At 48.5% G+C, this 59067-nt stretch overlaps 1 protein-coding gene across 1 annotated transcript; it reads left to right on the top strand.

Moving 5' to 3' along the window:
- The first annotated feature begins 16940 nt into the window (after positions 1–16940).
- Positions 16941–45123, top strand: LOC119967026. Its single transcript, XM_038799029.1, has 4 exons — positions 16941–17165; positions 18519–18648; positions 30639–30813; positions 44779–45123. Exons 1-4 carry the CDS (start codon positions 17034–17036, stop codon positions 44948–44950), a joined length of 609 nt encoding a protein of 202 aa, XP_038654957.1. The 5' UTR covers positions 16941–17033; the 3' UTR covers positions 44951–45123.
- Positions 45124–59067: the final 13944 nt, after the last annotated feature.

Below are 59067 nucleotides of genomic sequence, written 5' to 3' on the forward strand. Positions count from 1 at the left end.
GGGAGAATGTGCAAACTCCACACGGACAGTGACCCAGAGCCGGGATCGAAACTGGGACCTCAGCGCCGTGAGGCTGCAGGGCTAACCCACTGTGCCACCGTGCTGCCCAGAGCCACCTCCTCAAGCACTCTGGGGAGCAGATTCTCAGGCCCTGGGGATTTATCCACCTTCAATCCCATCAGCTTTCACAGCATCATTTCTCTACTAATATTGATCTCCCTCAGTTCTTCTCTCTCACTAATACTTTCATTCTCCAAAATTTCTGGTATCTGATTTGTGTCCTCTTTTGTGAAGACAGGGCTAAAGTATGCATTCATTGCTCAGCCATTTCTTTGTTGCATATTATGCATTCCCCCGTTTTTGTCTGTAGGATGCCTAGATTGGTCTGCACCAATATATTCCTCTTCACGGGTGGGATTCTCCCCTGCCTGGCGGGACGGGCAGTCCCGGGGCCGAGGAGTGGCGTGAACCTCTCTGGCGTCGGGCCGCCCGGAAGGTGCGGACTCCTCCGCACCTTCAGGGGCTAGGTTGGCGTCGGCGGGGTTGGCGCCACGCCAACCAGTGCGGAAGGGGCTTGGCACTGTGCCAACCGGCGGTGAAGGGCCTCCGCCGGTCGGCACGACTTGGTGCATGCACGGGAGCCCCAGCATGCGCTGGTGTAATCCCAGCGCATGCGCAGGGGGCTTCGTCTCTACACCGGCCATTGCGGAGGTCCACAGCAGCCGGTGCGGAGGGAAAGAGTACACTGACGACACAGGCCCGCCCTCAGATCAGTGCTCCCTGATCGCGGGCCAGGCCACTGTGTGGGCATCCCATTGGGGCCAGATCCCCCCCGTGCCCTCCCGAGGACCCCGGAGTCCACCAGCAGAGTCAGGTCTCGCCGGTAAGTACCAGGTCAAATTTACGCCGGCGGGACGGGCCTAATGCGGGCAGCCGCTCGGCCCATTGCAGGCCGGAGAATCGCTGGGGGTGGCTGCTGCCAGCGGCCGCTGATCGGCGCGGCGTGATTCCCGCCCCCACCAAAACTTCGGCGCCGGACAATGTGGCAGCCGGCGGGGGAGGGGCTCACGCTGCCCCCCGGCGATTTACCAGCCCGTCAGGGGGGTCGGAGAATCACGCCCAGGTACGCCGTGCCGAATATCCACCATCTCAGGCCTGAGACCCGACCCGCTATTCTCCATCTCCCACCAGACGAATTCCCGACGTCGTGTTTCTAATGTGGTCCTGCCGTTTGGGAAACGTGCGAGGCAGCTGTGGACCACAGTACACGGCCATCAGAGTCGGGGGCAAGATCGATCGCAGCGAAGGGGGACCTCTTTCGGTACTGGGTGCTATGTGTGCAGGCGGTGCGGGTCGGGCGAGCGGCCGATGTGGGCACTATTTTGGCAGTCTCGGTCCGCGGGTTGAGTCCGCCATGGAGCAGCCTATTTATATATTTGTCTAGATGCCCCTTAAATGCCGCTATCGTACCCGCTCCCACCACCTCCCCAGTCAGCACGTTCCATATATTTACCACCCTCTGTGTAAAAAACCTGCCTGGCACATCTGGTCCAAACTTTTCCCCACGCACTTTAAACCGGTGTCCCCCAGTACTTGACTCTCCTACCCGAGGAAAGAGTATCAGACTATCCACTCTGTCTATACCACTCATAATCTTGTAGACCTCTATCAGGTCGCCTCTCAATTTCTGTTGTTCCAGTGAGAACACACCAAAGTTATAGAACAAAGAACAAAGAAAAGTACAGCACAGGAACAGGCCCTTCGGCCCTCCAAGCCTGCGCCGACCATGCTGCCCGTCTAAACTAAAGTCTTCTACACTTCTAGGGTCCGTATCCCACTATTCCCATCCCATTCATGTATTTGTCAAGATGCCCCTTAAACGTCACTATCGTCCCTGCTCCCACCACCTCCTCCAGCAGTGAGTTCCAGGCACCCACTACCCTCTGTGTAAAAAAACTTGCCTTGCACATCTCTTCTAAACCTTGCCCCTCACACCTTAAACCTATGCCCCCTAGTAATTGACCACTCTGCCCTCGGAAAACGTCTTTGACTATCCACTCTGTCTATGCCCCTCATAAGTTTGTAGACCTCTATCAGGTCGCCCCTCAACCTCCGTTGTTCCAGTGAGAACAAATCAAGTTTATTCAATGGATCCTCATAGCTAATGCCCTCCATACCAGGCAACATCCTGGTAAATCTCTTCTGCACCCTCTCTAAAGCCTCCACATCCTTCTGGTAGTGTAGCAACCAGAATTGAACACTATACTCCAAGTGTGGCCTAACTAAGGTTCCATACAGCTGCAACATGACTTGCCAATTTTTAAACTCAATGCCCCGGCCAATGAAGGCAAGCATGCCGAATGCCTTCTTGACTACCTTCTCCACCTGTGTTGCCCCTTTCAGTGACTTGTGGACCTGTACACCTATATCTCTCTGACTTTCAATACTCTTGAGGGTTCTACCATTTACTGTATATTCCCTACCTGTATTAGACCTCCCAAAATGCATTACCTCACATTTGTCCACATTAAACTCCATCTGCCATCTCACCGCCCAAGTCTCCAGATGATCTAAATCCTGCTGTATCTTCTGACAGTCCTCATCGCTCTCCACAATTCCACCAACCATTGTGTCGTCCGCAAACTTACTAATCAGACCATTTTCCTGCGAATTATTTATATATACTACGAACAGCAAAGGTACCAACACTGATCCCTGCAGAACACCACTAGTCACAGCCCTCCAATTAGAAAAGCACCCTTCCATTGCTTCTCTCTGCCTTTTATGACCTAACCAGTTCTGTATCCATCTTGCCAGCTCACCCCTGATCCCGTGTGACTTCACCTTTTGTACCAGTCTGCCGTGTGCGACCTTGTCAAAGGCCTTACTGAAGTCCAGATAGACAACATCCACTGCTCTACATGCATCAATCATTTTTGTGACCTCCTCGAAAAACTCTATCAAGTTAGTGAGACACCACCTCCCCTTTACAAAACCATGCTGCCTCTCGCTAATACGTCCATTTGCTTCCAAATGGGGAGTAGATCCTGTCTCGAAGAATTCTCTCCAGTAATTATCCTACCACTGACGTAAGGTTCACCAGCCTGTAGTTCCCTGGATTATCCTTGCTACCCTTCTTAAACAAAGGAACAACATTGGCTATTCTCCAGTCCTCCGGGAGATCACCTGAAGACAGTAAGGATCCAAAGATTTCTGTCAAGGTTTCAGCAATTTCCTCTCTTGCATATCTAACCTCTCCTCACAGCTAATGCCCTCCATACCAGGCAACATCCTAGTAAACCGCTTCTGTACCCTCTCCAAAGCATCCACATGCTTCTGGTAGTGTGTCGACCAGAATTGTCCACAATATTCCAAATGAGGCCAAACTAAGGTCCTGTACAGCTGCAACATGACTTGCCAATTTTATATTTAATGCCCCGACCGACGAAGGCCAGCATGCCTTCTGCCTTCTGGACCACCTTATCCATGTATGTTGTCACTTTCAGTGATCGCTGGACATGCACGTCCACATCTCTCTGCCTGTCAGTACTCACAAGAGTTCCACCATTTACTGTGTAATTCTTACATGCATTGGACCTTCCAAAATGCATTACCTCACACTTGTCCGGATTAAACTCCATTTGCCATTTCTCCACCCATGACTCCAATCATTTTATATCTTGCTGTGTCCTCTGACAATTCTCTTCACTATCCCCAACTCCAACAATTTTTGTGTCATGTTTTAGTAAGGTCAGAGAAGGGGGCAAAAGAGGGGGAGGTGTGATGCTGCTAGTCAAGGACAGTATTACGGTGGAAGAAAGGATGCAAGATGGGGACTCTTCTTCCGAGGTAGTATGGGCTGAGGTTAGAAACAGGAATGGAGAGGTCACACTGCTGGGAGTTTTCTATAGGCCACCTAATAGTTCTAGAGATGTAGAGGAAAGGATGGCGAAGATGATTCTGGAAAAGAGTGAAAGTAACAGGGTAGTTGTTATGGGAGACTTTAACTTTCCTCATATTGACTGGAAAAGATATAGTTCGAGTACATTGGATGGGTCGTTCTTTGTACAATGTGTGCAGGAGGGTTTTCTGACACAATATGTTGACAGGCCAACAAGAGGTGAGGCCACTTTGGATTTGGTTTTGAGTAATGAACTAGGGCAGGTGTTAGATCTGGAGGTAGGTGAACACTTTGGAGACAGTGACCACAATTCGGTGACCTTTACATTAGTGATGGAAAGGGATAAGTATACCCCGCAGGGCAAGAGTTATAGCTGGGGGAAGGGCAATTATGATGCCATTAGACATGACTTAGGATGAGTAGTTTGGAGAAGTAGACTGCAAGGGTTGGGCACACTGGATATGTGGAGCTTGTTCAAGGAACAGCTATTGCGTGTTCTTGATCAATACGTACCAGTCAGACAGGGAGGAAAGGGTAGAGCGAGGGAACCGTGATTTACCAAAGAAGTGGAATCTCTTGTTAAGAGGAGGCGTGGTTTCAGTTGGGACGCTTGATAGTTACAGGGAAGCGAGGAAGGATCTAAAGAGAGAGCTAAGACGAGCAAGGAGGGGACATGAGAAGTCTTTGGCAGGTAGGATCACGGAAAACCCAAAAGTTTTCTATAGGTATGTCAGGAATAAAAGAATGACTAGGGTAAGAGTAGGGCCAGTCAAGGACAGTGGTGGGAAGTTGTGTGTGGAGGCTGAGGAGATAAGCGAGATACTAAATGAATACTTTTCGTCAGTATTCACTCAAGAAAAAGATAATATTGTGGAGGAGAATACTGAGACCCAGGCTATTAGAATAGATGGCATTGAGGTGCGTAGGGAAGAAGTGTTGGCAATTCTGGACAAGGTGAAAATAGATAAGTCCCCGGGGCCGGATGGGATTTATCCTAGGATTCTCTGGGAAGCCAGGGAAGAGATTGCTGAGCCTTTGGCTTTGATTTTTAAGTCATCATTGGCTACAGGAATAGTGCCAAAGGACTGGAGGATAGCAAATGTGGTCCCTTTGTTCAAGAAGGGGAGTAGAGATAACCCCGGTAACTATAGGCCGGTGAGCCTAACGTCTGTGGTGGGTAATGTCTTGGAGAGGATTATAAAAGATACGATTTATAATCATCTAGATAGGAATAATATGATTAGGGATAGTCAGCATGGTTTTGTGAAGGGTGGGTCATGCCTCACAAACCTTATCGAGTTCTTTGAGAAGGTGACTAAACAGGTGGACGAGGGTAGAGCAGTTGATGTGGTGTATATGGATTTCAGTAAAGCATTTGATAAGGTTCCCCACGGTCGGCTATTGCAGAAAATACGGAGGCTGGGGATTGAGGGTGATTTAGAGATGTGGATCAGAAATTGGCTCGTTGAAAGAAGACAGAGAGTGGTGGTTGATGGGAAATGTTCAGAATGGAGTTTAGTTACGAGTGGCGTACCACAAGGATCTGTTCTGGGGCGGTTGCTGTTTGTCATTTTTATAAATGACCTAGAGGAGGGCGCAGAAGGATGGGTGAGTAAATTTGCAGACGACACTAAAGCCGGTGGAGTTGTAGACAGTGCGGAAGGATGTTGCAGGTTACAGAGGGACATAGATAAGCTGCAGAGCTGGGCTGAGAGGTGGCAAATGGAGTTCAATGTGGAGAAGTGTGAGGTGATTCACTTTGGAAAGAATAACAGGAATGAGAAATATTTGGCTAATGGTTAAATTCTTGGTAGTGTGGATGAGCAGAGGGATCTCGGTGTCCATGTACATAGATCCCTGAAAGTTGCCACCCAGGTTGATGGGGTGGTGAAGAAGGCCTATGGTGTGATGGCCTTTATTGGTAGAGGGATTGAGTTCCGGAGCCATGAGGTCATGTTGCAGTTGTACAAAACTCAAGTACGGCCGCATTTGGAGTATTGCGTACAGTTCTGGTCGCCTCATTATAGGAAGGACGGGGAAGCTTTGGAACGGGTGAAGAAGAGATTTACCAGGATGTTGCCTGGTATGGAGGGAAAATCTTATGAGGAAAGGCTGATGGACTTGAGGCTGTTTTCGTTAGAGAGAAGTAGGTTAAGAGGTGACCTAATAGAGGCATACAAAATGATCAGAGGGTTAGATAGGGTGGACAGCGAGAGCCTTCTCCCGCGGATGGAGGTGGCAAGCACAAGGGGACATAGCCTTAAATTGAGGGGTAATAGATATAGGACAGAGGTCAGAGGTGGGTTTTTTACGCAGAGTGGTGAGGCCATGGAATGCCCTACCTGCAATAGTAGTGAACTCGCCAACATTGAGGGCATTTAAAAGTTTATTGGATAAGCATATGGATGATAAGGGCATAGTGTAGGTTAGATGGCCTTTAGTTTTTTCCATGTCGGTGCAACATCGAGGGCCGAAGGGCCTGTACTGCGCTGTATCGTTCTATGTTCTATCTGTGAACTTACTAATCAGACCAGCTGCATTTTCTTCCAAATCATTTATATACACCACGAACAACAAATGCCCCAGAACTGATCCCACTTGGAACACCGTTAGTCACATCCTTCCATTCGGAAATGCAGCCTTCTACTGCTACCCTCTGTCTTCTGTGCCCAAGCCAGTTCTGTACCCAACTTGCCAGCTCTCCTCTGATCCCATGTGACTTCACCTTTTGTGCCAGTCTACCATGAGGTACTTTGTCAAAGGCCTTATTGAAGTCCATGTATACAACATCTACTGCCTTTCCCTCATCTATCATCTTTGCCAATTCCTCAAAAAACTCAATCAAATTAGTGAGGCATGCCCTCCACTTCACAAAACCATGCTGTCTATCACTAATAAGTCCATTTGTTTCCAAATATGAGTAAATCCGATCTCTCAGAACCTTTCACAGTAATTTCCCTCCGACTGACATCAGGCTCACTGGCCTATCATTTCCTGGGTTATAATAATAATCGCTGATAGATACAAGTAGGCTTCAATGAAGTTACTGTGAAAAGTCCCTCGTGACCACATTCCGGCATCTGCATTATCCCTTCTGCCCTTCTTAAACAATGGAACAACATTGGCTACTCTCCACTTCTCTGGAACTTCACCTGTAGCCAATGAGAATTACAAAGATTGCTGTCAAGGCCCCAACAATTTCCTCCCTTGCTTCCCTCAGTATTCTGGGGTAGATCCCATAAGGCCCTGGGGACCTATCTACTTTAATGCTTTTTAAGATACCCAATACCTCCTCTTTATTAACATCAACATGACTCAGAATATCCACACACTCTACCCTGTACTCCTTATCCACCAAGTCCTACTCTTTGGTGAATACTGAGGCAAAGTATTCATTTGGTATCTTGCCCACTTCCTCTGGTTCCAGACAGACATTATCTCCAATATCCTTCAATGAACCAATCCTTTCTCTGGCTACCCTCTTGTTCTTTACATATGTAAAAAATGCCTGAGGATTTTCCTTAATCCTGTTTGCCAACAACATTTCATGACCCCTTTTAGCCTTCCTAACTCCTACCTTAAGTTCCTTTTTACTTGCTTTATATTCTTCAAGCACGTCATCTGTCCTGAGCCTTTTAGACATTTACGAATGCTTCTTTTTTATTTCTGATAAGATTCATAATGTCCCTCGTTATTGAGCGTTCCCTACACTTGGCACCCTTGTCTTTTGTCCTCACAGGTATTTGCCGGTCTTAAATTCTAGTGGAGTGGAGCCAGATGAAATATGAATCCAGGGAGTTGAGCAGTGTGAAAGGAGAGGCCTGGGCTTGGAGCGGTGATAAAGGAGAGGCCTGGGAGTGGAGCGGTGATAAAGGAGAGGCCTGGGAGTGGAGCGGTGATAAAGGATAGGCCTGGGTGTGGGGTGAGAAGGTGTGACAGGAGGGCCCTTGGTGTGGGGTGGGGCAGTGTGACAGGAGGGCCCTGGGTTTGGGGTGGGGCAGTGTGACAGGAGGGCCCTGGGTGTGGGGAGGGAAGGTGGGACAGGAGGGACCTGGGTGTGGGGAGGGACGGTGGGGCAGGAGGGCCCTGGGTGTGGTGTAGGAAGGTGTGACAGGAGGTCCCTGGGTGTGGGGTGGGGCAGTGTGACAGGAGGGGCCTGGGTGTGGGGCGGGACGGTGGGACAGGAGGGCCCTGGGTGAGTGGTCTGAAGGTGGGACAGGAGGGGAGTGGGTGTGCAGTGGGGAAGTGTGACAGGAGGGCCCTGGGTTTGGTGTGGAGCAGTGTGACAGGAGGGCCCTGGGTTTGGTGTGGAGCAGTGTGACAGGAGGGCCCTGGGTTTGGTGTGGAGCAGTGTGACAGGAGGGCCCTGGGTTTGGTGTGGAGCAGTGTGACAGGAGGGTCCTGGGTGTGGGGTGGGGCAGTGTGACAGGAGGGGCCTGGGTGTGGGGTGGGGAAGTGTTACAGGAGGGGCCTGGGTGTGGGGTGGGAAGGTGTGACAGGAGGGCCCTGGGTGTGGGCTGGGAAGGTGTGACAGGAGGGGCCCGGGTGTGAAGTGGGGCAGTGTGACAGGAGTGCCCTGGGTGTGGGGTGGGAAGGTGTGACAGGAGGGGCCTGGGTGTCGGGTGGGAAGGTGTGACAGGAGGGTCCTGGGTGTGGGGTGGGGCAATGTGACAGGAGGGCCCTGGGTGTGGGGTGGAAAGGTGTGACAGGAGGGGCCTGGGTGTGGGGTGGGAAGGTGTGACAGGAGGGTACTGGGTGTGGGGTGGGGCAATGTGACAGGAGGGCCCTGGGTGTGGGGTGGAAAGGTGTGACAGGAGGGGCCTGGGTGTGGTGTGGGAAGGAGTGACAGGAGTGGCCTGGGTGTGGGGTGGGAAGGAATGACAGGAGGGGCCTGGGTGTGGGGTGGGAAGGTGACAGGAGGGGACTGGGTCTGGTGTGGGGCGGTGTGACAGGAGGGCCCTGGCTGTGGAGTGGGAAATTGGGACAGGAGGGCCCTGGGTGTGAGTGGGGCTGTGTGACAGGAGGGGCCCTGGGTGTGGGGTGGGAAGGTGTGACAGGGGGGCCCTTGGTGTGGGGTGGGATGGAGTGACAGGAGGGGCCCTGGCTGTGGGGTGGAAAGGTGTAACAGGAGGGGCCCTTGGTGTGGGATGGGAAGCTGTGACAGGAGGGCCCTGTGTGTGGGATGGTAAGGTGTAACAGGAGGGGCCTGGGTGTGGGGTGGGAAGGTGTGACAGGAGGGGCCTGGGTGTGGGTGGGAAGGTGTAACAGGAGGGGCCTGGGTGTGGGGTGGGAAGGTGTGACAGGAGGGCCCTGGGTGTGGGGTGGGATGGTGTGACAGAAGGGGCCCTGGGTGTGGGGTGGGAAGGTGTGACAGGAGGGCCCTGTGTGTGGGTGGGAAGGTGTGACAGGAGGGACCTGTGTGTGGGTGGGAAGATGTAACAGGAGGGCCCTGTGTGTGGGTGGGAAGGCGGGACAGGAGGGCCCTGGGTGTGGGGTGGGAAGGTGTGACAGGAGTGCCCTGGGTGCGGAGTGGGAAGGTGTGACAGGAGTGCCCTTGGTGCGGAGTGGGAAGGTGTGACAGGAGGGGCCTGGGTGTGGGGTAGGAAGGTGTGACAGGAGGGGCCTGGGTGTGGGGTAGGAAGGTTTGAGAGGAGGGGCCTGGGTGTGGGGTAGGAAGGTGTGACAGGAGGGGCCTGTGTGTGTGTGGGGCAGTGTGACAGGAGAGGCCCGGGTGTGGGGTGGGAAGGTGTGACAGGAGTGCCCTGGGTGTGGGTTCGGAAGGTGTGAGAGGAGGGGCCTGGGTGTGGGTGGGGCAGTGTGACAGGAGGGACCTGGGTGTGGGTGGGGCAGTGTGACAGGAGGGACCTGGGTGTGGAGTGGGAAGGTGTGACAGGAGGGGCGTGGGTGTGGGTGGGGCAGTGTGACAGGAGGGACCTGGGTGTGGAGTGGAAAGGTGTGACTGGATGGCCAAGGTTGCTGGTCGCTGCTAAGTGGCCTTCCTGCTGGTCAGCACAAGGTGGCCTACCTGCTGATCGCTGGAAGGTGGTCTTCCTGCTGGTCGCTGCATGTTGGCCTTCCTGCTGGTCGCTGCATAGTGGCCTTCCTGCTGGACGCTGCATGGTGGCCTACCTGCTGATCGCTGCATGGTGGCCTTCCTGCTGGTCGCTGCATGGTGGCCTTCCTGCTGGTCGCTGCATGGTGGCCTTCCTGCTTGTCGCTGCATGGTGACCTTCCTGCTGGTCGCTGCATGGTGGCCTTCCTGCTGATCGCTGCATGGTGGCCTTCCTGATATTCGCTGCATGGTGACCTTCCTGCTGGTCGCTGCATGGTGGCCTTCCTGCTGGTCACTGCATGGTGACCTTCCTGCTGGTCGCTGCATGGTGGCCTTCCTGCTGGTCACTGCATGGTGGCCTTCCTGCTGGTCGGCACAAGGTGGCCTTCCTGCTGGTCGCTGCATGGTGGCCTACCTGCTGGTCGCTGCATGGTGACCTTCCTGCTGGTCGCTGCATGGTGACCTTCCTGCTGGTCGCTGCATGGTGGCCTTCCTGCTGGTCGCTGCATGGTGCCCTTCCTGCTGGTCGCTGCATGGTGACCTTCCTGCTGGTCGCTGCATGGTGGCCTTCCTGCTGGTCGGCAGAAGCTGGCCTTCCTGCTGCTCGGCACAAGGTGCCTTCCTGCTGGTAGCTGCATGGTGGCCTTCCTGCTGGTCGCTGCATGGTGGCCTTCCTGCTGGTCGCTTCATGGTGGCCTTCCTGCTGGTCGCTGCATGGTGGCCTTCCTGCTGGTCTCTGCATGGTGGCCTTCCTGCTGGTCGCTGCATGGTGCCCTTCCTGGTGGTTGCTGCAAGGTGACCTTCCCGCTGGTCGCTGCATGGTGGCCTTCCTGCTGGTCGCTACACGGTGGCCTTCTTGCTGTCGCTGCTAAGTGGCCTTCCTGCTGGTCGCTGCATGGTGGCCTTCCTGCTGGTCGCTGCATGGTGGCCTTCCTGCTGGTCGCTGCATGGTGGCCTTCCTGCTGGTCGCTGCAAGGTGACCTTCCCGCTGGTCGCTGCATGGTGGCCTTCCTGCTGGTCGCTACATGGTGGCCTTCCTGCTGTCGCTGCATGGTGGCCTTCCTGCTGTCGCTGCATGGTGGCATTCCTGCTGGTCGCTGCAAGGTGACCTTCCTGCTGGTCGCTGTATGGTGGCATTCCTGCTGGTCGCTGCATGGTGGCCTTCCTGCTGGTCGCTGCACGGTGGCCTTCCTGCTGTCGCTGCATGGTGGCATTCCTGCTGGTCGCTGCAAGGTGACCTTCCTGCTGGTCGCTGTATGGTGGCATTCCTGCTGGTCGCTGCATGGTGGCCTTCCTGCTGGTCGCTGCATGGTGGCCTTCCTGCTGATGACAGGCTGCTCTACACAAACTGAAATGGACCGGCCCCCTTTGCTGGGAGCTTGGCTCCTGGGAGACAAGGGTTATCCACTGCGGCCTTAGCTGATGACACCTATCCAGTGGCCACAGACTGATGCGGAGACCCGATACAAGGACACCCATACAGCGGCCACGTGCGTGATCGAATGGTGTTCAGCCTCCTGAAGGTATGCTTCAGGTGCCTGGACCGCTCTGCAGAGTCCTCCAGTCTGACGCTCAGAGGGTCACCCGTATTGTGGTGGCCTGCTGCGTCCTCCACAACATCGCGCAGCAGAGGGGCGATGTGCTGGAGCAATTCCCGCCCTGCGACCTGGGTCCCTGTTAGCGGCCATCTTATGGGGCGACCTGGCCTGGATGGGTCTGATGCTCAGGTGTCCCGGTGGCATGGCGTTGGCCTTGTTCAGCCCACAAGACCCGCCAGGGGCAGGGGCTGCAGGTCTGGCTGTCCCCTTCCAGTTGTCTCCGCTCCTGACAACTATGGGCGGCCTTCTCCTTGGGGCTGGGGGGGGGCAAACAGAAAATGACGGTGTTAGACAGACAGACACATGAAGCCCAGGGAGTGGGTAGCTGGTGGCCTCAGTGGCCAGGGCACCCGGCCATGGGCTCTGGAGCCCGGCGTGGGTTCCAGGATCTGGTGCAGGATGGTGATTCTGCGGCACTCTGGGTTGGGGGTAGTGGGGTTACGGGTGTGTGGAACACGGGTCAGTGCCAGGGTAACAGTTCTACCTACTCACCCTGGAGACCCTGAGGAGGTTATGTGGTTTTTCCGGCACTGCTGGCCGGTCCGGACAGAGTTGCCTACGGCGCTGACCACCTCTGCCCTTGTGCCCAGGCACAGTGAATGGCAGCAGTTGGCACCTCCTTCCAGGGCTGGGATACAGGGTGATCCGTGTCTCCTCCATGACGCCCGGGAGGGTTTCCAGCTTGGTGTGCATAAATCATTGGGCCGTGCGTCTTACTGCCACTTTGTTGGCTGGGATGGTGTGTGTGGGGAGTGCAGTGTGCATCTGCGGCTGCAACTTGTCAGCTTCCTGAGTGTCAATCACGGGCCCAGTGAATCCGGCACCGTTTCCCATTGGGATTGATTGTGTTCCACGTGGTGCCGGTGCAGGTCCCTCAACAGCAGCAGAATCGGTCCAGGTGCGGTGCCAAAGAACAAAGAACAAAGAAAAATTACAGCACAGGAACAGGCCCTTCGGCCCTCCAAGCCTGCGGCGATCCAGATCCTCTATCTAAAACTGTCGCCTATTTTCTAAGGATCTGTATCCCTCTGCTCCCTGCCCATTTATGTATCTGTCTAGATACATCTTAAATAATGATAGGGGCTGGTTAACACACTGAGCTAAATCACTGGCTTTTAAAGCAGACCAAGGCAGGCCAGCAGCACGGTTCAATTCCTGGACCAGCCTCCCCGAACAGGCGGCGGAATGTTGTGACTAGGGGCTTTTCACAGTAACTTAATTGAAGCCTATTCGCGACAATAAGCAATTTTCATTTCATTTTCAAATGATGCTATCGTGCCCACCTCTACCACCTCCGCCGGCAATGCGTGCCAGGCTCCCACCACCCTCTGCGTAAAGAACTTTCCATGCATATCTCCCTTAAACTTTTCCCCTCTTACGTTGAATTTGTGACCCCAAGTGATTGAGTCCCCCACTCAGGGAAAAAGCTTCTTGCTATCCACCCTGTCCATACCTCTCATGATTTTGTCGACCTCAATGAGGTCCCCCCTCAACCTCCATCTTTCTAATGAAAATAATCCAGATCTACTCAACCTTTCTTCATAGCTAGCGCCCTCCATACCAGGCAACATCCTGGTGAACCTCCTCTGCATCTTCTCCAAAGCATCCACATCCTTTTGGTAATGTGGCGACCAGAACTGTACGCAGTATTCCAAATGTGGCCGAACCAAAGACTTATACAACTGTAAGAAGTCTTACAACACCAGGTTAAAGTCCAACAGGCTTGTTTCAAACACGAGCTTTCGGAGCACTGCTCCTTCCTCAGGTGAATGGAGAGGTATGTTCCAGAAACATTTATATAGACAAAGTCAGAGATGCCAGACAATGCTTGGAATGCGAGCATTTGCGGGGAATCAAATCATTACAGATCCAGAGATAGGGGATGATCCCAGGTTAAAGAGGTGTGAATTGTCTCAAGCCAGGACAGTTGGTAGGATTTTGCCAGTCCAGGCCAGATGGTGGGGGGGTGAATGTAATGCAACATGAATCCAAGATCCTGGTTGAGGCCGCACTCATGTGTGCAGAACTTAGCTATAAGTTTCTGCTCGGCAATTCTGCGTTGTCATATGTCCTGAAGGCCGCCTTGGAGAACGCTTACCCGGAGATCAGAGGCTGAATGCCCTTGACTGCTGAAGTGTTCCAAGTGTTGAAGGAGCAGTGCTCCAAAAGCTCGTGTTTGAAACAAACCTGGTGGACTTTAACCTGGTGTTGTAAGACTTCTTACTGTGCTCACCCCAGTCCAACGCCAGCATTTCCACATAATTATACAACTGTAACATGACGTGCCAACTCTTGTACTCAATACCCCTTCCGATGAAGGAAAGCATGCCGTATGCCTTCTTGACCACTCCATCGACCTGCACAGCCACCTTCAGGGTACAATGGACCTGAACACCCAGATCCTCACGGTAGCATGGTGGTTAGCATCAATGCTTCACAGCTCCAGGGTCCCAGGTTCGATTCCCGGCTGGGTCACTGTCTGTGTGGAGTCTGCACGTCCTCCCCGTGTGTGCGTTGGTTTCCTCCGGGTGCTCCGGTTTCCTCCCACAGTCCAAAGATGTGCGGGTTAGGTGGATTGGCCATGCTAAATTGCCCGTAGTGTAAGGTTAATGGGGGGATTGTTGGGTTATGGGTATACGGGTTACGTGGGTTTAAGTAGGGTGATCATTGCTTGGCACAACATCGAGGGCCGAAGGGCCTGTGCTGTACTGTTCTATGTTCTATCTCTCTGTACATCAATTTTCCACAGGGCTTTTACATTTACCGTATAGTTCACTCTTAAATTGGATCTTGAATTCCCATACCAGCCTCCCTGAACAGGCGCCAGAATGTGGCGACTAGGGTCTTTTCACAGTAACTTCATTTGAAGCCTACTTGTGGCAATAAGCTATTTTCATCTCATTTCTTCCAAAATGCATCACCTCGCATTTGCCCGGATTGAACTCCAACTGCCATTTCTCCGCCCAACTCTCCAATGTATCTATATTCTGCTGTATTCTCTGATAGTCCCCTTCACTATCTGCTACTCCACCAATCTTAGTGTCATCTGCAAATTTGCTAATCAGACTACCTGTACCTTCCTCCAGATCATTTATGTATATCACAAACAACAGTGGTCCCAGCACGGATCCCTGTGGAACACCACTGGTCACAGTTCTCCATTTTGAGAAACTCCCTTCCACTACTACTCTCTGTCACTTGTTGCCCAGCCAGTTCTTTATCCAACTAGCTAGTACACCCTGGACCCCATGAGACTTCACTTTCTCCATCAGCCTACCATGGGGAACCTTATCAAATGCCTGACTGAAGTCCATGTATATGACATCTACAGCCCTTCCCTCATCAATCAACTTTGTCACTTCCTCAAAGAATTCTATTAAGTTGGTAAGACATGACCTTCCCTGCACAAAACCATGTCGCCTATCACTGATAAGCCCATTTTCTTCCAAATGGGAATAGATCCTGTCCCTCGGTATCTTCTCCAGCAGCTTCCCTACCACTGACGTCAGGCTCACCGGTCTATAATTACCCAGATTATCCTTGCTACCCTTCTTAAACAAGGGGACAACATTAGCAATTCGCCAGTCCTCCGGTACCTTACCCGTGTTCAAGGATACTGCAAAGATATCTGTTGAGGCCCCAGCTATTTCCTCTCTCACTTCCCTCAGTAACCTGGGATAGATCCCATCTGGACCTGGGGACTTATCCACCTTAATGCCTTTTAGAAAACCCAAAACATCCTCCCTCTTTATGCCGACTTGACCTAGAGTAATCAAACATCTATCCCTAACCTCAACATCCGTCATGTCCCTCTCCTTGATGAATACCGATGCAAAGTACTCGGTAAGAATCTCACCCATCTTCTCTGACTCCACGCATAACTTTCCTTCTTTGTCCTTGAGTGGGCCAACCCTTTCTCTAGTTACCCTCTTGCTCCTTATATATAAATAAAAGGTTTTGGGATTTTCGATTACTCTGTTCGCTAAAGATATTTCATGACCCCTTTTAATCCTCTTGATTCCTCATTTCAGATTGGTCCTACATTCTCGATATTCTTCCAAAGCTTCGTATGTCTTCAGTCACCTAGACCTTATGTATGCTTCCTTTTTCCTCTTAGCTAGTCTCACAATTTCACCTGTCATCCATGATTCCCTAATCTTGCCATTTCTATCCTTCATTTTCACAGAGACACGTCTGTCCTGTACTCTAAACAACCTCTCTTTAAAAGCCTCCCACATATCAAATGTGGATTTACCTTCAAACAGCTGCTCCCAATCCACATTCCCCAGCTCCTGCCAAATTTTGGTGTGGTTGGCCTTCCCCCAATCTAGCACTCTTCCTTTCGGACCACTCTCGTCTTTGTCCATGAGTATTCTAAAACTTACGGCATTGTGATCACTATTCCCAAAGTAATCCCCGACTGAAACTTCAACCACCTGGCCAGGCTCATTCCCCAACACCAGGTCCAGTATGCCCCCTTCCCGAGTTGGACTATTTACATACTGCTCTAGAAAACCCTCCTGGATGTTCCTTACAAATTCTGCTCCATCTAGATCTCTGACACTAAGTGTATCCCAGTCAATGTTGGGAAAATTAAAATCTCCTCCTATCACCACCACCCTGTTGCTCCTACATCTTTCCATAATCTGTTTACATATTTGTACCAGATTTGCTGTCGGGAAACTCCACGAATCAACACTTAGTCTCAGAAATGGAGAATCCAGCCCCTTCACCGAGTCTCTCCTATTGGTACCAGAACTGGCCGACCTGATACAGACCATAACTATACATTATTTCGGGTTCCCGTCCCCTTTCACGGGGGGGAGGGGATACTCGGCGAAGTTCACGGGGAGTTTAATCATTGCCACCTCGTAAGTGCTGTTGTGATTATGACACAATGACAATGTACCTCAGCCAGTCTTGGAAAAGGGGAGATGAAAGAGAAACAATGTGAAATGTGGGAGGCACAGCAGCCTGACCAACGCACTGAGGAAATAGTGGTCTGTGCCGTGGTTGGAGTGCAGCATGGTCACTCTGTTCACAGTTGCTGCCGGTGCAGGAAACCCAGCAAATAAAATTGAGCGGATATGAAACCCAAATGTGAAATTGTTTTCTGCTGGGTCACTAACACCAGAATCTTCCATTCCACTCACCTTGCAAACAGGGAGGTCAATCCTGAGTATGTGAATTGGAACTAATAATGAAATAGCTGCCGCCGACAGTGCAGACTTCCCAGCAACCAGCACTCACATGGTTAATTATTTCTAAATTCATCACATTTGGGATGAAGAAACATTTCCATAGTTAATTATCTGGGGCATTTCTTCAATGCATGATGTTCATGCCTGTAGCTAAACTTTATTCAAAATCATCTCCCTAAAACAGGATAAAAATCTCTGAGCTCTCTGCTCAAACTGCAGATCGAGCTGAAGGTGCTGAGAGTCATTCAGTGGCTTCACCAGTGATCTGAGCCGACACCAAGATGCTGAGAATCTTCTTAACCGTGTCTGTCCTCTTCTGGAACCAACTCGCTGCACAGAATGCGGTAGACAAGGTGCTCGACCTCTGTGAAGAAGTTGACTGCTTTAAACCCATTTTCGTAATTCAGGGCGCGGTAAGTATAGTTCAGAGTTTACCGCATTCTCTATTGTTTGGACCAGTACAAATTATTTAATGCCTGTTTTTTGGGGTACATGTGCGGCGCTGCGACAGCTCACACGCCAACCCTGAGACATGAGACTGGACTGGAATCGGTCCTCGGCTCTTATTAACATTTTATACAGGAGTTGCCATCGCCTGATTGGTCTTCACTACCAGGTAGAGTAGTAAGGAAAATATCAGGGATTACTTCTCCAGCACCGGATCAAGAGATGGGTCGGTATGGGAACTTGGATGAGTTAGTGAGACAATGTGAAGGAATGTACACTTGGGGATTGTTCCAGCTCCTTCTGTATTCACTGAATCAAACCCACTTTCTGAAAGGAAACTTATAACAGACTTAATGTCACTAAATTGTATCTTCTCAATTTGCGCATAATTGTGCTCTCGTCAGCCAGTGTGCAGGACGCGAATGTGATAGGCTGTTCCAATCCGTCGCACATTCGATGTGCAAACACGGCCCCCACTCCGTAAGGGGAAGTGTCACATGTGAGTAGAAGCAACTTGGCTGGTTTGAAATGGGTGAGCAATTTCTTAGAGGGAAATCTCTGTTTCATCTCCATGAATCTCTTCTGGTGCGGTGGGGGGGGGGGGGGGGCATACCCACTGGTGCCCCTTCTTAACAGCTGGTGGAGCGGGCTGTGCAGTATTGCCATCTCTGTCCGGCAAGGTATTGTCCATTTACCCATCCTGCCTGTACCTGTGGGCTTCTTTGTGTTCTGCTTACAGCTTACATTCCCAGCTAGATTTGTATCATCAGTAAACATGGGTATATTTTACTCAGCTCCTTCAGCTAAGCTAAGTGAAGTGCACAGCTCATCCCAGCCAGGACCATCTGAAGATTCCGGTTTCTTCCTAGGCCGCCTTTTATCTGATTAAATTAATGGGCCTCCACCCCTCACCGGGCGAGCTCATAATCCACGTGCCCCACAGGTAGATTGGGCGGGTTGTCCCCATGGGTCTTGTGGGGGTTACAAAACTGGGAATGTGTTCATTGTATTGATTCAGTGTAGAAAAACGTCAACAAACTTTTCACTATGTATGTTTATTGTTTTTTTAAAATGGGGAAGGGACAAGGCCCAGAGTGCAGAACACTAAAGTTGACAAAGTGAGAGAGGAATCAAAATTAATCTGGAAGTGCTGATGCCAACAATTCCATCAAAACTCCGAAATCTTTTACATGGTCAGTCCATCCAGGACATGAATACTGTGACCACACCTTGGAACTGAGGACAATCCTCTCAACACTGATCTATTTTGGTGTTAGTTCAGTTGTCATATCGTAATCGATTTTCTCTTCTAATCTTAGAGTTATGATGTAATGAAATTCAAAAGCCACCAATTGGTTGAAACGGAGGTTTCTGGAATGGATATGGAACATGCACTGGAGGTCGGCCTGGGGAAACTTTTCAATTATCTATATTTTAATAATTCTGCAGGTATGTCAGATGTTCTACAGTAGTGCACTCGCCAACATTGAGGGCATTTAAAAGTTTATTGGATAAGCATATGGATGATAATGGCATAGTGTAGGTTAGATAGCCTTTAGTTTTTGACTTCTCATGTCGGTGCAACATCGTGGGCCGAAGGGCCTGTACTGCGCTGTATCGTTCTATGTTCTATGTTCTATGTTCCTTCAAAGTAACAACAGAATATAAAACAACAATTCACTCTTTAACCTGTCACGTTTGAAACTTTCTGTACAGACTGACACACTGACCAAAGAATTCCACAATTGTCAATCCCAGAGTGTTCCTCGTTCACATGTGACTAGTGGGTTGAAGGGTCATTTGGGCTACTTCTTTGAAACCTGCAGGATTTATGTTCCCAGAATCTGGGTAGGTTTCCCACGTGTGCTGGGAGTGAGATTCCAAACTCATGTTCTGACTCCAGCTGTGGCTGTTGAATTTTCCGAGTATAATAAAGGTTCTTTGTCAGGCATGAATCCCACTATTTGAGTCGACATGAACCCGTGTGGAAGCTGATAAACTGCATCTCTCTTAGTTTACCGGATGCTGCGGGAATGCTGGCTCCTGACTTGAGACTCGGTGGAAATTCTGCCTTTTTCAAGAGGTTAAAGTCCAACAGGCTTGTCTGGAATCACTAGCTTTCGGAGCGTAGCTCCTTCATCAGGCTCTCCGAAAGCTAGTGATTCCAGATAAACCTATTGGACTTTAACCTGGTGTTGTAAGACATTTTATTTTGCCCACCCCAGTCCAACGCCGGCATCTCCACATCATTGTTCAAGGGGAATCCTGTTTGAAAAACTTCATTTCGATATTTAATGGATAATGGGGATTGTACAGCTGTTGTTGTGTTTATACACTTTCAAAAGGTGTTTGTGAAATTACAATATGATAGCAACATTTAAACGCATGGGTTTAAAGTGATTGGCAGCATTGATACAGAATTATCTCAGTGACAGAAACCAGAGAGTCCGTGGTGAACAGTTGTTTTTCAGACTGGGTGAAGTAAATCGCTGGCTTTTAAAGCAGACCAAGCAGGCCAGCAACACGGTTCGATTCCCGTATCAGCCTCCCCAGACAGGCCCCCGGAATGTGGTGACTAGGGGCTTTTCAAAGTAACTTCATTGAAGCCTACTCGTGACAATAAGCGGTTTTCATTTCATTTCATCTGCAATAGTATAATTACACTTTGGGTAAATATTAATAATATGGATTTGGGTGTGCAAGGCATAATTTCAACTTTTGCAGGTGGTAAAATAATTGGGTAATGGAGGAGGATGCTAACAGGAAAACCGAAATGAACTAAATCGAACAATTTTACTGCGGTGTCTGTGAATGAATTATTCAATGTTCAATTCACATTTACTCAAATCACCCCAAACCTCGCCTGTTCTCACCCACCTTCCAGTGGAAGCGGAGAAGATAAAATACCTGCCCTTTGACCTCGTCCCTTCCTGAGGCGATGGCGAAGTGGTATTGTCACTGGGCGGGTTATCAAACACCCAGAGCAATGTTCTGGGCACCCAGATTTGAATCCTGCCATGGCAGATGGTGAAATTTGAAATAACAATGTCTGGAAATAAAGGGCCGGGTCGAAGAATCGTCTGGGGGCGACGTGAATCCTGTCTCCGCCGGCTGCCAAATTCTCCGGCGCTGGGGATTTGGCACAGGCGGGAATCGTGCCGCGCCGGTTGGCGGCCACTGGCAGCAGCCCCCCAGCGATTATCCGGCCCATGATGGGCCAAGTGGCCACCCGTTTTCGACCGGTCCTGCCGGCGTAAATTAGAGTAGGTACTTACCAGCGGGACCTGGCTGCGCGGTGGCCTCTGAGGTCCTCGGGGTGCATGTGGAGATCTGGCCCTGGGATGTGCCCCCACGGTGGCCTGGCCCGCAATCGGGGTCCACCGATCCGCCGGCGGGCCTGTGCCGTGGGGGCACTCTATTCCTCCACGTCGGCTGCTGTGCTCCTCCACAATATCCGACGTGGAGATGATCCCCCTGTACATGTGCTCGGCTGATGCCAGCACACGCTGGCACTCCCGCACATGCGCCAACTCACGCCGGCTGGCAAAGGCGCTATGGCGCCGGTTGGCATGATGCCAAGCCCCTTCCGCGCCGGCAGGCAGGGCGCAAACCACTCCGGCGTCAGCCTAACCCCTGAAGGTGCGAAGGATTCCGGTGCCGGTGCCACTCCTCGGCGCCCAAGTTGCCGCCGGAGTTGCCGCCGGTTCGCAGACAATCCTGCCCAAAAAGTCAAATGATGATCCATGAAACCATTGTTGATTGTTGGGGAACAAAAACATCTGATTCACTGATATCCTTTCCGGAAGGAAATCTACCAAACTTACCTGACTGTCATGTATACAGAACAAGGTAAATGAGCTTGTTGCTCACGTTGAAATTGGCCGGTACGATGTTGTGGGCATCACCAAGAGGTGGCTGCCAGGGAATCAGGGCTGGGATCTAAATATACAAGGATATGTGTCCTATCGAAAGGACAGGTAAATGGGCAAAGAGGGCGGGGTTGCATTGTTAGTAAGGAATGAAGTTAAATCGATAGCAAGGAGCGATATAGGATCAGAAGGCATAGAATTTGTGTGGGTAGAGTTGAGCAAAGGTAAAAAGATCCTGATGGGAGTTATGAGCAGGCCCCCTAGCAGTAGTCAGGATGTGGGGCATGAAATAAATTGGGAGTTGTGAAAGCATGTAAAATAGGCAATGTTACAATAATCATAGGGGACTTCAATATGCAGGTGAACTGGGAAAATCAGATTGGTAATGGATTCCAAGAAAAGGAATTTGTGGAATGTTTAAGAGATGGTTTGTTGGAGCAGCTTGTAACAGGTGCTACTAGGGAACAGGCAATTCTGGATTTGGTGATGTGTAATGAGGCAGACCTGATTTGGGATCTTAAGGTGAAGGAACCCTTAGGGAGCAGTGACCACAATATGATAGAATTTACCCTGCAGTTTGAGAGGGTGAAGCCGGAATCAGATGTAATGGTATTACAATTAAATAAGGGTAACTGCAAAGACATGAGGGAGGAGCTGGCCAGAGTTGATTGGGGCTGGTTTAGCACAGTGGGCTCAACAGCTGGCTTGTAATGCAGAACAAGGCCAGCAGTGTAGGTTCAATTCCCGCACCGGCCTCCCAGAACAAGCGATGGAATGTGGCGACTAGGGGCTTTTCACAGTAACTTTGTAACTTAATTGAAGCCAACTTGTGACAATAAGCGATTATTATTATTGGAAAAGGAGCCCAGCAGGGAAGACAGTGGCACAACAATGGCCGGTGTTTTTGGTGGTTATTCGGGAGGCACAACAGAAATTCATCGCAAGGAGGAGGAAACATGCTAAGGGGAGGACAAGGCATCCATGCTTGACGAGGGAAGTCAAGGACAGCATGAAAGAAAAAGCATACAAAATGGTGAGGATTAGTGAGAAGCCAGAGGATTAGGAAGCCTTTAAAAGCGAGCAAAGGACAACTAAAAAGCAGTAAGGGGAGAGAAGATGAAATGTGAGCACATGCTAGTTAGTAATATAAAGGAAGATAGGAAGAGGTTTTTTCAATATATAAAAGGTAAAAGAGAGGCAGAAATAGACATTGGACCACTGGAAAACTTGGCTGGAGAAGTAATAATAGGAAACAAAGAAATAGCAGACAAACTGAATAGTTACTTTGCATCAGTATTCATAGTGGAAGACACCAGTGGGATGCCAGAGCTCCAGGAGAACCAGGGGGCAGAGGTGAGTGCAGTGACCATTACTAAGGAGAAGGTTTTGGGGAAACTGAAAATCTGAAGGTGGATATGTCACCTGATCGGATGGACTACCCCCAGGGTTCTAAAAGAGATAGCTGAGGAGATTATGGAGACATTGGTGGTGATTTTTCAGGAATCACTTGAGGCAGGAAGGGCCCCAGAGGACTGGAAAGTGGCTAATGTAACATCACTATTTAAGAAGAGAGGGAGGCAGAAGATGGGAAATTATAGGCTGGTTAGCCTGACTTTGGTCATTGGTAAGATTTTAGAGTCCATTATTAAAGATGAGATCGCGGAGTACTTGGAAGTGCATGATAAAATAGGACTGAGTCAGCACGGCTTCGTCAAGGGAAGGTCATGTCTGACAAATCTGTTCTTTGAGGAGGTAACAAGGAAGTTAGACAAAGGAGAACCAATGGACTTGATTTATTTGATTTCCAGAAGGCCTTTGACAAGGTGCAGCACAGGATACTGTTAAATAAGTTACGAGCCCATGGTGTAAAGGGTAAGATCCTGGCATGGATAGAGGATTGGCTGACTGGCAGAAGGCAGAGAGTGGGGATAAAGAGGTCTTTTTCAGGATGGCAGCCGGTGACTAGTGGTGTGCCTCAGGGGTCTGTGCTGGGACCACAACTTTTTACAATATACATTAATGATCTGGAAGAAGGAACTGAAGGCACTGTTGCTAAATTTGCAGATTGTACAAAGATCTGTAGTGGGACAGGTAGTATTGAGGAAGCAAGGGGGCTGCAGAAGGACTTGGACAGGCTAGGAGAGTGGTCAATGAAGTGGCAGATGGAATACAATGTGGAAAAGTGCAAGGTAATGCATTTTGAAAGGAGGAATTTAGGCATAGACTATTTTCCAAATGGGGAAATACTGAGAAAATCAGAAGCACAAAGGAACTTGGGAGTCCTTGCTCACGATTCTCTTAAGGTTAATGTGCATGTTCAGTTGGCAGTTAGGAAGGCAAATGCAATGTTAGCATTCATGTCAAGAGGGCTAGAATACAAGACCAGGGATGTACTTCTGAATCTCTATTTGGAGTATTGTGAGCGGTTTTGCGCCTCTTATCTAAGGAAAGATGCACTGGCCTTGGAAAGGGTCCAGAGGAGGTTCACAAGAATGATCCCTGGAATGAAGAACTTGTCATATGAGGAACGGTTGAGGACTCTGGGTCTGTACTCGTTGGAGTTTTGCAGGATAAGGGGGGATCTTATTGAATCTTACAGGATACTGCGAGGCCTGGATAGAGTGGATGTGGAGAGGATGTTGCCACTTGAAGGAAAAACTAGAACCAGAGGACACCATCTCTGACAGAAGTGACGATCCTTTAAAACAGAGATGAGGAGGATTTTCATCAGCCAGGTGGTGGTGAATCTGTGGAACTCTTTGCCGCAGAAGGCTGTGGTGGCCAATTCACTGAGTGTCTTTAAGACAGAGATAGATAGGTTCTTGATTAATAAGGGATCAGGGGTTATGGGGAGAAGGCAGGAGAATGGGGATCAGAAAAGTATCAACCATGATTGAATGTGTAACAGACTCGATGGGCTGAGTGGCCTAATTCTGCATCTATGTCTTATGGTCTTATAGTCTTAACCTCCCTCTGAAATGGCCTAACAAGCCACTCAGTTCAAGGGCAATTTGGGGATGGGCAAAAAAGGCTGTTCTTGCCGACAATGTCCACACCCAATCAATAAAAAAAGAAACACTCTTTCCAAACTCATTCTACCGATTTGTGCACTGTTTTCACTGCCCTCCATGTGGCCTTCTTCCCGTAGCTTCCTTTTAGACTTGCCTCTTAAATGCCTCAATTAAAGCTGCCTTCACCACACTCACAGGCAGTGCTTCCAGATCCTAACCAGGAACTGCGTTAAAACAGCCTCCTACACTCCAGGAGAAAAGTCCCAGCCTATCGAGCCTCTGTGCTTTCTGACTCTGAATAATTTCCCACCTCCCCAGTCACAGACTGATTCCTGGGAAACCAGGATGGACGTTTGAGGAGGGTTTGAGTCAGTTGTGATTGTATTTACTGAAGTTCATAAAAATGAAGGGGAATCTCATAGAAACGTATAACATTCTAACAGGACGAGAGAGGGTAGATTCAGGAATGATGGGTGGGATTCCCTCATCCTGGGGCTAAGCATTGATGCTGTTGTAAATGCTGCAGCGTTTTACGGCCCATCAACAGGCCCTGGGAACATTGATCCTGTGCCTCACAGGGGGCCAGAACGGCACTAGGGAGCCTTATGACGCTCAAGCTGCCGATACGGCCATCAGAACGGGCGCCGTGGGTCCGCGCATGCGCTCTACGGCTGGCACGAGTTTGCACATACATGTTACGGCCAGCAAGAGTTTGCCTTCTCCGCTCCGGCACCGACGCAACATGGCAGAGAGCAATAGGAGCCCGGCACGGAGGAATACAGGCCCCCACCAGGATAAGCCCGCCCACCGATCGGTGGGCAGGCCAGGCACCCCCCCCGGGGTTGGATTGCCCCCACCAGGCCGCCCTCGCAATATCAAGGCCAAGGTCCCGCCGAGTTGGAACACATGAGAACGGCGCCGGCGGGACTCGGCCTAACTCGGCCCATTGCGTGCAGAGAATCGCCAGACCCCGACCGGCGCTACGCCGACCGCGCCAGCGCCAATGGCACGGGGTCGGAGAATCCCGCCCGATGTTCCTGATGGTGGGTGTGTCCAGAACCAGGGGTCACAGTCTGAGGATATTGGGATGACCATTTCAGACTAAGATGAGGAGAAATTTGTTCACCCAGAGAGTGGTAAACCTGTGCAACTCGCTATCACAGGAATCAGCGGAGGACAAAGCATTTTATGTTTTCCAGGAGTTAGGTACAACACTAGGCGCTAAACAGATCAAAAGATGTGGGGGGAAAAGGGAACATATTACTGAGCCATGATCATATTGCCGGAACAGACTCGAAGGGCCGGAAGGCCTACTCCGGCTTCTATTTTCCATGTTTCTGTGTGCAACCTTACCCAGTCTTTCCTCCCCACAATCGTGTGCCTCAGTGAACCCCTCCCCTGTCTTCCCACCCCACAGAAAAAGGTTGGCCCTCCTGCCTCTTCCCTTGCCCATGACTTGACTCATAAAGCACTCTCCCCTCACTGCCACACCCCCCCCCCCCCCCCCCTTGTACTCAAGTCTTTGCCGTCTGGCCCCTTCCACCCCCACCAGCCCCATCTTACCATCTGTCTGAAATGGAGAAACTTGTCTCTGAATCCCCCAATCCTGCTTGACCTCCCCCTGGTCTTGCCTGCGGAGCCTGGCACAGAGTCGGAGCATCCGCAAACTCAGCGCTCTGAAAGGCAGGTGACCGTACTGTGAGGTCACAAAGGAACTGCCATTCACCAGCTGCTTATATACTTCCAGCTGGTGATCATTCCCGCTGCTCTAATTAGCCACTGGGCTGGGCTTTTGATTTGGAGTGGGGGAAGGGGGGGATGCAGGTGAGCTGCCGTTTTAAGACGACCCAACCCACCAGGAAACTCTGGAGAGGACAACTGCTGTCTATTTTTAGCTCAGAGGCAAACTGATTTTTGGCCAACTGCCAAATTTCTCAAATGTGGCAGGACAATTTGAGAAGGTGGATTTAAAAAGTTATAGAGTCACAGGAACCTCCAGCACAGAAAGATCTGTCAGCCCACCGTGTCTGCACCAGTCAAAAACAACCAGCTAACTATTCTAATCCCATTTTCCAGCACTTGGCCCACAGCCTTGGCTGCCTGGGATCGCAACTGCACATCTTCAATCTTATTAGAGTTGTTGTGTTATGTTGTTTGGAATAACACAGGCTGCCACTTGGTGCAGTTTTAAGTAAAAGATGCTCCAGACTTTGAAATGAGTTCAATGTGTTTATTGAACTATTAGCACAGTTCTCACTGAGTTCGACTCTCTGCGAACCTAATTGTAGTAACTCAGTCTAACTGAACCAGCCTTGCTCTAAGCCACGTGCTGGGGTGTGATGCTGAGGATACACCCTGTCTCACTCTGTAGATGTTGGTCTGTGGAAAGAGGCGGGGTATGATTGCCTCATCCCTTTTATAGTGAGATACCACCCCTGAGTGTCCTGACTGCTCATTGGTCGTGTCCTCTTCTAAGTGTTCATTAGCTGCATGTTTGCATATCATGACATCTCCCCCTTTTTTATGTTTTTTTGGTGTATGTGAATGGAAGTACATGTGAATGAGTCTGTCTAACGTGACTGACTGAGGAATACACAACAGAGCAAACAAAACAAATGTTCATAAATCCAGTCTCTGAGGCTTGCGTCTTATCCTGGTCGACCACCGGAGAGGAGGTGGAGGGGATGACGGCACATTGACAGGCGGGATGGAAGCCTGACTGGTGGCCTCGTGGCTTGAGGTATCTGGAGGTGGCAATTCAACATGTGGAAATGGAGGGGAAAGTGATTGTGGGCAAGCAACTTTGCGCAGTGCACATCGATTCCTTCGCACGCTGGCGCCATCAACCATACGTACAACATAAGAACGGGGCGCGGCCTGTCGAACAGCGACAGCCGGAGCAGACCACCCACCATCCGGTATCTTGATCCTGACAGTGTCTGCCGGGGATAGCATGGCCAGATCGGAGGCATGGGCATCATAGCCCTTTTTTTGACGGTCTTGAAGCTGCTGCATCTTCTGCAGCACCGGGAGGTGATCAAGGTTGGGCAGGTGTATGGCTGGAAGCGTCGTTGACAGGAGTTGAGCCACCGATCTGGCCGTCCTATCCCCGGACAATGGAGTTGCCCTGTACGCGAGCAGTGCAAGGTGTATGTCGGAAGCAGAGTCCGCGAACTTGCAGATGAGTTATTTAGCAATGTGCCCCCCTTTCTTGACTTTTCCATGCGGACTGGAGGTGACATGGTTGAAATTGTATAACCTGGCAAACATAGACCATTCTCGACTGTGAAAGCACGGGCCATTGTCGCTCATGACGGTGATTGGGATGCCATGCCTTGAGAACGCCTCCTTACAGGCTTTGATGACAGTCCGTGAAGGTGAGCTCTTGTAGCTTCAGCACCTCTGGGTAGTTTGAGAAGTAGTCAATGATCAATATGTAGTCGCGTCATTAGCATGGAAGAGGTTGATGCCAATCTTGGACCACGGAGAGGTCTCTTGGTCATGTGGTTGGAGCGTCTCCTTGCTCTGCCCTGGTTGGAATTGCTGACAGGTAGCCCAGTTCAGGACCATGTTCGTGATGTCCTGGCTGATGCCGGGCCAGCTTGCCTGGCTCTGCGTCTGCACTTCTCGACGCCCAGGTGTCCCTCATGAATCTGGTGCAGCACCAAGCTCTGGAGACTGAGTGGAATGACAATCCTGTCCAGCTTGAGAAGGATGGCATCGCTATCGATCACCGTCAGGTCATCCTTAAGATGAGCTCCTTGCCAGGCGTGTACACCAAATTGAAGTCATGCCTCCTAAGTTTAAGCAGGATTCTCTGCAACCGAGGCATCATGTCGTTCAGGTCCTTATGGATGATGTGGGCCAGAGGCCGATGATCCGTCTCGACAGTGAATGTCGGCAGGCCATAGACATAATCATGAAATTTGAGGATGCCGGTCAGAAGACCTAAGCACTCCTTCTCAATCTGTGCATATCTGGTTTCAGTGGGTGTCATTGCCCGTGACACGTAAGCTACTGGTGCCTAGGATGATGTGTCATCTCATTGAACTAACGCCGCACCAATACCATCCTGACTCGCATCTGCGAGTTACGAACACTGTTTGCAAAATGTTCACAAATGATCCTTCAGCCATTTGCTCAACAACGTTACCTAAAATTAAGACCAGGACCGCTCCCTCTCTTGTAGGGCCTACAGGGGCTGGTTTAGCTCACTGGGCTAAATCACTGGCTTTTAAAGCAGACCAAGCAGCACGGTTCGATTCCCGTACCAGCCTCCCCGGACAGGTGCCGGAATGTGGCGACTAGGGGCTTTTCACAGTAACTTCATTGAAGCCTACTCGTGACAATAAGCGATTATCATTTCATTTCTCCTTACTGGCTTAAAGCATTCTCCTGGTTGCATGTTAAGAATTCTGCTCCCTCTAAACCTTTCACACTATGACTACCACAGTTAATATTGAGGAAGCTGAAATGTCCCACTGTCACTGCCCTATTACTTTTACACCTCTGAGATCTGTCCACATACCTGCTATTCTATTTCTCTCGGTCTGCTTGTGGGCCTGGAGAACACTCCCATCAATCTGATTGCTCCTTCTCGGTTTTTAAGTTCTATCCAGCTGGCTTCAGTCGAAGTGCCTTACAAGGTGTTGTCCCTCCTTACTGCTGTATTTGATTCCCTGATCACAATTGCCACACCTCACTTGCCATATCTCACTTGAAAATCCTGTATCCTGGAATATTGAGCTGTCAATCCCATCCCTCTCTCAACCATATCTCAGTGATAGCATGAAATCATATCCCCATGTTTTAATTTGTGCCCTAAATTCATCTCCCTGGGTTCATCAGACTCCTTGCATTGAAATAAATACCATCCAATCTTACAAACTCCCTTGTGACTTAAGTAGTCGAGACATTCTCTGCTTTCCTATGTCACTTGATGTCTCTTCTAATTTTGGCTGTGCATCTATTCCTGCTGAATCTTCCCTCAGAATCCCTCCCCCACACTGACAAGTTAGTTTATACCCTCCCCAACAACACTAGCAAACCTCCCTGCAAAAACACTGGATCCATGTTGGTTCAGGTGCAAACTGTCTGCATTGTACAGATCCCACCATTCCCAAAAGCGGTCCTAATGTCCCAGGAATCTGAAGCCCATCCTCTTGCACCTTTCCTCCAGCCATGCATTCATCTTGACCAATTTACTATTTCTATACTCACTCTCACGTGGCACTGGAGGTAATCCAGAGATTACTGCCTTCTGGCTCCTGTTTTTTCAATCTACTTACTAGCTCCCTAAATTCTGCATGCACGACATCTGCCTATGTCGTGAGTAACAATGTGTACTTCATATCTGCCTGTTTGTCCTCCCCCTTCAGTATGCCCTGCGGTCGTTCAGTGATATCACTGGCACCAGGGAGGCAACATTCCATTCTGGAATCACTTTTTCAGACACAGAAATGCCCGTCTGCTCCAATTACAATTGAATCCCCTACCACTGTAACCTTGACGTTATTCCTCCTCCCCTACTGTGTACCCATGGTGCCATGGAGTTGGCTGCCACTGCTTTTACCGACGGTCATCTCCCCCAACAGTATCTAAAAGAGTATATCTGTTAGAAAGAGAGATGGCCACAGGGGACTTCTGCACCACCTGCCTTCCTCTACTCTGCCTGGTGGCCCTTTCTGCTTGTTCAATCCTCACCTGCGGTGTGACCACCTCACTGAACGTACTATCCACGACTTGCTCAGCGTCGCATATGCTCCACAGTGAATCCACCCTCAGCTCCAGCTCCGAAATGCGACTAACCAGTAGATGCAGTTGGACACACCTCCTGCAGACGCGGTCACCAAGGACAACCAGCTTCCATGAATTGCCACAATGTAAAGAATCCTTGGTGTTATTCAAAGAATAGAATCGAAAAGTGAAAAAATTATTTTTAACATTCGTGCAACACTGGTTATGCCTCAGCTGGAGTATTGTGCTTAATCCTGGGCTCCACACTTCAGGAAGGAGCCCAGGGCCTTGCAGAGGTTGCACAGAGATTTGTGAGAATTATGTGAGTGTTGATGGGCCTCAGCTACATGGAGAGACTGGGGAAGTTGGAGGGAATTTCCTTTGAGCAGAGAAAGTTACCAGGAGATTTGAGAGGTTTTCAAACCTAGAAGGGTTTTGACAGAGTAAATTTGGTGAAATTGTTTCCAGTGCAGAGGAGTCAATAACCGGAGGACATAGAATTAATATGATTGGCAAAAGAACAGAGGAAGCTTTCATTGAAACAATGAATCATTGTAATCTGGAATGCTCTGTCTGAAATGGTGATGGAAGAAAATTCAATCCCGCCTATTCAAAAGATAAATGTTGAACTAATGGGGAACATTTAAGTGGGTCAGTGGGGAAAGAGGTCAGTGTGATTAATTGGATAACTCCAGCAAAAGGCACAGGAACAGCATCATTCTGTGTGTCTATAATTCAATGTATCCACATCAGTGTTTTCCACATCTCAGCAAAGTCACCCAGTCCCCCTTACCTGGAACTGCTGTGTTTCCTTTATCCACAGGTACAATTGTTCCTACCGCTGCTCCTTGGGGAGTTCTTGGTTCTTTGGAAAATGGCACAATGCAACAGTCATTTGTCGTATATCGTCTACTCCTTCCTGAAATCGAAATGGTACCGGAACCATTAGATGACACAGTTGAAGTAGAAAGAAGACCTGATGTTTGGTTCTATGTCAGGTGAGTTTCATTGCTGATATATTTGATATCAAAATGAAAGAGGAAAAGCTGGATAAGCATAACAGGTCTGGCAGCATCTGTGGAGAGGAGCAATTTATGGTTTGAGTCCAAATGGCCCTTCAACATATCAGCTCTTGAGCCAACATCATAGAAGATCATAGAATCCCTACAGTGCAGAAGGAGGCTATTTGGCCCATCGAGGCTGGACCGGCCCTGGGAAAGAGCAGCGTTCTTAACCCACACCTCTACCCTATCCTCGTACCCCAGTTATCCCACCCAACCTTTTCGGATACTGGGGGGGAAATTTAGCATGGCCAATCCACCTAGCTGCACGTCTTTGGACTGCAGGAGGAAACCGGAGAACCCGGAGGAAACCCACCCAGACACAGGGATAAAGTGCAAACTTCACACAGACTGTCACTCGAGGCCGGAATTGAACCTGGGAACCCGGAGCTGTGAGGCAGCAGTGCTAACCACTGTGCCACCATGCTGCCAAGACTCTACGTTGAGTCAATCTGTGATTAATGGGGTCATCCAGTCACGTGGGAACATTGGTCAATATTCATCGTGAAATGGATTGGTCCATATTTTACAACCAGCAGACTCTCTTCTGATAAGACAGCCAGACCTCCCCATTCCCATTACTCTGGATCATCTGGAGTTAGTTCCTGTTTTTCTGTAATTCACACATATACCACGTTCTGTATTTCTGGAAGAACAATTTCACTTCCTTTGATCAGTGCCTCATCCAAAATACATCATCCCATCATTGAGATATCTGATGTTCTATTCCACTGTCATTACTTTAAATGTCTCTTTATCTGCTCGTTTCACTGCATAGTTATAAATGACACAGTTTTTTCCCAGTTGGTGTTACCACTGGACAGAAACATTCCAGAATGGAATGCTGGCTCAAAGAACTGTAACTTTTATTTATTTTTCGAAAATGTGGAGGAATAGAAACACTGGATTACTCATTAGTTTTTAATAATATGAAAGAAAACATTATTAAACATGGAAAGTTTGATTATACTACAATGCTTCTTTACTCCCTCCTTAGGTTCATAAATGTATATATAGTTTTCAAAAATAACCCCCCATTCTGAAACTAAATGGCCAATGCTGCTGAACTGATCTTCTGTGAATTTCTCTCACAATCCCCCCAGATGATTGGCACATGAGTTTCCTAACTCTACTCCCAAAAAGACACGCTTTAAAGCATTTTTCCAAACAATGTTTTCCATCAGCTGTTTGTATTAATAATGCACTCCAGATTTTCCAACTATCCTGTCAAACAAAGCTTCCACTTCACTTTTAACAAGAAATCCAGCGCCAGGTTTTCCACCTCTCCTTTAAAACTTCCTTTATCTTGAATCGCAACATGCTTCCAAAATGCTGCACAAACTCTGGAAATAAGGACAACAAGCCTTCCAATTGCTTCAGAATTGTTGTTTGTCTGTGGCCTACCATATCAGCTCGTCACTTCCCATCTCTGACTTTAACATCCAGAAATATTATCTTATTCTTCAGGCGGTTCTTTCTTTGTTTATTTTTAATAAATTTAGAGTACCCAATTCATTTTTCCAATTAAGGGGCAATTTATCCAGGCCAATCCACCTACTGTGCACATCTTTGGGTTGTGGGAGCGAAACCCACGCAGGCACGGGTAGGATGTGCAAACTCCATACGGGCAGTGATCCAGAATTGAATCTGGGACCCCGGCACCGTGAGGCAGCAGGGTTAACCCACTGTGCCACCATGCTGCTCGGTTCTTTCTTTATTAATGTAACTTCAGACTTCTTGGAAACTTCTCTTCATTTCTCTAGTCTCCTTAATGAGCCATTCCTGCAATTGTTTTCTTAACCATTGCATCATGGTATAGCTTTTCTTCTCACAATCTGAAAGATGTTTCCTCTCTATCTAGCCTTCTAAAACCAACTGCTATATTCAGCAAAATCTACACTCAGAAAGCATTCCTACGCTATTGGTGTCACTGGTTATTAAGCTTGTTTATGTTTCATGCCACAACCCTCTCTGAGCACAAAACAAGATGAATTTGAGTTGTCCAGACCTTCACAGATACAAACACTTCTGTCTAGCATGAATCTCACAATAGGTTTACACAGCCTTAAACGGCAACATTTAATTCAACCATCTTAAAGCTATAACTTATTCCTAATATTTAACTCTGCAACTATAGATCACTTAAAATTACCTCTGTTTTCCTCACACAGTTACAATGTTACTTGCCACCTTCCTATGGCACTACCAGTAAGGGTCACTACACAGCACAATCCCAATGTGGACATTATTCTCCTGTTGTAATGAACTGTGATGCTATTTCTCATCTGTAGTCTTGATGGCAGACATTGCTGAAATGGCAGAAATTATGGGCTGGTTTTTAGTCTGTTTAAATCATTGGCAGAAATTCATGGACTTGGGGCCTGTGAATTTTCAGCCAGTCATTCCTGTGAACAACAGTTCACTCCGGGAATTCCTGATCAGGGATTCAGGTTTCATGAACAATCAGTAAAGATGGAAGTTCTCCCTTGAAAAGTACAGAAGGTGATGGAGAAGGAGTTTCTGAGATATCGGCTGGGTGTGGGCAGTATGTGTTAGAGTTGTAGCACAGGAAACTCTGCAGGCAATCTTTGCACATAAAAATCACGCAAACATAAGAGCATATTTGGAGCTAGAGTTGGAGAATCTGACCCTGGAGTCTCTTCGACCAAACAGACAGAACTGTGCAGCTCAATTCCGTGTGTCCATAAGGACAGACCATTGAGCGTATGTCTCTTCCACAATGTTTAAATACAACATTTAAAAATTGTCATACCATTGGGCCACAAGATGTAGGCCCATCGAGTCTGCTCCACCATTAAATGTGAGATGATAATCCTCAACTCCACTTCCCCACCTTATCCAAATAATATTTGATTGCCTATCGCTTAAATATCTGCCTACCTCAGCCTTGGACATACTTAATGTCCCTGCCTCCACAGCCCCAGGTAAAGAATTCCAAAGATTCTCCCCTCGGACAGAACAGAAGAACATCAGGACTAAGAGCAGGGGTAGGCCACCTGACCCCTTGAGCCTGCTCTGCCATTCAATAAGATCATGGCTGATCTTTTTGTGGACTCAGCTCCACTTACCCACCTGCTCATCATATCCCTTAATTCCTTTATTATTCAAAATCTATCTATCTTTGCCTTAAAAACAATTAATGAAGTGGCCTCAACTACTTCACTGGGAAGGGAATTCCTCAGATTCACAGCCCTTTGGGTGAATAAGTTCCTCCTCAACTGAGTCCTAAACCTGCTCCCCTTATTTTGAGGCGATGACTCCCGTTCTATTTTCACCCAGAAGAATCTCCTCATTATCTCTGTCATAAATGGACGACCTCTTACTTTGAGATTGTGCCCTCTGGTCCTAGACTCTGCCACAAGAGGAACCATCCTGTCGACTATGCCAATTGATGGATCTCTGTGTCTACTTGGAACCCTGGATATGCGTTATCCCTTTTTAGTTCCCAAATAACAGAGATTCCAGACTGCGCTTCTTGGTGAAGTATTTGTAACTTTATTCGTCAGCTTTAGTGTCTACTGATAAAGTTTATTTTTCAATACAAAATCCAACTAGCCCTGCAACAAGCTGGTCAGATCAATTGTCTTTAGCAAATACAGTGGTCGAGTGGTCGAGAAATACAACTTGGTAATTCTACAAATCAAATACACACTAGTTAAAAACGACTGAATGATTTCAACAACATAAAACAGGTGATTTGCAAAAGCAAGCAAGAGAAAAGGTTTCAGAGATTAAGTAAGAATGATTCCGCAGTAGAAAAAGGGGTGGTTTCTCATCCCGGCAACTGAACTTTTTAAGGAGATTACTATCTTTAAAGTTTCATCCTCATTACAGCTGTGATTGGTTTTAACTGATTTGGAATTCACTTAATTCGACCGAAGTGTCTGTCTGTCAAATTTAAGAGATGAACGATTTGCGGTAATTTTCCATGATGGTCCAGTGAAACACGTTTCCCACAAGAAATTATCACTATGAGCTGACAGCCGTTACCATCAAAACAGAACTGGGATGTCAGCCCAGTTTACCATAACACAAAAGGTCTGTTCTGCTATTTGGGCCAACAACTTGCAAAATGTGAGAACTGTGTTCTGTTCATAATTCGTCAGCTTTTTCCTCACTTTTATGGTTAATATATTTTTATTTAGTTAGCATTGTGGATAGCACAATCGCTTCACAGCTCCAGGGTCCCAGGTTCGATTCCGGCTTGGGTCACTGTCTGTACGGAGTCTGCACATCCTCCCCGTGTGTGCGTGGGTTTCCTCTGGGTGCTCCGGTTTCCTCCCACAGTCCAAAGATGTGCAGGTTAGGTGGATTGGCCATGATAAATTGCTCTTAGTGTCCAAAATTGCCCTTAATGTTGGGTGGGGTTACTGGGTTATGGGGATAGGGTGGATGTGTTAACCTTGGGTAGGGTGCTCTTTCCAGGAGCCGGTGCAGACTCGATGGGCCGAATGTCCTCCTTCTGCACTGTAAATTCTATGTAATACTCTTCAGGATTAAAGGATTTTTCCAACCAGGATTTCTTCATTAAACCGTTCATCTATCTTATCTATAGCTAACTACAAAATCTGATTTCTATCACCTGTCAAGCTCCTGCGAATCCTATACGTCTTAATAAGGTCACCTCTCATTCTTCTAAACTCCAATGAGTACAGGCCCAACCTACTCAACCTTTCCTCATAAAAAAATCCCTCCATACCCGGGATCAACCTGGTGAACCTTCTCTGGATTGCCTGCAATTGCCTTAGATAAGGGGACCGAAACTATTTGCAGTATTCTAGGTCTGGTCAAATTAGTGCCTTGCAGCTTTAGCAAGACTTCCCTATTTATATGTTCCATTCCCTTTGAAATAAAGGCCAACAATTCTATTTACCTTCCCTATTACCTGCTGAACTTGCTTGCAAGCTTTTTGTGATTTATGCATGAGAACCCCCTAAATCACTCTGGGCTGCAACTTTCTGCAATTTTGCTACATTTAAATAGTTTTCAGTTCTTCTGAGGTAGTATGGGCTGAGGTTAGAAACAGGAAAGGAGAGGTCACCCTGTTGGGAGTTTTCTATAGGCCACCTAATAGTTCTAGGGATGTAGAGGAAAGGATGGCGAAGATGATTCTGGAAAAGAGCGAAAGTAACAGGGTAGTTGTTATGGGAGACTTTAACTTTCCAAATATTGACTGGAAAATATATAGTTCGAGTACATTAGATGGGTCATTCTTTGTACAATGTGTGCAGGAGGGTTTCCTGACACAATATGTTGACAGGCCAACAAGAGGCGAGGCCACATTGGATTTGGTTTTGGGTAATGAACCAGGCCAGGTGTTAGATCTGGAGGTAGGTGAGCACTTTGGAAACAGTGACCACAATTCGGTGACCTTTACGTTAGTGATGGAAAGGGATAAGTATACCCCGCAGGGCAAGAGTTATAGCTGGAGGAAGGGCAATTATGATGCCATTAGACATGACTTAGGATGTGTTGGTTGGAGAAGTAGGCTGCAAGGGTTGGGCACACTGGATATGTGGAGCTTGTTCAAGGAACAGCTATTGCATGTTCTTGATAAGTACGTACCAGTCAGGCAGGGAGGAAGGGGTCGAGCGAGGGAACCGTGGTTTACCAAAGAAGTGGAATCTCTTGTTAAGAGGAAGAAGGAGGCCTATGTGAAGATGAGGCGTGAAGTTTCAGTTGGGGCGCTTGATATTTACAAGGAAGCGAGGAAGGATCTAAAGAGAGAGCTGAGACGAGCAAGGAGGGGACATGAGAAGTCTTTGGCAGGTAGGATCAAGGAAAACCCAAAAGCTTTCTATAGGTATGTCAGGAATAAAAGAATGACTAGGGTAAGAGTAGGGCCAGTCAAGGACAGTGGTGGGAAGTTGTGTGTGGAGGCTGAGGAGATAAGCGAGATACTAAATGAATACTTTTCATCAGTATTCACTCAAGAAAAAGATAATATTGTGGAGGAGAATGCTGAGACCCAGGCTATTAGAATAGATGGCATTGAGGTGCGTAGGGAAGAATTGTTGGCAATTCTGGACAAGGTGAAAATAGATAAGTCCCCGGGGCCGGATGGGATTTATCCTAGGATTCTCTGGGAAGCCAGGGAAGAGATTGCTGAGCCTTTGGCTTTGATTTTTAGGTCATCATTGGCTACAGGAATAGTGCCAGAGGACTGGAGGATAGCAAATGTGGTCCCTTTGTTCAAGAAGGGGAGTAGAGATAACCCCGGTAACTATAGGCCAGTGAGCCTAACGTCTGTGGTGGGTAAAGTCTTGGAGAGGATTATAAAAGATACGATTTATAATCATCTAGATAGGAATAATATGATTAGGGACAGTCAGCATGGTTTTGTGAAGGGTAGGTCATGCCTCACAAACCTTATCGAGTTCTTTGAGAAGGTGACTGAACAGGTAGACGAGGGTAGAGCAGTTGATGTGGTGTATATGGATTTCAGTAAAGCGTTTGATAAGGTTCCCCACGGTCGGCTATTGCAGAAAATACGGAGGCTGGGGATTGAGGGTGATTTAGAGATGTGGATCAGAAATTGGCTAGTTGAAAGAAGACAGAGAGTGGTAGTTGATGGGAAATGTTCAGAATGGAGTTCAGTTACGAGTGGCGTACCACAAGGATCTGTTCTGGGGCCGTTGCTGTTTGTCATTTTTATAAATGACCTAGAGGAGGGCGCAGAAGGATGGGTGAGTAAATTTGCAGACGACACTAAAGTCGGTGGAGTTGTAGACAGTGCGGAAGGATGTTGCAGGTTACAGAGGGACATAGATAAGCTGCAGAGCTGAGCTGAGAGGTGGCAAATGGAGTTTAATGTGGAGAAGTGTGAGGTGATTCACTTTGGAAAGAATAACAGAAATGCGGAATATTTGGCTAATGGTAAAATTCTTGGTAGTGTGGATGAGCAGAGGGATCTCGGTGTCCATGTACATAGATCCCTGAAAGTTGCCACCCAGGTTGATAGGGTTGTGAAGAAGGCCTATGGTGTGTTGGCCTTTATTGGTAGAGGGATTGAGTTCCGGAGCCATGAGGTCATGTTGCAGTTGTACAAAACTCTAGTACGGCCGCATTTGGAGTATTGCGTACAGTTCTGGTCGCCTCATTATAGGAAGGACGTGGAAGCTTTGGAACGGGTGCAGAGGAGATTTACCAGGATATTGCCTGGTATGGAGGGAAAATCTTATGAGGAAAGGCTGATGGACTTGAGGTTGTTTTCTTTAGAGAGAAGAAGGTTAAGAGGTGACTTAATAGAGGCATACAAAATGATCAGAGGGTTAGATAGGGTGGACAGCGAGAGCCTTCTCCCGCGGATGGAGGTGGCTAGCACGAGGGGACATAGCCTTAAATTGAGGGGTAATAGATATAGGACAGAGGTCAGAGGTGGGTTTTTTACGCAAAGAGTGGTGAGGCCGTGGAATGCCCTACCTGCAACATTAGTGAACACGCCAACATTGAGGGCATTAAAAAATTTATTGGATAAGCATATGGATGATAAGGGCATAGTGTAGGTTAGATGGCCTTTAGATTTTTTCCATGTCGGTGCAACATCGAGGGCCGAAGGGCCTGTACTGCGCTGTATCGTTCTATGTTCTAGTTCCTTTATTCTTCCTGCCAGAGCGCAAAACTTCACATTTTCCTACATCATATTCCATCCGCCAAGTTGTTGCCCATTCACTTAACCTGCCGATATCCCACTGGAGACCCTTTGCGTCACCCTCGCCATTTGCCTTCCCACCTATTTTTGTGGCAGCCTCAAACTTGGCAATAATACGGCGAATATAGATAGGTTAGGTGAGTGGGCCAAAATGTGGCAGATGGAGTTTATACGTGGATAAGTGTGAGATCATCCATTTTGGTCGGGAAAATGGAATAGCAACTTATTAACTAAATTGGGAGGGACTTTGGGATGTTCCGGTGCAGAGGGACCTGGGGGTCCTCATGTATGAGTTGCAGGAAACTAACATGTAGGTGCAGCAGGAGAGCGAATACAATTTTGGCATTTAAAGCAAAAATTGAATTTAAAGGTAAGGAAGTGTTGTTGCAACTATATAAGACATTGGTGAGACCGTACCTGGAGTATTGTGCACAATTCTGGTCTCCTTATTTGAGGAAAGATGTAAGATGTAATGACATTGGAGACATTTCAGAGGAGGTTCACTCGATTGATTGCAGGGATGAGCTCCAGGATTCTCCGTTTGAGAGACTAAGCACTGACGCCGGGACTGAATCGCGAGAGTTCCACGTTAATGAAGGCGGTTTCACCTGCCAGAGGGGTGGTGCAGAGAGGGTGCACAAGGGATGGGGAGATTGGACATGGGGGAGAGGTGGGTGTGTGGGTTGGGACGGGATGTTCGAGTAGCCAGTGGCTGGGTTCCATAGTCAGTGAACCTGGTGCCAATTAGTGTCCCCTGTGCAGTGGCCAGGTGAACACATTTTGCGGCCTCCAGTGGCTGCCCAGGCCCCAAGCCCTGCCACCCTGGCCCTCCTCTACATGCTCTTCACTGGATGAGGCCTGGAGTACTTCCTCTTCCTCCAGCACCTCTGCTGCGTGATTTTGTGGAGGATGCAGCAGGATACCACGATGAGGGAGACGCTCCTAGTGCTATACTAAAGGGCACCTCAAGAGTGGCTCGGGCACTTGAATCACATCTTCAGGATGCCGAAGCATTGCTCGATCACACCCTTGGTCATTGCATGCGTCATTGTAGCGGGTCTCTGCGTTGGTTGGGGCTTCCGGATCAACATCATCAGCCACGACTGCAGTGGATAACCCCTGTCACCGAGAAGACAACCTCTCAACCCCTCACTCAGGGGAGTTCCTCAACTACCTTGGGATATTCTTCCTGCCAAGGATGGAGCCCTCGTGCACGCTGCCTGGTTATCACCGCAGATGTGCATGATTGCAGCTGCCGGTCACAGATCAGCTGCATATTCATGGAGTTGTACCCCTTTTGGTTTATGAAGGCCAATTCCTCCTGCGGCGGTGCTCATAGGGGGACATGTGTCTCATCGATCAGCCCCTGAACCTGGGGCTTCCCAGCGATGGCAGTGAATCCCGCTGCCTGGGCATCCTGGTGGGCTTGGTCCACATTGAGATGGATGCGTTGCAGTGCCTGGGTATGCAGGGCCTCTGTAATGGCACGGTTGCACCTGTGCATGAATGTCTGGGAGATCCTCGACAGGTCCCCACTCGGCACATGGAAGGACTCCGTTGCATAGAAGTTCAAGGTGACCGTCACCTTGACGGCTTTGAGGAGCAGGTGTCCTCCCCCATACTCCCCGCGGTTCCAGATGCTCCATGATGCAGCAGAGATGTCGCACAGTCTCGTTGCCCAGCCGGAGTCTTTGGTGACATGCTGGGTCCGGCTGGTCCTCCAATGACACGTGCTGCCGCTACACACGGGTTCTGATGTGGCGACTCCTTCCCAACCCCTCCTCCGCCTGCTGGATGGCCGGCTCTCCGTTCCCACCCGCTGGCTCCTCCTCCTCTGGGGCAGACTCCTGTTCGGCAGGGTATTCCCGGAGCAGCTCCAGCTTGTACAGCCGCAGTGTATCCGTCAGGGCTGCGTCAGCCAGGCAGATTCCAGCCATTCCCGGTTGGAAACCAAAATCCATTCTCTGCTGGGGGTGAAATGCGAACATTAAAAAAAATAAATTTAGAGTACCCAATTAATTTTTTCCAATTAAGGGGCAATTTGGTGTGTTCAATCCACCTACCCTGCACATCTTTGGGTTGTGGGGGCGAAACCCACGCAAACACAGGGAGAATGTGCAAACTCCACACAGACAATGACCGAGAGCCGGGATCGAACCTGGGACCTCGGCACCGTGAGACTGTAGTGTTACCACTGCGCCACCGTGCTGCTTAAAGCGAACATGTTAGAATGGTACACCTGAGCCCATCCTGGTCCAACCGGCTACACGGTGGCCCCAGTCTGCATTGCTGCCTCTCCGTATGCCCCCATCTGCACTGCACCCCTTGCCCCATCAGTCCATGGCAACTTTGGGGGAGGCTCTGACCCGGCACCCATCCCTGCCAGCAAGGGTACCAGTTGCTCCCCTACCTATGCCAACAGTACGCCCTGCAGCCCCTGTCCTGTGGCTTCCTGTGGGATCTGCTGTGGGCTTCCCCCTTGGGTGGACTGCGTGCTGCCACAGCAGCAATGTGGCACCAGGTTGTGAATAGCGGAGCGGAGTCTGTGGTCTCCTCGGGGGAGCGGCCTTTTGAGGGGCACCCATACGGCTGGTGGTTCTCTGGGCAACCAGGGGCCGTGGTGGGCGGTCAGTGGGGTGCGCTGCAGGACCCAAATCACCATTCCCTGCTGCACAACCGACCCCCCCCCCCACCCCCACCCCCGCGACTGTTCTCGGCCAGCGGCAGGACTGGCAGCCCACAGCTATGCCTTTGGGAATATATAAGAACATAAGAACTAGGAGCAGGAGTAGGCCATCTGGCCCCTCGAGCCTGCTCCGCCATTCAATTAGATCATGGCTGATCTTTTGTGGACTCAGCTCCACTTTCCGGCCTGAACACCATAACCCTTAATCCCTTTATTCTTCAAAAAACTATCTATCTTTACCTTAAAAACATGTAATGAAGGAGCCTCAACTGCTTCACTGGGCAAGGAATTCCATAGATTCACAACCCTTTGGGTGAAGAAGTTCCTCCTAAACTCAGTCCTAAATCTACTTCCCCTTATTTTGAGGCTATGTCCCCTAGTTCTGCTGTCACCCGCCAGTGGAAACAACCTGCCCGCATCTATCCTATCTATTCCCTTCATAATTTAAATGTTTCTATAAGATCCCCCCTCATCCTTCTAAATTCCAACGAGTACAGTCCCAGTCTACTCAACCTATCCTCATAATCCAACCCCTTCAGCTCTGGGATTAACCTAGTGAATCTCCTCTGCACACCCTCCAGCGCCAGTACGTCCTTTCTCAAGTAAGGAGACCAAAACTGAACACAATACTCCAGGTGTGGCCGCACTAACACCTTATACAATTGCAACATAACCTCCCTAGTCTTAAACTCCATCCCTCGAGCAATGAAGGACAAAATTCCATTTGCCTTCTTAATCACCTGTTGCACCTGTAAACCAACCTTCTGTGACTCATGCACTAGCACACCCAAGTCTCTCTGAACAGCGGCATGCTTTAATATTTTATCGTTTAAATAATAATCCCGTTTGCTGTTATTCCTACCAAAATGGATAACCTCACATTTGTCAACATTGTATTCCATCTGCCAGACCCGAGCCCATTCACTTAACCTATCCAAATCCCTCTGCAGACTTCCAGTATCCTCTGCACTTTTCGCTTTACCACTCATCTTAGTGTCATCTGCAAACTTGGACACATTGCCCTTGGTCCCCAACTCCAAATCATCAATGTAAATTGTGAACAATTGTGGGCCCAACACGGATCCCTGAGGGACACCACTAGCTACTGATTGCCAACCAGAGAAACACCCATTTATCCCAACTCTTTACTTTCTATTAATTAACCAATCCTCTATCCATGCTACTACTTTACCGTTAATGCCATGCATCTTTATCTTATGCAGCAACCTTTTGTGTGGCACCTTGTCAAAGGCTTTCTGGAAATCCAGATATACCACATCCATTGGCTCCCCGTTATCTACTGCACTGGTAATGCTCTCAAAAAATTCCACTAAATTAGTTAGGCATGACCTGCCTTTTATGAACCCATGCTGCGTCTGCCCAATGGGACAATTTCTATCCAGATGCCTCGCAATTTCTTCCTTGATGATAGATTCCAGCATCTTCCCTACTACCGAAGTTAAGCTCACTGGCCTATAATTTCCTGCTTTCTGCCTACCTCCTTTTTTAAACAGTGGCGTCACATTTGCTAATTTCCAATCCACCGGGACCACCCCAGAGTCTAGTGAATTTCGGTAAATTATCACTAGTGCATCTGCAATTTCCCTAGCCATCTCTTTTAGCACTCTGGGATGCATTCCATCAGGGCCAGGAGACTTGTCTGCCTTTAGCCCCATTAGCTTGCCCATCACTCCCTCCTTAGTGATAACTTACCAACTCTACCTCCCTCAGCAGCCATGGTGATTGTTTCCCCATTTGAAATACCACAAGTGAATCGCGCCGTTGGTAATTTCTCCTGACAGAGGCGGAGCATTGCGGGAGGCGCGGAGAATTCCGGATCATGGCGGTTAATGATAGGCCAACGGTGTTCACTGTATAATTTGCGTGTCCGCGCTGGTGTGCAGCCTGGAATACGTTCACGCTGCTGCCGAGGCACTGGAGCACGACATTCCGCTGGCGCCAGGCGCCGGCCTCGATTTCAGCTGACACACGATTCTCCGCCCGATTGTGATTCATGATCCCGGTGTCACTGGACGCTGGACAGAGAATGCCACCCGAGGGATCTATCTTATGAAGACAGATTGAGCAGTTTAGGCCTATACGTTTAGAAGAATGAGGGGGATCAAATTAAGGTCGAAAAATGATATGGGAACCAGTTCAGCTCACTTGGCGGGACAGCTGGTTTGTGTTGCAGAGCAAGGCCAGCAGTGTGGGTTCAAAGCCCCTACTGGCTGAGATTATTCATGAAGACCCCACCCTTGCCCACCCCTCCTGAGGTGTGGTGACCCTCAGGTTAAATCACCACCAGGCAGCTCTCCCCCTCAAAGGGGAAAGCAGCCCATGGTCATCAAGGACTATGGCCACTTTAATGATTGATGAAATATATATGAATAAAGTACATGTGTAGCGGATGCTTCCATTTGTGGAGCATTCTAGAACAAGAGGTCACAGTCTCAGGATAAGCGATCGTCTAAAACAGATGAGGAGAAACTTCTTCTCCCAAAGAGTCATGAATCTGTGGAATTCGCTACCACAGAGTGCAGCGGATGCTGGGACAATGAGTAAATGTACAGAGGTGTTAGACTGATTTTTAATTCATAATGGGTTTCAGGGTCAGTGAGAATGGGAGAGTTGAGGCCATGATGAAATCAGCCATGATTATATTGAACGGTGGAGCAGGCTGGAGAGGTTAAATTGCCTATTTCTGCTCCTCGTTCTTATGTTGTAGAATAGAACGATTCTGCTAATTCCACCTTCCAGTTCTGGGTCTGCAGCCCTGTAGGTTACAGCACCTGAAGCACAAATCAGGGGTTCTCGATTAATAAGGGAATTTATGGATTAATAAGGAGATTAGCAGTTATGGGGGGAAGGCAGGAGAATGGGCATGAGGAACGCATCGGCCAGAATTGAATGGCGGGCCAGATTCGATGGGCCGAATAGCCTAATTCTGCTCCGATATCTTCTTGTCATTTTTTCATTCCTTGAGAAGTTTTCCGCCGGTCTAGCCCACACTTCGAGCCGAACCTGCCGGTGAGACCGGCTCCTCAGAGATTGTGGCGCCATTTTGAAAGGGTACCCTGATCTCTAAGTGAGCTTCAGGCCCACCCACCCCCACCTCCCATGGACAATGTCACCCATATAAGAGATTGGTGTCTTCATATCATCACAACCTATATGACAGGGAAACCAGATGCTTTATTGACAGTTTTCTCAATTACTGCTGCCACCTTCAAAGAGCAATACATCTTGAGGTCCCCTGGCTTTGTTGAATTGGGACATAAAGTCTGTATTGACTCTCCCTTTACCTCCTTCTAAAATGCATCACCCCACATTTCTCTGTATTAAACTCTATCTGTCACTTGTCTGTCCATTTGGTGAGCTTCTCTATGTTGTCACTACAGCTGTGGACTAACTGAATGGTGGAGGCGGCTCAATGGGCTGAATGGTCAACTCCTGTTCATGTTGTCCTGACAACCAACTTGGTTTCCAAACTGGTTTTGTCAGGACGAATAAAAATTAAATTCCTCTATTAATTCTGTTCCAGGGCTTTTGACGGGGAAGCTGATGAAGACGAAATTGAAAATCGCGTGGTTCAATTCCAGAAGGACTTAAAACAGGACAATCAAAACTTTGGAGAGTTATTTCGTATCGCTTTGTATAACACACGTGGGCTCATGTACATTGCTTTTGAAAAAACTGATGAACCTGAAAACTAGGTTTTGTTCCCTTTGTGGACACTGAACAGTGAGATGTTGCTTAACTCTGGACGGGATTCTCTGGGCCTCTAGCCAAGTGTTTTTTGGGCAGCAGGAGGCAGAGCGCCATTCACTGGCAGCGGGATTATCTGCTCCCGCCGGAGTCAATGGGAATTCCCATTGAAGCCAGCCCACAACACTGGTACCCTGCCAGTGGGACCAGAGAAGCCTGCAGCCAGTGAATGGCCGGAGAATTCCGGCCTCTATTCTAAAACCGCTTTCATTTTCCACAAAGTACACATTGAGTTTAACCTGGAATATTGAGCATAGATTTAAGCTCCTTACTTAAAACAAGATATATTTACCTCAGAGTGAATGAAATGTCTGTTCATTCAAGGTAAAATGCCTGAATTATTTGCGCAGATAGATGTAGAGGGATATGATATAGTTGGGATTACAGAAACATGGCTCCAAGATGACCAAGGACGGGAACTAAACATCGAAACATTGGGGGCTATACAGTTTTTAGAAAGGACAGACAGAAAGGAAAAGGTGGTGGAGTTGCATTGTTGATTAAAAAAGATATTGAGGAAATATATGAGCACAAATGATGTGGAATCTGTGTGGGACAAGTTAAGAAGCATCAAGGGGCAATCGTAGGGGTTGTAATGTTGGGAATAATATTACACAGGAAATCAGTGATGCATGTGATTCAGGATATGAGGCATGAGCTGACTATGATGGACTGGGAAACATTACTCAAAGGTAGGACAGCAGACAGGCAATGGCAGGCATTCAAGGAGCAAATAGGTGAGACTTGCTTATTGTGTCTGCATATTTACATTTCTATCGTGCATCTAGCCTCTCCGAATAACATTTTCCAGTGCAAAATATTCAACTTTTCTACTATTTCCTTATTTGGCTGAATTTCCTCAACAATCCATCACATTCCAGTCTCCATGACCTTACCCACTCACTCAACCAACCAAATATGGAGACATCACATGGTCTTCCAACCACATGTTAACCAGGTGTGAGCCTCCAGCCTGGAAGATCTGGCAATCCCAGATAGAGGAATCCCGGCTGCTATTGTTCCTTTAATATTGTTTAGAATCAGGTTCCCCTTCAATTGCAAATTATTTTGCGATGTCTCAATTTCATTGCTAACCAACCACCTCAATGATATTCACGTTTATCCATCAAACTGACCAGACTGTTTAACGTTGATGTGAAAAGAGTTAATTGAAATTGGGATTTGTTACAGAGCACAGAGTATTGAAGGTGTTCAATCTGAAATCATGAGGTGTTCAGATGTGTGATTGTTCCAGGGCTCTCTCACTCGGAGTTAGTTCCAGATGGAATTATTTAATTCCAAGGGAATATTTAAACTGTAAAGAGACAGTGTGTTCACCATATGTAAAACACTGAGATTTTCATCACATCATCTGGAAGAATTTCCTTCAATGTTTGAATAGTTCTGTCTCCTGTGCTGTGAAATATAATGGGAACGGTCCATATAACAGACTGTGGAATAGACACTGTACACTCTAGGAAGAACACGACACTCACTGGAGAAACCTGCGAATGGGGACTCCCTGTATTCCCTTTTCCTGTCATTCCTAATAATCAAACACTGGACATTGTGGTGGGGATGATTCAAAAGGTTGTTTCTCAATCCAGTTTGGTCTGACTCAGGCCAGTCCAGGTTCAGGAAACAGATAGGCCCAGGTCAGGAAAGTGAAGTGGGAGTTTTGTGACTCAGGTATGAAGCAGCTTAAAACTGGTCCTTAAACTGGAGAAAGAATCTAAAATTAGAATCCAGAGACTGAAGATGGAATAAAGTTTCAATTCAGTTCTCCTCAAACCCACACTGGGAGCTGACATTGGGAATATCGACAGACTGAATCTGTGATTGAGAAAATGATCTATTCAGATCTGACTCCTGTTAACAGGTGTCCCATTCACAGATTTCTCTTGTGGAGTAAATAAGCCATTGTCTTCTAGTCTTTGTTTGTCTTTTGTTTTTCAAACTGCTGGGAATGTCTTCTCACTGTGAAATAAAGAGGGTGATGCATTTACACATTTGGTCTCGTGTTAGATTCTTCCTCAGAAATAAATCTGGGTCAATGATCACATCACTAGTTTCATATTAGATAAACTCTCCACATTTCAGTGAAACGATTCAATTCAAACACTGAGGTGTAAAATTAAAGAATGATTAAGAATGAAGAGATGGAGGGTAATTTATTGAGAGATGTGACACTTGGAGAGTGAGCTCCATATTGGTCAGGTGACAGCTCACATCCCCGTGCAGCCTGACACTTCAACCTGTCAAACTCCACTCTGAACAGTCTTTCTAACTCTGTCAATGGGATATCACTGGATAGATAACGGCCAACATGCAACAATTCATGGATCAGTCATTCATCTGGTTTTGGGAATTTCTTCACTGTTTTGAAACTCTCGCCAATCTGGATGGGTTGGTTGGGATCTGGTTCATAGACTCATGACATGGAAACATACTGAGGTACAGGAGGAGGCCATTTGGCCCTTCAAGCCTGCTCCGCTATTCATTATGATTATGGCTAATCATCAAGTTCAATAACCTGATCCAGCCTTCCTCTGTATCCCTTGGCCCCTTTAGCCCCAAGAGCTATATCTAATTCCTTCTGAAATCACGCAATGTTTTGGTCTCAACTGCTTTCTGTGATAGTGAATTCCACAGATCCACCACTCTCTGGGTTAAGGAATTTCTCCTCACCTCAGTCCCAAAAGGTTTACCCCTTATCCTCAAACAATGACCCCTAGTTCTGGAGTCTGGGCCATCGGGAACATTCTTTCTGAATCAACCCCGTCGAAGCCTCTTTAAAGTTTAATGAGTTTCTGTGAGATGCCCATTCACTTTCTAAACTCCAATGAATATAATCCTAACCGAGTTAGACTCTCCTCATTTGTCATTCCCCTTGCCAGGAATCAGCCTCGTAAACTCTCCCTCCATAGGAAGTATATCCTTCCTCAGATAAGGTCACCAAAACTGCACACAATACTCCAGTTGTGATCTCACAAATGCCCTATATAAATGCAGTATAACATCTCCATTCCTATATTCAATTCTTCTCACTATGAAGGCCATCAGACCATTTGCCTTATTTACTGCCTGCCGCGCCTGCTCGCTTACTTTCAGCGAGTGATGCACGAGGACACCAAGGTCTCACTGAGGATCCTCCTCTCAACTTAGTATCAGCTGCAAATTTGGAGATCAGCACGTTTCCCCAGCTGGTCAATGGGGTTTTCCATTGTGAGGCAGCCCCACGCCTTGAGAAACCCCCGCGCTGCCGGCAAAATGGAGAATCCCGACATGTAGAATCTAGTCCTAGACATTTAGTTCCCTCGTCCAAATCATTCATTTGTAACGTGTGCAGTTGGAGTCTGAGCACAGATTCCTGCTCGTCACTGACTGCCAAATAGAAAAAGACCCATTTGGTCCAATATTTTGCTTCCTGTCTGCTCACCAGCTTTCGAGCCAACCCAATGCATTATCCACCATCCCATGTGCTTTGACTTTACACAGTTATCTGCTATGTAAGACCTGATGCAAAGTCTTCAGAAAGTTGAAATAAACCACATCCACCGGTTCTCCCTGGTGAACTCTACTACATGGAACAGAGCAGAACATTAGAACAGTACAGCACAGTACAGGCCCTTCGGCCCACGACGTTGTGCCAACCATTTATCCTAATCTAAGATCAACCTAACCAACACCCCTTCAATTTACTGCTGTCCATGTGTCTGTCCAAGAGTCGCTTAAATGTCCCCAATGACTCTGACTCCACCACCTCTGCTGACAGTGCATTCCACACCCCCACCACTCTCTGTGTAAAGAACCGACCTCTGACATCTCTCCTATACCTTCCTCCAATCACCTTAAAATTATGTCCCCTCATGACAGCCATTTCCACCCTGGGGATAAGTCTTTGGCTATCCACTCTATCCATGCCTCTCATCACCTTGAAATGAAATGAAAATCGCTTATTGTCACAAGTAGGCTTCAAATGAAGTTACTGTGAAAAGCCCCTAGTTGCCACATTCCGGAGCCTGTTCGGCTTGTGCACCTCTATCATGTCACCTCTCTTCCTTCTTCACTCCAGTGAGAAAAGACCTATCGCCTTCAACCTGATGGTAGCACAGTGGGTAGCACTCTAGCTTCACAGCGCCAGGGTCCCAAGTTCGATTCCCGGCTTGGGTCACTGTCTGTGCGGAGTCTGCACGTTCTCCCCGTGTCTGCGTGGGTTTCCTCCGGGTGCTCCGGTTTCCTCCCACAAGTCCCGAAAGATGTGCTGTCAGGTGAATTGGACATTCTGAATTCTCCCTCTGTGTACCCGAACAGGCGCCAGAATGTGGCTATTAGGGGCTGTTCACAGTAACTTCATTGCAGTGTTAATTTAAGCCTACTTGTGACAGTAATAAAGATTATTATTAACCTTTCTTCACAAGACATGCCATCCCGTCCAGGCAGCATCCTGGTAAATCTCCTCTGCACCCTTTCCAAAGCATCCACATCCTTCCTATAATGAGGCGGCCGGAACTAGACACAATATTCCAAGTGTGGTCCAACTAGGGTTTTATAAAGCTGCAGCAAAACCTCGCGGCTCTTAAACTTAATCCCCCTGTCAATGAAAGCCAACACCATATACCTTCTTAACAATCCTATCAATCTGGGTGGCAACTTTGAGGGATCTATGTATGTGGACCCCAAGATTCCTCTGTTCCTCCACACTTCCATGAATCCTGCCTTTAACCCTGTATTCAGCATTCAAATTCGACCTTCCAAAATGAATCACTTCACATTTATCTAGGTTGAACTCCATCTGCCACTTCTCAGCCCAACTCTGAATCCTGTCAATGTCCTTTTGAAACCTGCAACAGCCCTCAACACTATCTGCAACTCCAGCAACTTTCATGTCATCGGCAAACTTACTAACCCACCCTTCCACTTCCTCATTTAAGTCATTTATAAAAGCAACAAAGAGCAAAGGTCCCAGAACACATCCCTGTGGGACACCAGTGGTCACTGACCTCCAGGCAGAATACTTTCCATCCATCACCACACGCTGTCTTCATTCAGCCAGCCAATTCTGTATCCAGACAGAAAAATTTCCCTGTATCCCATGCCCGCTAACTTTCTGAATGAGCCTACCATGGGGAACCGTATCAAATGCCTTACTGGAATCCATACAAACCACATCCACTGCCCGACCTTCATCAATGTGTCTCATCACATCCTCAAAGAATTCAATGAGGCTTGTGAGGCATGACCTGCCCCTCACAAAGCCATGCTGACTATCTTTAATCAAACTATGGGCCGATTCTCCGCAAATGCGGAGAGTCGTAAAGGCTGCCGTGAAACTGGCCGTTTTTCATGGCAGCCTCCGCGCCCCCTCCCGGGACCCGATTCTCCCTCCCGGGCGGGGCTAGCAGCGCGGCCCCGTGAAGCACGGCATCACGGCCTTAGCGACCGTCGCCAAGCCTGTGTGCCAAGCGTCACGGCGGCTGATGCACATGATGACGTCAGCCACGCATGCGCGGGTTGGACGGCTCCAACCCGCGCATGCGCGGATGACGTCATCACGCATATGCGTCAAACTCGCGCATGCGCGGGCCGTCATGCCCCTCAGCCGCCCCGCGGACTGATCCTGCGGGGTGGCGGAAGAACAAATAGTGCGCGGGTATCGGACCCGCTGCCCATGATCGGTGCCCACCGATCGCAGGCCCATGCCACCCTTGGCACGGCCGTGGTGCGGCCGCGCCAATTGGTGCCATGGTTGTCCGGGACGGAACTTTGCGGCCGTTTTCACAAACGGTGAGAGCAGGTGTGTTTGCGTTCATGAAAATGGCCGTAAAGGCCTGGGAACTCGGCCCATTGGCCTGGGGAGAATCGCTGTTCGCCGTAAAAACGCCGAGCAGCGATTTGTGTCGTGGGGCGGCTGAGGGGAAGGCCCTCCCGCTATTCTCTGACCCATCGTGGGCAGCGGAGAATTGCGCCCATGTTTTTCTAAATAATCATAAATCCTAGCTCTCAGAATCCTTTCCAATATTTTACTCATCACTGATGTAAGGCTGATGGGTCTGTAATTCCCAAGGATTTCCCAATCCCCTTTCTTGAACAGGGGAACAACATTCGCCTCCCTCCAATCATCCGGTACTACTCCAGTGGAGAGTGAGGACACAAAGACTATCGCCAAAGGCACAGCAATCTCCTCCCTCGCTTCCCGTAGTAACCTTGGGTATATCCCGTCAGGCCCAGGGGACTTATCTATCCTGATGCTTTTCAAAATTTCCAGCACATCCTCCTTCTTAATATCAACCTGATCCAGTGTATTAACCTGGTTCACACTGTTCTCATGAGCAACAAGGTCCCTCTCTCTCATGAATACTGAAGCAAAATATTAATTTAGGGCCTCCTCTATCTCCTCAGACTGAAGGCACAGGTTCCCTCCACTATCCCTGATCGGCCCTACTCTCACTCTGATCTTCCTTTTATTTCTCACGTGAGTGTAGAACGCCTTGGGGTTTTCCCTAACCCTTCCTGCCGGGGCATTTTCATGCCCCTTCTAGCTCTCCGAAGTCCATTTCTGAGTTCCTTCCTGGCTACCTTGTAACCCTCTAGAGCAGTGCCAGATCCTTGCTTCCTCAACCTTATGTAAGCTTCTTTCTTCCTCTTGACTTGAAGCTCCTTGTACAGGTCCCTCCTTCCCCAGAAGGTATCCCAATGATCCACATATCTGAAGCCTTTCCTCCTGCACCAGCCCTGTCGCCACGTGTTCAGCTGCACTCGCTCTCTCGTTCCTTGCCTCACTTGCACGTGGCACCAGTAGCAATCCTGAGATCACTACTCTGCTTGTCTTAGCTTCCAACCTAACTTCCTAAAATCACTTTTTAGATCCTCATCCCTTTTCTTAGCCATGTCGTTGGTGCCTATGTGCCCCACAACTTCTGGTTGCTCCCCCTCCCCCCTGTACTAGTTACATCTTCAAAGAATTTGAGTAGATTTGTCACTGCTTTCTAAATTTCTAAATCCTTGTTAATAGTCTTCAGCAACTCCCTCCCCCACCACCCTGCCGATGTTAGGCTCACTGGTCTATTGCTCCATTTTTTCTCTCTGCCTCCCTTTTTGAATATAGGGGTTAAATTAGCTAAGGATTTATCAGGCCCTGGAGATATACCCACCTGCAATCCAATTCATTGCCCCCAAATAATTTCCCTACTAATATTAATTTCCTTCAGCTCCTCACAAAACCTTGTGTTACTCAAAACTTCTGGTACATAATTCATGTCTTCCTTTGTGAAGACAGAATCAAAGTATGAATTTAGTTCCTCAGCCATTTATTTGCTCCCCGTTCCTGAATTCTCCCGTTTCTGACCGTAAGGGGCTTGCATTAATTTTTATCAATCATTTTCTCTTTACATTCCTATAGAAACCTTTACAATAAGTTTTTATGTTCCCCACAAGATTCCTTTCATATTGTATTGTCCCCTTCTTTATCAAACCCTTGTTCCGTTTTGCTGAATTTTAAACTGTTCCCAATTCTCAGGTCTAATGGTTTTCTTTGCGCATTTGTAGGCCTCTTCTTTGACTCTAATACCATATCTAATTTCCCTTGTAAGCCATGGTTTGGTCACAGTTCCCTTTCTATTCTTGCGCCAAATGGAAATAAACAACTTTCTTAGTTCACTGATTCGTTCCTTGAATGCCTGCCATTGCCTTTCCACTGCCCTTCCTTTCAGTAATGTTTCCCAGTCCAACATTGCCAACTCATGCCTAATACCATTATTGTTACCTTTATTGAGATTCAGAACCCTGCTCTCAGAATCAACAACTTATCCTCAAGGGTTCTCTCACAACTCAATTGCCAACTAATCCTTTCTCATTGCACACACCCAGCCCATGATGGTCTTTTCCCTTGTTGGTTCCTCAACACCTTGGCCCAGAAAACCATCCAATACACACTCCAGAATTTCCTCCTCTATTGTACTGTGGCTAATTTGACTCACCCAATCTATATGCAGATTAAAGTCACATATAATCATAAATGTTTCTTTATCACATGCATCTCCGATTTCCTGTCTAATGCTATTCCCACCATTCCCTCTGCAGTTTGGATGGATTGCACCACCCCTACAATTGTATTTTGCTCCTTGCTGTTTCTTAGCTTGACCCAGACAGGTTTCATATCGTCTGTGCTAATATCATTCCTCAATCTTGGATCAAGCGGGGCTGGTTTAGCTCAGTGAGCAAGAAAGCTGATAGGTGATGCAGAACAAGGCCAGCAGCACGGGTTCAATTCCCGTACCAGCTGAGAATTCTCCCTCTGTGTACCCGATCAGGCGGCAGAATGTGCCGACTAGCGGCTTTTCACAGTAACTTCATTGCAGTGTTAATGAAAGCCTACTTGTGACTATAAAAAGATTCATACTTTATGCAACATCTTCTTTAATCAATAATGTAACTACACTACCTTTCCCTTTCTGCCTGTCCTTCCTAAAAACGGAAGAGCCCTCAATGTTTAGTTCCTATCCTTGGTCACCTTGGAGCCACATCTCCAAAATCCCTACTGTATCATATCCCTTTACATCGACCTGTGCACTATTTCATCCATTTTAGTTTCAATGTCCAGAGCTTTCAGGAACAAAACGTTAAGGTTAGTCCTTTCAACGTCCCTCAACCTGTCCCTGCTATTTTTTACAGTGCCATTATCTGCTATGGGCCCTTGATTTCTCTGCCTATCACATTTCTTATTCCCTTTGCTGTCTTTGTCTCTTGTTCTTGAATCCCCCTGCTCTGAATCCATACATAGATTGCTACCCCCCCCCCCCACCCCCCCACCCACCCACCCCAGCCATATGTGTTTAAACCGGTCCTGCCCAGGTGTAACCCGTCCGTTTTGTACAGGTCCCACATTCCCTAAAACTGGTCCGAATGTTCCTGGAATCTGAAACACTTCCCCTCACACCATGCACCATCTCTTCAGCCACGTACTCATGCGACACGTCCTACTATTTCTACTCTGACTAGCACGTGGCATTGGTAGTAATCCTGAGATCACTACCTTTGTGGCCCGACATCTAAACTTTCTTCCTCAGTCCCTATATTCTGCTTTTAGGACTTCATCTCTTTTTTTGTGATGTGTCAGTTGTACCAATGTGCAGCACAATCACTGGCTGTTCACCATCCAGAATGTCCTGTCACAGCTCAGAGACATCCTTGACCGTAGCACCAGGGAGGCAACGTCCTGGAGTGTCATTTGCAGCCACGGAAACATTTATCTATTCCCTTATCAAAAATGCAGAAGAAGGCCATTCGGCCCACCGAGTCTGGACTGACCCTCTGAAAGAGTACCCTACCTAGGCCCACACCCCCGCAAAGCCGTAACATCACCTAACCTTTGGACACTAAGGGGCCAATCCACATAACCTGCACTTTTTGGACCATAGGAGGATACCGGAGCACCCGGAAGAAACCCACACAGGCCACGGGAGGATGTGCAAACTCCACACCGACTGTCACCCAAGTTCGGGATCGAACCCGGGTCCCTGGCGCTGTGAGGTGGCAGTGCTAACCACCGTGCCAACCGGGTCTCATTCTCCTTTCCTCACGCCTTCAAATTTTCTGGAGGATCAAGAGCTCCTTCCCTCCACACTTTGCATTGCAGATGTCACAGGAAGAGGTTGTACTGACAGGATAATGTCCTCGATTGGGATTGCTGCCAGTTCCCCCTCCTTTGTGTGAAAGCTGCGGGAAACTGGGAGACCCCCATTCCAGGGACTGGTCCTGGCTGAAGTGAGGCCAGCTCTCCATCTGAAGGATTATTTCCCAATTGTAAAAACAAAACATTTAAAATCAAATGTTGTTAAATGTTTTTTAAAATATTTTTGTTTGAGTGGTCCCACTCATATTTTTGCAAAACAACACAGTGATATTCCTGCAAACCCCTCTCAGCCCGCCAGGTCTATTAGAGATACAATCGCAACCACATTCCCAAAACATTCTCATCTTCCTCATCCTGGGATTTGAAATAGAACCGCCTTGTCGTCACGGAAGAGGCTGAGCAATGGCCTGTGATCAATGACGATAAAGAAATGGCGACCATAGCCGTATTGGTGAAATGCCTTTACACCGAATATGACTGCCAGACCTTCTTCTTTGATCTGGCCACATTTTCTGTCACGCAGCTGGCGTCCCGGAGGCACAGCTACCGACGGTCACGGTCATCGTCCATTCGCTTGGACAAAGCTACCCCAATACCATACGGTGAAGCATCGCACGTGACATACAACGGTTTTGAGGAGCCAAAATGTGTCAACACTCCTGAAGAAGGCGATGGTCATTTCACCTTGTTAGACGCCATATCCTGAGCCTTGCCCTAAGACAAGGCTGGTGCTTTTTCAAAAGCAAGTGGAGGCTGGCGAGGCGATAGCCAAATTCAGAGTAAAGCGGCAGAATAAAGGAAAGATCGAAGTTCCGTGCCGTCTCTTGGAGCGGGGGCCATTTTCCTCCCCATCTCGAATCGGGTGCCGGCCATCTCAATCCACCCGATATCACAAATATATCACTTCCTTCGTGGGAAACACGCACTTCGCCCTGTGCAGGTGGACCCCATGTTTGGAAAACCGTTTCAACACCACCTTGAGGTTCTGGAAATGATTGTGTTCCGTGGCCCCTGTGACTAACATGCCAAATCAGTGAACCGCAACCTGGGGCAAACTAAGCAGGATATTCTCCGTGATGCGCTGGAAGACTGCGCATGCCTGAGAGACTCTGAACGGAAGTCAGGTGTATTCAGAAAGTCCCTTGTGTGTATAAATTGTGACATAATTCCATGAGGCTTTATCAAGCTCCAGCTCAATGTGAGGTAAAGGATAACGGTCTGAACTCGAAGCCTAGTCCACTGTCAATTCAATAATAATAATAATCTTTACTGGTGTCACAAGTAGGCTCAAAATAATACAACAATGATGTTTCTATGAAAATCCCCTCGTCGCCACACTACGGCACCTGTTCGGGTACGCTGAGGGAGAATTCAGAATGAACAATCCACCTAACAAGCATGCCTTTTTATTCTCCACAGAGGCAGACTGTCCTATCAGGCTTAATTACGGGGACAACCTGCGCCGCCCAATCAGCCAAGCGCACTGGCTGAATAATGCTCAAACTTACCAAATGCTGAGGAACGGTCTCAACCATCTCCATTATAGCATAGGAAACCAGGCAAGATGAAAATATCAGTGCTGGGCTTACTGGCACACCGGGATTTTGGCCACTGCCCCTTTAATGGTACCCAAAGCAGGCTGGGAAACCTCCGGGAATTTGCTCAGTACCGTACACAAACCGCCAGAGCCTCCTTGCAGGATATGCTGCCAATCAAACTGCAGCTGGTGTAGCCAATCGTGGCCCAACAGGCGAGGGCCATTTCCTTGCACAACAGTAAAAGAAAGGTGCATTGACTGGAGCCCAGAAACCACCAGTGTGAGGGTAGATACTACAATAATCAGCCACTCCCCTGTATCAGTGGCCAAATGAGCCGCCATGTTGACCCTTGAGCGGGATTCCCGGACCCCCCGCCGGGTCGGAGAATTGCCGGGGGGCAGTGTGAATCCCGCCCCCGCTGGCTGCCGAATTCTCCGGTGCCGGGGGCGGGAAATGCACTGCGCCAGTCGGTGGCCGCTGGCAGCAGCCTCTTCGGCGATTCTCCGGCCCGCGATGGGTTGAGTGGCTGCCCGTTTTCGGCGGGTCGAGCCGGCGTAAATCACAACAGGTTCTTACCGGCAGGACCTGGCTCCACGTGCGGCCTGCAGATTCCTCGGGGGAACGCGGGGGGAACTGGCCACGGGGGGTGCCCCCATGGTGTCCTAGCCCACAATCGGGGCCCACTGATCCGCGGGCGGGCCTGTGCCATCAGTGTACTCTTTCCCTCCGCAACGGTCGCTGTCAACCTCCGCCATGGCCGGCACAGAGAACCCCCTGCGCATGCGCTGGGATGACGCCAGCACACGCTGGCGTTCCCACGCATGCGTCAACTCATGCCGGCAGGCGGAGGCCCTTCGGTGCAAGTTGCCATGGTGTCAAGCCCTTCTGCACCGCTTGGCGTGGCGCCAAACACTCCCGTGCTGGCCTAGCCCCTGAAGGTGCGGAGGATTCCGCACCATCGGGGCGGCCTGAAGTCAGAGTGGTTCACGCCACTCCTTGGCCCGTAAGTGGCCCGCCCCACCAGTTCGCGGAGAATCCCGCCCAAAGTATACACTCCTTGCTTGATAAGAACCTCCCTGGAAATGGCAGCTTCCGCATCCAGCTCCATTTGGAGCAAATGAACATTAACTGGCTTGGAAATATGAATAGAAGCCATATGAAGAAGTGACGAAGATGATTGATGAGAGTCGGCAGTGGATGTTACATAGATAAATAGATACATAGAAGATAGGAGCAGGAGGAGGCCATTCGGCCCTTCGAGCCTGCTCCGCCATTCATCACGATCATGGCTGATCATCCGACTCAATAGCCTAATCTGCTTTCTCCCCATAGCCTTTGATCCCATTCTCCCCAAGGGATATATCCAGCCACCTCATGAGTAGATTCAATGTTTAGTATCAACTACGTCCTGTGGTAATGAATTCCACAGGCTCACCACTCTTTGGGTGAAGAAATATCTCCTCATTTCTGTCCGAAATGGATTACCCTGAATTCCCAGACTATGACCACTGGTTCTGGACACACCCCCATCGGGTACATCATCCCTGCATCTACCCTGTCTAGTCCTGTTAGAATTTTATAAGTCTCTATGAGATCCCCCCCCCATTCTTCTGAAGTCCAGCGAGAACAATGCCAACCTAGTCAATCTCTCCTCATATGACAGTCCCGCCATCCCTGGTAAACTTCCGCTGCACTCGAGAGAGAGAGAGAGCAAGAACACCCTTCGTCAGGAAAGGAGACCAAAACTGTACACAATATTCTAGGTGTGCCCTCACCAAACCCTGTATAATTGCAGCAACACATCCCTGCTTCTATACTCAAAACCTCTCGCAATGAAGGCCAACATCCCATTAGCCTTCTTTATCGCCTGCTGCACCTGCATGCTTACCTTCAGCGACTGGTGCACAAGGACACCCAGGTCCCGCCGCACGCTCCACTCTCCTAATTTACAACCATTCAGGTAGTAATCTGCCTTCCTGTTTTTGCTTCCAAAGTGAATAACCTCACACTTATCCAAATTATACTGCATCTGCCATTGATTTGCTCACTCGCTCAACCTGTCCAGAATCTTGCTGTTGGATCCTTGCATCCTCATCACAATTCACCCTCCCGCCTAACTTGGAATCATCTGCAAACTTTGAGATGTTACATTTTGTTCCCTCATCCAAATCATTAATATATATTGTGAATAGCTGGGATCCCAGCACCGATCCCTGTGGTGCCCCACTAGTTACTGCTTGCCAATTTGAAAAGGACCCAATAATTCCTACTCTTTGTTTCCTCTCTATCCACCTCAATACACTTCCCCCAATCCCATGCGCTTTCGTTTTGCACAATAATCTCTTGAGCGGAACTTTGTCAAACGCCTTCTGAAAGTCCAAATATACCACATCGACTGGTTCCCCCTTGTCAACTGTACTGGTTACATCTTCAAACAATTCCAACAGATTTGTCAAGCATGATTTTCCCTTCATAAATCCATGCTGACTCTGACTGATCCTGGCACTGCTTTCTGAATGTTCCACAATGAAATCCTTGATAATGGTTTCAATCATTTTCCCCACTATCGATGTTAGACTTACTGGCCTATAATTTCCTGCTTTCTCTCGACTTCCCTTTTTGAATATTAGAGTGAGATCAGGTACCCTCCAATCTGCAGGGACTGTTCCAGAGTCTATAGAATCGCAGAAGATGACCCCAATGCATCCACTATTTCCAGAGCCACTTCCTTTTTTAAAAAATAAATTTAGTGTACCCAATCATTTTTCCAATTAAGGGGCAATTTAGCATGGCCAATCCACCTAGCTTGCACATTTTTGGGTTGTGGGGGCGAAACCCACGCAAACACGGGGAGAATGTGCAAACTCCACACGGACAGTGACCCAGAGCCGGG

This window comes from Scyliorhinus canicula, chromosome 6 (genome assembly GCF_902713615.1).
Source record: "Scyliorhinus canicula chromosome 6, sScyCan1.1, whole genome shotgun sequence".
Lineage (NCBI taxonomy): Eukaryota > Metazoa > Chordata > Chondrichthyes > Carcharhiniformes > Scyliorhinidae > Scyliorhinus > Scyliorhinus canicula.

Excerpts from the sequence above, each read along its gene's own strand:
- LOC119967026 (XM_038799029.1), top strand. The coding sequence starts at position 17,034 with ATGCTGAGAATCTTCTTAACCGTGTCTGTCCTCTTCTGGAACCAACTC. Across the intron at positions 17,166-18,518 it reads TTTTCGTAATTCAGGGCGCG|AGTTATGATGTAATGAAATT; the intron begins GTAAGTATAGTT and ends TTCTAATCTTAG. Across the intron at positions 30,814-44,778 it reads GATGTTTGGTTCTATGTCAG|GGCTTTTGACGGGGAAGCTG; the intron begins GTGAGTTTCATT and ends ATTCTGTTCCAG.